This window comes from Azolla caroliniana, unplaced genomic scaffold (genome assembly GCF_043228905.1).
Source record: "Azolla caroliniana isolate FFs.n. ecotype wild unplaced genomic scaffold, voAzoCaro1.0.p SCAF_4, whole genome shotgun sequence".
In the NCBI taxonomy this organism is placed as follows: Eukaryota; Viridiplantae; Streptophyta; class Polypodiopsida; order Salviniales; family Salviniaceae; genus Azolla; species Azolla caroliniana.
The window spans coordinates 10,840,928-10,913,016 of record NW_028230439.1 but is presented as its reverse complement, the minus strand read 5'-3'; the positions used below and the strand labels follow the sequence as shown (position 1 = coordinate 10,913,016).

General features: G+C 44.1%; 2 protein-coding genes across 2 annotated transcripts; one reads left to right on the top strand and one right to left on the bottom strand.

Annotated features, from left to right (window-relative positions):
- The first annotated feature begins 33,331 nt into the window (after positions 1 to 33,331).
- On the top strand, positions 33,332 to 34,853 carry LOC147865071 (large ribosomal subunit protein eL6-like). The gene is made up of 4 exons (XM_087317815.1): positions 33,332 to 33,639; positions 34,070 to 34,176; positions 34,337 to 34,515; positions 34,593 to 34,853. Exons 1-4 carry the CDS (start codon positions 33,374 to 33,376, stop codon positions 34,746 to 34,748), a joined length of 708 nt encoding a protein of 235 aa, XP_087173941.1. The 5' UTR covers positions 33,332 to 33,373; the 3' UTR covers positions 34,749 to 34,853.
- A 2,787-nt stretch (positions 34,854 to 37,640) lies between these two features.
- On the bottom strand, positions 37,641 to 49,120 carry LOC147865070 (phytochrome 1-like). Its single transcript, XM_087317814.1, has 4 exons — positions 47,066 to 49,120; positions 45,984 to 46,800; positions 44,795 to 45,088; positions 37,641 to 37,869 (listed from the first exon to the last, which is right to left on the bottom strand). The coding sequence occupies exons 1-4, from the start codon at positions 48,975 to 48,977 to the stop codon at positions 37,662 to 37,664; spliced, it is 3,231 nt and encodes a 1,076-aa protein (XP_087173940.1). The 5' UTR covers positions 48,978 to 49,120; the 3' UTR covers positions 37,641 to 37,661.
- Positions 49,121 to 72,089: the final 22,969 nt, after the last annotated feature.

The window sequence follows — 72,089 nt, the reverse complement described above, 5'->3', positions numbered from 1 at the left end:
ATGAGTCGGATCGAGTGAAGGCCAAGGGGACACGGACACAGCGGAAGTCGTTGCCATCGTGGGAGAACCGGCGGATCGGCAAGCGCTGGAGTCACAGCAACGTAAGTGCTGAGATGGGCCTATTGAGCAGACATGCCGACCGAGAGGGTCGAGGCGCGCAGAACCAAAGGGGTCGCGGAAAACGAGACTGGACCGGACGAGGAGCGCGAGCAAGGCGGAGTGACGCCAGGAGAAGTCGGTTGGAAGAACCGACTGCCACAGAGGTCAACACTACGACCCCACCTCAGGTTGAGCTTGAGGGGGAGTGTTGAGCGGCAAGCTCAACCGGAGCCGGATCGGCTGAATAAGCCGGAGCCAGTAAGCGAGACGGATCGGGCGAAATGGATCGGTACTACGGTGAACAACCGAACCGGCAAGCAGTGGAGGCCGGGTGCAATCCGTAACCGGAAGTCCAATCGGAAGCCTAGTATAGGATAGACTACTAGGTAGCTATAGTCTCGTAGTAAGTGTCAGATGCTCGTGTGAGCATTGAAGTACATGGTACTTCTGTCAGTCCCAAAAGGACTTGTATAAATAGTGCTACTTAGCACAGTGTGTACACAGAGTCTGATATAATTTTGAAATTGCGTTCTGCTCTCTCTCTCTCTCTCGCTCGCTCTCTCTCACTCGCTCTCTCTCTCTCTCTCTCTCTCTCTCTCTCTGTTGTTCTCTGTTTTACGCTTCCGCAAACACTTACGTTTACACTTATTAATCTGACATTCTAAGCATTAAGTTATGTATTTATGCACGTTAGAGTGCATCTTAGGCCAGAAAAAAGTACTCGAGATGAGAACGAGTGTGCATTGTATTCCAGGATGACCTGCAGTTGGTGCATCATGACATTCATGAAGAATTTTATGTTTTACATTTGGTAAATCTAGAACACAAACCTTTCCATTACGATAGAGCAAACCGTTTGTAATGTGAAAGGTCGCCTTCGAGGATAGGGTGCTAGTATTGACATCTAAACCAGATTCGGCTTTCATCTAGTATTTCGAAAAATAACTATCATCAAGGTATTTCCCTCAAAGGTGATCTAAAAGATCAAATTTTATTTCCGTGAAGCTAAGCATCTTAACTTCTTTAATGTGACTAAGAGCATCTGCAACAGTGTTCATAGAACCCTTGCGATACCATATGGAAAATCAAAATCTTGCATAAGGTTAGCCCAACGGCCTTTACGACCAACAAGATCTGACTGGTCAGAAAAATATTTAAATGATTGATGGTCTGCTGTAACCACAAATTTATTTCCATAGAGATAGTGCCTCCATGTTTTAATTGCATGTATTACCATAAACAACTCTTTCTCTTGAACCGAATACCGAGATTGAGCAGCATCAAGCTTCTTACTTTCAAAAGCAATAGGGTGACATCCTTGATAAAGAATAACACCAATAGCATAATCACTAGCATCGGTTTTGATTGACAAAGGCTTAGAAGGGTTCAATAATAGAAGAGTGGGAGCCTGACACACATGCTCTTTGAGTGTCTCAAATGATTTGTCAAGTTTTTCGTTCCATGCAATTGGTTTGACAGACTTACGTGGATGACCTTTTAAAAGGTCAGTTAATGGCATAGTCAATTTGGAATAGTTATGAATTGATTTTTGTAAAAATACAACAAACCCTAAAAATGATCACAATTCACGAATATTATGAGGAATGGGCCAAAGTTTAACCTTTTCAATACAAGAAGGTTCAATTTCAACACCATTTTCCGTAATTAAAGGACCTAGGTACACAATAGATTTTTGGAAAAAATCACATTTTGAATGTTTTGCATAGAAAGAGTTGTCACGCAACTTTTGCAAAACAAATCGAACACGTTGAACATGATCTTGCAAGGTACGGCTACATATCAAAATATCATCCAAGAAGACGACAACAAAGTCACCGAGTTTATCTCAGAAAACGTCATTCATCGCTTGCTGGAATGTGGTTGGAGCATTAGTCAACCCGAAAGGCATGACTAAAAACTCATAATGGCCATAGCGCGTATGAAAAACGATTTTAGGAATATCATCCTCGGCAATGCGAATTTGATGATAACCTATTCGTAAGTCAATTTTCGTAAAATATTGGGCCCCATGCAAACAATCAGTCAAATCATCGGCACGAGGTAATGGATATGCATTTTTAATTGTCATTTTATTCAAACGGCGATAATTGATACGCATTCTCCATGAACCTTCCTTCTTCTTAACTAATAGAACTGGCGCACCCCAAGGTGATTTACTATACCTAATGTGGCCCATACTCAAGTATTCCTTAAGTTGTTTAACAATCTCATCCTCTTCTAATCGACTAAGTTGGTAAGGTGGAATGCTCATAGGAGCAGCACCGGGGATGAGTTCAATTTGATGGTCCACATTACGTTTTGGTGGTAAAGTAAGCGGCAATTCATTAGGAAACACGTCTTGAAAATCATCTAAAATAGAGTTAGCTAATCGTTGTTCATAATGTGGTAATGGTGTGGCATCAATTTTAAAATAATAAAATTGAAGCGCAGGATCAATTACACACGAATAAATTAATAAACTAGAATACTCACTTAAAGATTTAGAAGACACAAGAGAACGAGAAGGAACTTTGGAACATTGAATAAAATGTTTACAATTATTAAGTTCAAATGTGATTGAGTGATTAACCCAATCAATGGACAAAGAAGGGTTTTTATTAAAAAACCAAGGGTATCCTAAAATGACATATGTAGATTGTAATTTCATAACATGAAAGTCAAGCTTCTCCAAATAGGTATCTATTTGAATTGGTAGTTGACAAACAATGCCACTGATGTATTGAACACTTCCATTTGCCATGTGAACTTGATAGATATGATCACTTGCATTTATTGGAGTTCCATTTGCTGCACAAAGTGATCATTAAGAAAATTGTGAGAACTACTGGAATCAAACAAGAAATCTGCTTGTGTTCCATTGATATACCCGACTGCTCGGAGTAAATCACTAGGTCCAAGTAAATGTGAAGGAAAAGTGCATTCACATGAACTTAGGTGGTTGGTATGAACTTCAACAACATCAAAAAACTCACCTATGTGACTCGTAGATTTGTCTTGAGGAGGGGTGTTCATTGACTTCCTCTCAAGACGACGAAAGGTATCCTTTGTGTGGCCCTGCTTCTTGCAATATGCACAGAAGAGGTTCGGTTTCTTGGAGTCGCGGTCAAGAGTGTCATTGGATTGCGTACGTTTCCCAATGAACTTGACATTCAGTGTTTTGGCGAACTTAGGTTTATTGTGGTCTTTCTTGGAAATCCGATGGTACCGAAGTACAATGTTGACGGCTTCCTCGAAAGTTGTGGGGTCCTTGTCATGGACAATCCAATGGTAATCCCCATTGGGAATACCATTCAAAAAGCAAGCAACAAACCATTTCTCACCCGTAAGTTCCGATTTTTGGATCTTGGCCTAAGCATGATGCACATAATCCTCGAGAGAGGTAAATGGCTTACTTGACAATGTCGCAAGTGTTGCGTTGGTTAAGTTTGAGAAGGTGGCTGCAAAAACTGTTTCTTAAAAACATCAACGAAACATTCCCAAGTTGTGGGTAAGTTCTTTGCAGTCCTTAGGTCGTGCCACCAAGCAGCAACTCGGCCACCTAACTCACGACCGACATAACCAAATTTTACAGCATTGGGCTTGGGGTGGAGCTCAAAGTGAGACTCCCAACGACCATGCCAAGTGTTAATGCCTCCTCGGTTCTTTCTTTCTTATCTCCCTTGAATGGCGTTACTACGAAAGAAGTTTGACCTTCTTTCTTGGACTCAATAGTCAATTCTTGGAATTTCTTTTCCAATGCCATATTGGCTTGCCTCATTTCGGCCAATTGATTCAAGGTAGTAGAGAGCAATTGCTCAATAGTGATCTCAGCTTGTGTGCGAGATGCGGATTGGAGTTGAGAGGTCTCGGTCTGAGAGATTGCTCCAACAGCATTCAAAACTTGTTCCATGATGTAAGCTGTGGGTATGCAATATAAATAAGGAGGTTCAGAAAATACACAAGAAAAATGAATGCTTGAAATTTTGATTGGAAGAACTTTACCAAGAAAGCATCTCACATCTTTACCCCTCTAAACATATGAGATGTGGTTCGAGATCCGATAACTATGGTAACACTATGGTGTTTTAAAAACCATGGGGGAAAACATAGCTAAGATGTCTTTCTCGGATCTCTATCTTGAATAATCATGGCGGCTCCTCGAGGCTCAACCATGGTTCTAACATCAATGTAGTTTCCTAGTTAGCCTTATATTAGAATGCCAACCCAACATGTATTGATATGGTTGACAAAGTGTATTACGTGAAAAAATAAGTGCACTCGCAAGTAATATTCTAGTCTTGCGACTAGCAAGCAAATGTTATGAAAAAAAGAGAAAAAGAAGTCACTATCTATAAGAGTCAAGAAGTGACGAAAACAAGGTTAAAAAACCATGCGTTGTCTACTAAAAAAAAATACCACCAATAAATGGATGGTGTGAGGTATGCACATATCCATCCCAATATGGTGATTGTAATGTGCACAATTGTGACATAAGCCACAAGTTGATACAAATGGTGGTGGTGTTGTGCTTAGAACTTACTCAAGTTCTAAGGCTCGATAATATGAGTTAAACCTAGATGAGTTGTTGGAAAAATATTAAAATTTAGTCTACATGAATCGTTACACCATTAAACGTACGTAAATAGTGTAGATGAACTTAAAATAAGGGCAAGAAAGAGAGTTAATTGTGGGTGGGTATTTAACGACAATTATGAGAAAATCATCAAAACGTGAAAAGACAATTTGTGTAATTAGAAAATAATTAGAATAATAATCAATTAGGTGTATGGAACATTAAGCATGCCTTAAGGTACAAAACCCTAGAGTAGTTGACATGCACATCCTCAAGGCCACAACATCCCATAGAATCAGCCAAGTGATGGCTCAATAGAGAGTAGAGTGGCATAGGTAGGCGATATACACCTCGTCATGGCCACAACATCCCATAGACTCGGCCAAGTGATGGCTCGATAGAGGGAAGAGTGACATACTCAACATCATATGCACAAGGCCCATGAGGTGAGTGTGTGAGATTAGGGCAAACACGCTCGACCCAATGCACAACAATAATTAATATCGTAAGAGAAGGCTCAAGAGATGGGAGCATAGGAGATACATCGCACTATACAAAAGGGCCATGAGTTGAGCGTGTGCGATTAGTGCAAACACGCTCGGCCCGATGCACAATAATAATTAAAATCGTATCGTGGTAGAAAGAAGAAAGAAAAGAAAAGAAAACGTAATACAAATTTGATTTGACCAACAAGAACCCATCATAGAAAGAAGAGAAATCGAGAAAGAAGAATATCGGGTTTAGAGTGTTGTTTTGATCCTAAGAAGAGCATGACGAGCCTTGTTAGATCCCCATTGCTCACACGCAAAAAATATCAAAACAACAAAAAAAATTGTTAGTAAAAGCTTTGATACCATTGTTAAGAGTCTATTACTAATCAATAGACCAAAGTAAAGTAAAAGAAGGAAAATAGAGTAGATAGAAGAACCCGTTCCACCCGACCACCCCCGAGCTATGATCTAGACATAGCCAACCTACCACCAACGTCCCATACTGCCAGATATTAGGATGCCTAATACCTTGGAAGAGATAAACACGATCGTCGAGATGAAAGCCTAGCCCGCATCATCGGTGTCTAAGACAACAGTCTTCCAACGTAATGTTCTTATGAGGGTAGCTAAGCCTCATATTTATACCTTTTCCTAGGCCCCTTGAATAGATGTGCCTTTCTAAAAGGGTCTCCATTCATTGGTTGCCCAAATCATGATAGTGCATGCACCTATCATTCCTTCTATCCAATCACATTAGCCCCTTTTTAACATTAGTGAACATACCCTTCACTAATGTAAATATTAGTGACCTACCCACACCAACGTTATGTGTACATAGCACCCCTGCCCTTTGCTCCTCGATCGACTCCGAACTAGCCACATCTTCTCCAAAATTGACCTTCGGGGCGCCTACAATTTGTTGTGCATCAAGCCTAGAGATGAGTGGAAAACAGCCTTTCGAACGCGCTATGGACATTTCGAGTACAAAGTGATGCCATTCGGCCTTACCAATGCTCCGTCCATCTTCCAACAAATGATGAACGAAAGTATCTCGATCATTTCGTGGTCATCCACCTTGACGACATCCTAGTTTTTTCTTCCAACTAGGAGGACCACACACACCACGTCCAACTGGTTCTCACCAAACTCCAAGAATATGGGCTCTTCGCCAAAAGTGAGAAATGCAAATTCGATAGGACCTCTGTCGAATTCCTGGGTTACATGATCTCCCCTACCGGGATCAAAATGGATGAACACACGGTAGCGGCAATCACTGATTGGCCTCTCCCGACTCGACTGAAAGAGGTATAATCATTTCTTGGTTTTGCAAATTTGTATAGACAATTTATAGACAAGTTCTCTTCCCTAGTCCAACCTCTCATCCAACTTACCCGGAAAGATACTCCATTTCTTTGGACCCCCGCAGCACACAATGCTTTTAATGCCCTCAAAGCAACTTTTCTCTCTGCCCCCGTGTTAGTCCACCCCGACCCACCCGCCCTTTCCAGGTTGAAACTGACGCCTCTGACTTTGCCATAGGTGTGGTCTTGTCTCAAGCCGACGACGATGGCACCCTGCATCCGGTCGCCTTCTACTCTCGGAAGTTTACAACCCCGGAAATCAATTATTTGGTCTACGATAAGGAGCTTGATGCTATCATCTCGGCCTTTGCCAAATGGCGACCCTATCTAGCTTGGGCCCAACATCGTATTCAGGTGTTGATCGACCACAAGAATCTCATCTACTTCACCACCACTCGTACGTTGAATCGGTGGTAGGCTCGTTGGTCATCTTTTCTCGTGGACTATGACTTCGAAATCTTGTTTCGACCCGACGTTCAACATGGGAAAGCGGATGCTCTCCCTCAACGACCCGACTTTGCACTACGCCTAGGTGACGATGCATATTCTCAACAATCGCATTGTTTATTGCAGCCCGATCAACTCCACTTGTTCGCAACCTATATGTTGCATGATGATTCCTTGCTCAACGAGATCTCCCAAGCAACTATGTCGGACCCTTTCGCTACTAACATCATGGTGCGCCTCAACAACCCATCCTAGGAATTGCAAAGCTCGGATATTAGTCACTTTACAACTTAGGGTGGGCTACTCTATCGTAATCACCTCCTTTCCTTAACAGCTGGCACATGTCACATCGGGTACTACAAACTTGCCACGATGATCCTCTTGTCGGACACTTTGGGGTTGTGAAAACGTTGGTGTTGCTATCTCGGGGGTTTTGGTGGCCCCAACATTGGAAATTGGTCAAAGAATTTATCAAAACTTGTGACGTTTGTGCTCACTCCAAAGCGGCTCACCATCGTCCATACGGCCTTCTCACCCACTTCCAATTCCGAGTCGACCTTAGGCATCTCTCTCCATGGACTTTATCATCGACCTTCCTCGGGTCGGTGACCATGACACGGTGCTAGTGGCCATCGGTTTTCGAAGATGGCTCACTTTGTCCCATATGCGAAAACCATTTCGGGGAAGGAGACGGTTGACCTTTTTTTGAAAAATGTTGTCCTATTACACGGCTTCCCTGAGGATGTCACTTCTGATCGAGGACCTCAATTTATCTCCCACTTCTGGTGCCGACTTCTACATACATTCGGGACTTCTGTGAACTTGTCAACCGCGCACCACCCTCAAACTGATGGCCAAACCAAAAGAGTCAACCAAATCCTCGAACAATACCTCTGGTGTATAGTCAGCTACCAACAAGATGATTGGGTAGACTTCCTTGCCATGGCGGAATTTGCCTACAATAATAGTATCCATGCCTCAACTAAGGTTTCCCCATTCTTTGCAAACTACGATTTTCACCCTCGTTTCAGCATTTCCATTCCAGAGACTTCCGTCAATCCGTCAGCCGAGAGGCATGCCCACACCTTACAAGATGTCCATGGAGACCTCTCCCTCTAGCTCTGTGCCGCTAGCAAACAATATAAAGCTCATGCTGATCGACATTGCTTGGTCGCGCCGACCTTCGCAATCGGTGACATGGTTTGGCTGCTACGTCGCCACATCGCAACCACCCGTCCCTGCGCAAAGCTCGACTACAGAAAGTTAGGCCCCTTCTGTATCCTCGAGCGTGTTAACCCAGTCGCCTTCCGGTTAGCGCTTCCCCCACATTTCGGCTTCACAATGTTTTCCACGTCTCTCTCCTCGAACCCTACCATCCTCGCATTCGACAGATGAAGAGTACGAGGTTGACCGGATCCTCGACTCCAGCTTGCGTCGCCGAATACTTCAATACTTGGTCTTATGGAAAGGTTGTCCTCTTTCGGACGCCACATGGGAACCAGTTACACATTTACAAAATGCGTTGGAGGTAATTCGCGCTTTTCATCAACGATACCCTCATAAAACCGATTGCGGGTGTTAAGAAGCGGCCTTAGAGGGAGGATAATATCATAGACATATGCCACAAAGGAAGGTAGGGATTGAACCCAAGACCTCATGGTCTCTATTGGGCAACTCTACCAATTGAGCTACCTATGCATCCTTATACCAAATTCAACTTCATTTAGTGTAGATTGAACATTGGAAGTTTCTAGCTTGCACACATTCTCATGCATTCTCTACATGCATCCTCATGCATTCTCCATTGCATGCATACTCTATTTCTAGTTGGCTTACATAGCCCTACCTTCTTGTATAAATACTCAGGTGCACCTTGATTCTAATCAAGGTGGACAACACCAGTTACGGATTCTATAGTTTTACTTCTTGTTCTTTTCCTCTCTCTTGTGTTCTAGTCTTGTCTTCTCTTTGCTCTATTATACTTGTCCGTGACATTGTGGTTCCATCATGATTGCATAGCTTGATCGAACCTATCCATACTGTTTTACATGGATGATCATTACCCATGTAAACAACCCCACCATCGACTTCCGAAAATTCAAAAAACCATTCTCAAATAGGACACATATGATAGGTACAACCTGAATCCAAAATCCACTCATCTGGATGTGCCGATACTGAAGGCATAACTACTAACAAAATATCTTATTCCGGATCACTAGCCTCTGCAACATTTGCATCTTGTGGATGCTTTCCTTTCCTCTTCAACTTCGGACAATCTTTCTTCCAATGGCCTTTCTCATGATAGAAAGCACATTCATCTTTGGCAATGCCTCGGCCTTTTGATTTGGACCTTCCACTTCTCCCCTTAGTATGGCTTTTTTGATGACCTCTTGCCACCAGTGCTTCTTCTGATGTCGTTGATTTGGTTATCATCTTTTCCAGCTTTCTCAATTCATGACTATATAAAGCAGAACAAGCAACATCTAATGACACATTCTCTTTCTCGTGAAGTAATTTTGTGTCCAAATGTTGAAATTCATCGGGAAGAGATGATAACAACAACAAAGCCATATCCTCATCCTCAAATTTAACATCTAAATTCAACAGTTCTGCTACTAATTGATTAGTCATGGTGATGTGATCACTCATAGTAGTATTTGGTTTGTAGTCAAAAGGAAATATCCTCTTCTTCATGAGGAGCTTATTCTGACAACTTTTTTTCACAAATTTGCCCTCCAATGCTTTCTACAATTTGTGTGCAAAAGTCTCATTCTTGAAAGCATACTTCTACTCTCTGGACATGCACGATCGAATTGTTCTACACGCCAATCGATTAATGATGCTCCAATCTTTTTCTTCTACCTCTTTTGGTTTATCTTCTTCAATGGCAATATCAAGACCATGTTGAAAAAGAGAGTCTAAAACCTCTCCTTGCCACATGCCGAAATAGCCAGTACCATCAAATATTTCTATCGTCGGTTTCGATTTGGACACCGGGAATCTTGACCATAATAACGACGAGCCCAATGTTCCCGATGGAATCTTTGACACCGTATCCTTTTCTTTTTCATCTCTGGATACCATTATAAACTTAATAAATAGTATTCAATATTATAGCGCTATCAACAACCCAAGTTTTCAAGATGACCAAATATTTTCTGATGTGGAAGATCAGACAAAGCTGCAACCACAGAGCATACTCAGAATAGAACCTTGGCTCTTATACCAAATGTAGTGGAAGCGTGGAAATAACAATATATAACCAGAAGTAAAGTTATTATATAGAGTAAGAAGAAAACGATAAAACAACACCAGAATTACCGAGGTTCAGCCAATTAGCCCACATCCTCCAAAACAACATGCTCTATTACGGTTGGGAGAGAAGAATACAAATTGAGGATATAAAACTAAGATGAAGGGGAGCGTATTTATAACTCCCAAATTATGTGGGATAAAGAATGGGCCAAAACGTTAACACTTTCTACCCATAATCTCCCACTTTCAAGCTTCTTAAACAAGTTAAATGCCAACTAAAAATGGATAGTGGATTCTCAAAGAGCTTTTTAAGTAGGGTTCAAGCAAGGATATCCACTATCACCCACACTCTTTGGCTTATGTATTGATAAATTAGAAGAAGTGGTGAATAAGGTTGCAAGAGAAGAAGGATGGAATGACCCCAATTTGATGCAACATGTTATCTTATTGCTTCTATATGCAGATGATGTGGTACTCTTCTCATATGATGTTGATGGTATGCAACATTTAATTGGGGTATTAGAAGAATTTTGCCATAGTAGTAGACTAGCAGTGAATGTAGAGAAAACAAAATTGATGGTAATGCAAACCATCCAACCTCATCATTACCCTATGCTCACATATAAAGGTGAACATATACAATTTGTTAAAAGCTTTAAATATCTTGGTATTGATGTACTTGCCACAAATAAATGGAGTGCATGCTTTGATTCTAGACTCCAAGCCGGTTGGAAATCATATTACCTTTTGGAGAACCAATGCAACCAAAGTGATACTTGTGGATGGGAAGTAAAATTAATGTTGTTCAATGCCATGGTAACTCAAGTATTGCTTTATGGAGTAGAAGTATGGGGTGGCACCATCTCTCTTAATGCATGGAACGAGATTGAGAAAATTCAAAAGATGTTTTTAAGGAGGCAATTAGGAGTTAAATGCACTACCTCTTACCAGGTTATGCTCTTGGAAACGAGTGTTCGACCCATAGAACTATTGGCACTCCAAAGAGTATATAAATACATTACAAAAGTCAAGAATATGCCGAATCATCAATTACCACATCTTTCTTGGAATGTTGGATGTAAGATACAAAAGAATCATAAAAGTAAGATTCTCTCATCTGGTTGGGTTGTTGACATAAAGAAATGGTTTAGAAGATGGGGTGTGGATGATCTTTTAGAGCTTTCAGGCAATGCTATGCAATATGTAATGATTGAGGAAAGGTTGGTGGAATCATTAAGGATGAAGTGGGAGGATGCTAAGAGGACAAAGCTAGAATACTACATTGCAAATGTCAACCCTGAATGTTGGTCTCAATATAAAGCAAGATTGTCTATTGATCGTATCCAACCTTATCTCATTACCAATATGAGTAGCAATGCTCGTAGAGCCCTTACACTACTTCGCACTCGATCTCACAAGTTAGGTATTGAAGTTGTGTCATGGTATCAAAATGTAATGAATTTGAAGACATGTAAAGTATGCAATGAAGGCATGGTAGAGGATGAATGTCACTTGCTCTTCACATGCTCGACATATAGTGCAATTCGTTCAAGATATGTTGACATACTAAGAGGGAGTGATAACTTAAGATCCATACTTAAGACACCACCTAGAAGGTTGATCTCATATGTGTATGATTTATTAACACATAGAGACTTTGTGCTTCAACATATGAATACCCCTTCTTAGGAAGGAGACATATATCAAGAACACATGTATACTCTAGTCCCATAGGTCAAAATTGGCCTCTTTATGGATGATAAAAATTCTAATTCTAATTCTAATTCTCCTTCAAAAGAGAACATTTGTATGGAATTGTTTGACCTTTCAAGCTTCAGCAACATCAACTTCAAAGCTCTTTAACTCGTCTCTCAAAGTCTTCATCACTAATCGCACATCTTGACAATGAGGAGATTTGACTTGATAGGTGTGCAAGTTTTCTTGATAACACACAATTTTCTTCCAAACACTCAGACAAGCGTTGTTTTAGATTATCATATTGAGCGGCTTGGACTTCGACTTCAACAATATGGATTCGAGACCTTTTAGCAGAAATCTCTACATTAGCTTTCGATGCATCTCGTTGAATATCCTTTTGCACTTTGTTGATGCATTCTTCTACCCATATGATTCGCTTCTTTGATTCCCTCACATCGCTTGAATTGGGCACTATACATTTCTTCAGCCCGCTCCATTTCTTTAATGTATTTCTCCTCTATTGCTCTCTAACGATCACTTGTTGCCATCTCCTCTTGCTCCAACCTCTTTACCTATTCCATTAAACCTTTCTTTTCTACATCTGCAAACCTAGCGGAATTCTGTAGATCCTCAACTTGTGATGAAAGCTCTGCAATATTTTTTTCTTGTTCTTCTAGATTCTCCAAAACCTCAGACTTGACCATTTGTTTGCACTTGTAAGTACAATGAAAGCTTCCATGAGCATCACCATTGACATCATCACAGTCCAGATGGTCATCAAAGGTTATTTCTTGCTGGCTCTTGCGAAGGATGATTTGTTGTTGTGGTTGAGAGGGAGAGAGAGGCCCTTGTCCTCGTGCTTCTCCTTCATCTACGTTACCATGTGTTTCACTTCATCAAGAGAACCGTCAGACAAGTCTTTGCATTTCTTTGATGTCATAACATTAGATTCGGGACAATCTTTTTCTCCACCCTCGCATACTTCTGCCACGTGTGTAATTCTTCGACTTCCTCACCAAAGGGGGTTCATCGTAGGGCGTGCCAAGTGTTGATGGGTGGGGGGTGGAGCCAAGGGGTTGAGATAGATAGATAGATTCTATTATATTGTCTTTGGAGGACAAATATGACCTATGAGACCAAAAATATTACATTTCACATGATACGTGTGAAAGTGAGTAGCAACTCTCGATGTTCAAGGACTTTACCAATGAATGTTGCAATCAAGAGTGCACATTGTGGTTCTCAGAGAAATTCGTGCAGAGATTGGGCTCGGTCGAAGATATGTGGAAAGCATGGTCGAATATGATCAAAGGTAGAGCATTGTATCAAACTGTGATACTCAGGCTCTCGAACTTGTTTAGGGCAAAATGTGCATTGTCGACCACTCTCATCACTTGTGCCCCAACGCCCCGTCTCACATTGCAATGCATGTGAGCTAAGTCGCATGGAATCAAAGGTTCAAATGGCAGATAACGGGATGGGCCAAGATATTTGAAGCTTTCCACATATTCAAGTGACACATTATTGTACATAATGCATGGTTTATCTCTTTTTTGGCTCTTCACATTGAGCATAATCTTTGTTTTAGACCTATTGACACTTAATTTAGTATGCATACAAAATTGTTCCAGTGCCTTCATAAGCTTTTGTGCATCTTCTAAAGTATTTGCAAAAAACACTACATCATCCGCATATAGCAAAATCATAATGACAACATTCCCAATAGCAACTTCTTCAACACATTCTTCCTTTACAAACCATTTCTTCCAATTCATCGATGCATAGACCAAATAGTGTTGGTGAGACTGGGCATCCTTGTTTAACACCAATAGTGTTATTGAAAAAAATTGAAAGTTTATGTCTCATATGGACACAACATATAACCTTCTCATATATTCGGGAAATTGCAAGCATATATTCAATTGGCACCTCGACTTCTTCCATTTGCCTCCAAAGATGTTCACGAGGTACCATATCAAAAACTTTCTTGAAATCTAGAAAGCAACGAATAAACCTTTACCTCTAAGAAGACTTTCCTCCATTAATACTCGAAGGGTGACAAGGTGATCAATGGTGTTATGGTGTTTTCGAAAGCCAGCTTGTCCATAAGCTCTCTTACCATTTTTTTCAGTCCATACACTTATCTTTGATTCCATTATACATCCAAATAGTTTTGCCATTAACGAGCCAATGACATTTGTGCCCATATGGATGGCCTTTGATATGTACGATACTATATATTTTCTCATACCGCATAGCCTGTTGGGCATTCTACTCTCTTTTGAGAGGTTATCGGTAGTTGAAGGGGGGGGTTAATGTTAGAGACATAGACTAATGTAAGCATTAGATAATGATAGAATATAGATGAATAGATAGATCTAGATAAAGAGGAGAGAGAGAAAGAAGGGTGCCGATCTACCCGACCACCCTCGAGCGAAGGGATCGAGACGGACTCGAGCCTCGATCGGCGTCCCATACCACCGTCGTGGCGTCGAGTCGTACCTAGGGTTGGCACGCTCACTACAAGAGTTGACCCGCCACAAGACAGAGTCTCGACGTAGTCAACAAGATAATGAAATGAGGGTAGTTGGGCCTCTTATTTATAGCGATACCCAAGGCCCCCAGGCAAGTTCACACTTGGCCTAATGGGTTGTCTCAATCCCGAGGATTTAAAAGTAATCCTCCCCTTCTTTACACTCTCGTTTAACCCTCACACTTATCCACGTGTATAGAATACTACGGTAAATTCTTACCACGGGATATTCTATGGTCATGCCCGTAACATACTCCCCCTCTTTAAAACATTGCACTCTTGCAATGGAAAGTTAGGGAAGTTAGTTCTGAGAGTATTTTCGCGTTCCCATGTGGCATCTTTTATTGATTTATCCATCCATTTTATTTTAAATTCTCGTATTTCTTTAGTACGTAATTTTTTTGTTTTAACATCAAGAATTCTTTCTGGTACATGTGGTTTAGAAGATAATTCTTCAGAAGTAACCAGAGTTTCAGTTGTAATTGTATTGTCGCCAGAACCTAGAACTTCTTTTACACGACTCACATGAAAAAGTGGATGAATTTCAACACCTTCGGGAAGAGCGAGATGATAGGCTGATGACCCAATGCGTTTGAGGACTGTAAAAGGTCCACAAAACCGTGGGGCTAACTTAGCACACTTACCCTTAGACAATGTCTTAGAATTGTGAGGTACACATAAAAATACATTCTATCCAGGGTTGAATACACGAGGTTGCCTATGATGATCAACATAAAAACACACTCTATCTTGAGCTGTTTTTATATTATCTCATGCAATATGCAACATATCTTCCATATCCCGAAGAAATTTTTGCGTACTTTGCAACTCATCATGATGTATATTAACATCAATCGGGGCTTGTGGCTGAAAACCATACATCAACATAAAAGGACTATATCCCATCGACGTATGCTTGGAGCTGTTATAAGCAAACTCCAAAATTGGGAGATAACGTTCCCATTTTGTTGGTTTTGCACCAACGTATGCTCGAAGCATGTCCTCAATAATTTGATTTACTCGTTCTGTTTGTCCATCGGATTGAGGATGATCCGTGGAGCTCATGCTCAACGTAGTTTCTAACTTCTTGAAGACTTGCATCCAGAAGTCACTAGTAAACTTTGGATCTCGATCACTCACGGTATCCATCGGTAACCCATAAAAATGAAATAACTCATCAACAAATTGGTAAGCCAATTCAGGAGTTGTTACCGTGGTTTTAGTAGCAATAAATCTGGCCATTTTAGTTAGTCTATCAACCACAACCCATATGGCATCATGGCCTTTTTGGGTGCGAGGAAGGCTAACAATAAAATCCATGGATATACTTTCCCACTTATTATTGGGAATGTCCAAGGGATGTAAAAGTCCTGTGGCTTTAAGTCGCTCGGCTTTGTTAACCTAACATTGGTGACATGTAGTCACATAGCTATGTATGTCAGGACGCATCTTAGGCCAATAAAATTGAGTGGAGATGAGAATGAGTGTACGATGTATTCCAGGGTGCCCTGCTGAGGGTGCATCATGGCATTAAAAAAGAATCCTCTTTTTTACCTCGGGTAAATCTGGAACACAAACCTTCCCATTACGGTAGAGCAGAACGTTAACAATGTGGAAGTATTCCTTCAAGGATGTGGTGGTGCCTCTTCCAGACTCAACTCTTGCCCAGTATTTTGCAAAATAACTGTCATCAGGATACTTTCCTTGAAGGTGATCATAAAGATCTGATGTTATTTCAGTGATGCTAAGCATGTTAACTTCACGGATGTGACTTAGTGCATCAACGACAGTGTTCATGGAACCTTTACGATATCGTATGGAAACATCAAAGTCTTGGATGAGATCAGCCCATCGTGCCTTACGACCTTTCAGGTCTTGTTGGTCACAAAAATGTTTCAAGGACTCGTGGTGCGTAGTTACCACAAAGCGATTTCCATAACGATAATGGCGTCATGTTTTGAGCGCATGTATAACTACAAATAATTCCTTTTCTTGAACGGTATACCAGCATTGAGCAGAATCAAGTTTCTTACTCTCGAATGCTATTGGTTTACCATCTTGATATAAGACAACACCTATAGCATAATCGCTTGCATTGGTTTCAACCTCAAAAGGTTTTGAAGGATCAAGTAAAAGAAGTGAAGGAGCCTTGCAAACCAGGTCCTTGAGTTCCTTAAAGGCGAGGTCTTGTGTAGCATTCTACACAATAGGTTTTGTAGACTTACGCGTTTGACCTTTTAGAAGATCAGTAAATGGCGTCGTCAATTGGGAGTAATTACGAAGGGATTTTCGCAAAAACCCGACAAAACCAAGAAATGATTGAACTTCTTGAATATTCCAAAGAGTGGGCCAAAGCTTGATTTTCTCGATGCGAGAAGGATCAATTTCAACTCCTCGTTCGGTTATGAGATGTCCAAGATAAGTAATTGATTTCTTGAGGAACTCACATTTTGAGATCTTCGCATAAAAATGTTTGTCACGCAATGTTTGTAAAACAAAGCGAACATGTTTAGCATGTTCTTGTAATGTACGACTATAAACTAAAATATCATCCAAGAAAATAACGACAAATTTTCCAAGTTGTTCTCGGAAAATGTCATTCATTTCTTGTTGAAATGTAGCCGGAGCATTGGTCAAACCAAAAGCCATAACCAGAAACTCATAATGGCCATAACGCGTATGAAATGTCGTTTTAGGAACATCGTCCTCACTTATACGAATTTGATGATAGCCAGTATGGAGATCAAGTTTCGTAAAATACCAAGCTCCCTGGAGACGGTCAATTAGATCGTTAGCCCGGGGCAATGGATACAAATGCTTGATCGTCACTTTATTCAAGCATCGGTAATTAATACACATACGCCATGTGCCCTCTTTCTTTTTAACCAAGAGAACTGGTGCACCCCATGGAGATTTACTATAACGTATATAACCCATTCGTAAATAATCCTTGAGTTGCTTAGATACCTCATCCTCTTCGGATCGACTTAAGCGATACGGAGGTATACTTATTGGTGCAACGTCAAGTACAATATCTATACAATGGTCTATATTACATTTAGGAGGTAAACCATTTGGTAGTTCACTAAAAAAAACATCACGAAAATCATTTAAGATTTCATCAAGTTGTTGTTGTTCAAAATATGTTCATTGAATCGAGACATTATCGATATTGTAAACGTGAATGTACGGATCAAGTACACAATAAAATAGAGTAGAACAAGAGAACTCGGATATTGATGGACACGAGGAAACAATAAAGAGGGATTGTTTTTTGACACATTGAATAAAATGAGTACAATCGTTCAGTACAAAAGTTATTGAATGATGAACCCAATCAATAAATAAAGAAGAGTTTTTATTATAAAACCAAGGATAACCCAGTATTGCATCTGTGGTACAAAGATTCATTACATAGAAGTCTACTTCCTCTATATAAGTGTCAATAGAAATTCCTAATGAATGAATCGCCACGTTGATGTATTGTACTCTTCCATCAGCCAAGTGCACCGTATAGGTGTTATCACTTACGGTGGGTTGGATTCCCCATATCTGAACCAAACGATCATTCACAAAGTTGTGTGAGCTTCCCAAATCAAACAAAAATTGTACGGGAGATCCATTGATATACACGTTTGCATGTAGTAAATCATTGGGACCCAATACATAGTGCGGGAAAGAACATTGACAATTACTTAAATTATGTGTATAGACCTAAAGGACATTAGGAATCTGACCTTTATGGTCTGCAGCTTTAGCTTTGTTGGCGTGCTCTTTCCGTTGGAGCTTTTGACATTGTTCTTTTGTATGACCCTTCTTTTTGCAAAATACGCAAAAAGGATGTTGTCGTTTATAATCGCGATCCATGAATTTGTTGGGTGTCTTGCGTTTCCCAATGAATTGCGACTGCTTAGTCCCGAGCGCTTCGTTGGGTTTGTTGTGGTCCTTCTTCGAAGTGAGTTGATAGCGAAGAACTATTTCAACGGCCTCTTCGAAGGATTTTGGATCCTTATCGTGCACTATCCAGTGATAGTCCAAATTGGGGATGCCATTGACAAAACAAGTTATTGACCAGTTGTCCCCTTCTAGACCCGATTTTTGGATTTGGGTTCTAGCATGGTGGACATAGTCTTCTAGTGAGGAAAATTTCCGACTAGAGAGGTTCATTAAAGCTTGTGTTGCCTCGGTTCAAGAGGGAGGTTGCAGAAATTGGCCCTTGAAAACCGTGACAAAATCTGTCCAGGTATCGAGCAATTTCCCCAAAGTATGGAGCCCATGCCACCAGGAGGCGACCTTACCCCCTAGTTCTCGGCCGACATATGCAATCTTCGTACTATTTGGCGTGGGATAGAGTTCAAAATGAGACTCCCATCGGCCCAGCCACGTGCAGATTGCTTCTTCGGTTCTTTCCTTTTTTTCTCCCGTAAATGGCTTAACGACAAACGATGGCCCACCCTGTCGCTCATCAGGTCTATTAGTCTCTCGTTGTAAACCAATGACACGTGCCTCGAGAGCACTTTGAGATTGCCGAAGTTCGGTCATCTGTTGAGCAGTGAAAGTAAGGTATTGGGTTATTTGCGAAAAATACATCTCAATGGACATTTGTCCAGGAGGATTCCCTTGAGTTCATTCCGCTTGAGCGGATGACATCGGGTCGTTATTTTGAGCCATTAAATGATTATTCCTAGAAAAGAAATAGGATAAGGTCAAAGAGATAGTTATAACATCATGTCGTGATGTAAACATATCATGGGCGAACATTAATCGATATCATTATCTCATGTCAATACCCCTCTAGACGTATGAGATGAGGTTCAAGATCAGGTTACTATGGTAACACAAAGGTGTTTTAAAAACCATGGGGGTGACAATTTAATGTCTTTCGTTGATCTCTATATCGATTTTTTTCATGGTGGCTCCCCAAGGCTCAACCATGTATGTTCGCGTCATGAATAGTTTACAAGAAAAAAATGTTAACAATAAACTATGTTTCTGTGCCCAAATATGTGGTTTCGGCTCTTTAAGTCCTATTACGAGGACCCCGAAGTGCACTTAGACCTCAAGTCTAAACATGTGTTATAGTCATATGTATCAACGATGTTGTATGGTCTTGGTTATATTTGAACTCGAGACCTCGAGAACAAATGCATTAAACACTTGAGCCAACCAAGTAGGTTGCTCTTCTTGAATGTTTAATGTTTCATGCGTATAAGAGATATGCAAGGCATGTGCCCATATGTGTTTTTTTAAAAGAAACATATATGTCAAGAGTCCTTATTTCGCCCTCATTTACTACAACTATGTTGGTACGTTACCTAACCTCAAGTCTCATAATTACGATGGCATACGCCAAAGTGCAACCTAATGGTCAACCCAAATGAGCCCTCTTTTCATAGTAGGCCCACGTGGCCCATCACATGGTTACGTCATTACGAATGCCTCTCATAAGAATGATCTCATGGTGGCATTGTATCCATGTAATGAGGGAAGGATGTTGGATACGTGTGTCATAGGAGCGACCTCACATGAAGTGGGTCAAGCCCTACGTACTCAACATCATTATGGCTATTGGCATTTCTTTACGTAACGAAATATCGAAGTCACTAACGGGGATTTCAACAATAAAAAATTGTTGAAGAAAGGGATGGTGACAACGTTATTCTCACAAAAATGTGAGGACGGCCACCAAGATCCTTTCCCCGAAAAGGAAAAAATTCGATTTAAAATCACGTAATAACTTAAATACATATATACGATCAACTACGTATACACGTGACCACATATGCCTATATTAAACAAATCGTTATATTTAAAAGCCAAAAATGACATAATCGAGGCATATACCTCTACGCACACAAGACATCCAAAAATAAGGGTTAATCGTAATACGCAATTGAGGTATTGACCTCTTACGCATACGAGACTAAACGCATATCATTTACAACGAATCGAGGTATTGACATCATACGCAAACGTAACATATGTATATTATCACATATATACGATCAACTACGTATACACGTGACCACATATGCCTATATTAAACAAATCGAGGTATTGACATCATACGCAAACGTAACATATGTATATTATCACATATATACGATCAACTACGTATACACGTGACCACATATGCCTATATTAAACAAATCGTTATATTTAAAAGCCAAAAATGACATAATCGAGGCATATACCTCTACGCACACGAGACATCCAAAAATAAGGGTTAATCGTAATACGCAATTGAGGTATTGACCTCTTACGCATACGAGACTAAACGCATATCATTTACAACGAATCGAGGTATTGACATCATACGCAAACGTAACATATGTTTGTGAACGTAATACACAATTGAGGTATTAACCTCGTGCGCATACGACACTCATCACATATTCAATATACGTCAAATGAGGTATTGACCTCATACATAGGTAAACGTTTTATACAACCAATGAATTACCACTACAACATCATTGAATTAATGAAAAAGATCTACATATTAACCATACACATGATTAGATGGGAGAAGAAAAAATAGACAAAAAAACAAGAAAGATTACCAAAGTTCTTTGTTGATCGTTGTTTGGATCAAAGCCAACCGCACATCGTTCGATCACCATCAATCAACAAGACAAAAGACAACAAAAGAAACATTAGAACATAGGCTCTGAAACCAACTGTTAGAGACATAGACTAATTGTTGAGAGACAAGCTCAACATCGGCCGGATCGGCTGAAGAAGTCGAGGACCGGATCGGTTGGGACCGATCGGTTAGGCCGTTAGGAAAGATATTCCATGAGGAATATATTTGGGAGTTAGTGTAGGAGCTCTTAATGAGCATTGAAGTACTGTCAGTACTTCGGTCAGTCCTTCTAGGACTTGTACAAAGTGTTCATTGAACACATATATGTATTGTTTTTTGTCTTTCTTGAATATACTCTCTTACTCTCTCAGTCTCTCCCGCGTATACTGCGTAAGCTCAAGCTCTCCATTAAACCTGAGTGTTCTTCCTTCTGTTCTGTCTTTATACTTGCTTCCGCACGCTACTATCTACATGGTATCAGAGCGCGAGGGTTGAGAACCTCTCTGCAGCCGACACAGCTTGACGAAGAAGAACGATGGATAGAGGCATGGTGAGCTCGCTTCCAATAGAGAAGCTCGACAGAACCAACTACGCGTCTTGGTCCTACAAGATGCACCAGTACCTGCTCAGGCACGGCTACTGGAGTTATGTCAAAGGAGCTAATGACGCGGCACCCGAATCGACACACAGAGACTTCCCGTCATGGGAGCAATCGGCGAGCAGGGTATTATACTACTTCGCGTCGTGTGTGGGCGAACAACTATTGAGCTATGTTCGGGATGCAAAGACGCCGAAGGGTGCGTGGGAAAATCTGAAGAAGATTTTCGCCGCGAGCACCACAGCCAGGAAGCTTCAGCTCTGACAGGAGTTGAGCAACCTACGACAACGCGACTTGTTGGTGGCGGACTATACCTCGAAGATCAAGGATATCTGCGACTCCCTCACCTCCATAGAGGTGAACATCGAGGAGAGCGAGATGGTCCAGATCTGTCTCGGAGGTTTGGCGTCGAAGTTCGGAGCGTTCCGAAAGGCTGTGTGTACCCGGGAGAATACGTCGTCCTTTTTTGACTTACAGTCCTGGTACCTGGTAGAGGAGAACCACGCGGGTGCGTCTACAAGCACGCACACCGACAACAGAATGTTGTACACGGAGGGAGATAGGCCCCGTGGACGTGGAGGACAAGGTGAGTCGGCGTGCAATGGAGGCGGCTGACGAGATCAAGGAAGAAGGCACCAAAGTGATGCCGACAGCAACTCCGGACCCTTCGGAAACAGGGGGAGTCAAAGCGATGAGAACCAACAAGGGAAGGCCATTGCGGAGTGCTGGTACTGTGGCAAGAGAGGCCACAGGGAAAGTGAGTGCTGGAAGAAACGTGCCGATTCGGAGAGAACCGGTTCCGGAAACGGCTCCAGACATACCGACAAGGGAAATCGGCAGCGATCGCACTACGCTGAAGACTCCGGGAGAGCCGGAGAAGGGTCTGCCTTCGTGACGAGAAACGAAGCAAACTCAATGAAACAGAGCACCCCGAGATCGGACGAGGTGTGGTACGTAGACTCCGGCGCGTCAAGCCACATGACAAGCCATAAGGAGTGGTTCTCGTACCTTGAAAAACCGATACAACCTGGAGTAGTCGCAACAGGAGACGACACTCCGCATCCGATCGCGAATGTCGGAGAAGTTCCCCTTAGCCATGTCGGGCAGAAAGGGAAACTCATGAATGTGTTGCACGTTCCGACAATCACGAAAAACTTGGTCTCGGTCGGACAGATCATCGACCAAGGGATGGAGGTTCAGTTTACACACCTCGGGTGCTTCATTGAGGAAGAAGGTCGTGTGATTGCACAAGGGCGCAGAGACGGGAGGATGTTCATCCTCGACTCCACTGACGGTGGCACCGCAATGTTCGTGAAGGGACAAAAATCCGAGTCGGACATCGACTTGTGGCACAAGCAGATAGGCCACGTCAACCACCAGCGGCTTCAAGATCTGCAATCGAAACAGGTAGTGTTCGGATTGCCCAAATTTAGTGGCTGAAAGGCACAAATTTGTGAAGCCTGCCAGCTCGGGAAGCAACACCGACTTCCTTTCCCCAACGAGCGAAACCGGAGCCGGAACAAGCTCGACCTTATACACTCCGATGTATGGGGGCCGACACAAAACGTTAGTCTTGGCGGGAGCCGATACTTCGTCTCCTTCATCGACGACTACATGCGGCACACGTGGATCTACCTCATTGAGAGGAAGAGCGAAGTCTTCGACTACTTTCGGGACCTCAAAGGGTTCGTGGAATCGGAAACGGGATGAAAGATCAAGTGCCTGCGGTCGGATGGCGGGAAAGAGTACTTCTCTGGTCAATTCAACGGTTATCTACAACAAATGGGAATTCGGCGCGAATTCAGTTGTAGATACACGCCGGAGCAGAACGGCGTGGCCGAGAGGAAGAATCGGTTAGTTGTGGAAGCGGCACGGGCAATGCTGGAGGAGAAGAGCTTGCCCAAGTTCTACTGGGCCGAGGCGGTAAGGACCGCGGTATACATCCAGAACCGGATCGGAGACAAAGTGTCGGCGCACGAGCTATATTTTGGAACGAAGCCGAACTTGCGACACTTGAGGGTGTTCGGTAGCATTGCGTGTTAGGATTGACGCTTTTAAAACCTTCACCTCTCGGCCACAACCGAGGAAACACGGATCAATGTAGCAGTAAATTGAAAACACAGAGAGAGACTCGAATGCACAGGGTTTAGCGTGGAAAACCCTAGACGGGAAAAACCACGGGAGTGCAAGACTCCAACTATCACTATACGCAGGGAATGTACAATGGCGAGCTGCAAGGCGACGACCTTGAGGTCGCTGTCCTCGCCACAGGCGGCGGTATTACACAGAGGCGTCGACCTCTTCCTTTCTCTCGCTCTCACTCTCTCTCTCGGCTGCTCTCACTTCGCTCCCTCTGAGTGGAAAACAGAAAAAATGAGCAACAACATAAAACTGTTTGCCCTAAGTCATATTTATACACATATGACTTTCGGGCTATTTACAAGTATAGCCTCAAGGGCCCTTGGCAAACATATTCACAAATATGTCCCTGCATCCGGATCTCTCTCCGGGTACATTCGTCATCCGGCTCCGTAGCCAGGGTCTTCATCATCCAGCTCCGTAGCCGGGGTCTTCATCATCCGGATCCGGAACCGGGTCTTCATCATCCGGATCCGGAACCGGGTCTTCATCATCCGGCTCCGATACCGGGTACTCCTCATTCGGGTCTTCATTCCCGATTCCCGGACATCCGACCATCCCATCCGGAGGGACCGTAATCCCAACAAACTCCCCCTTCACTTCGGCATGGGATGTCTTTCCAGCCCGACCCTCTTCCGGCACGCTTCCAGCTTGTCGGGTGTGAGCACTTTGGTCAGCATGTCTGACCCGTTCTCGTCCGTGTGGATCTTCGTCAGCACGAACTCCTGGTCTTCTATCCTTTCCCGGATCCAGTGATATCTTCGCTGGATGTGCTTCGTCCGGGAGTGATAGGCCGCGTTCTTCGCAAGGTGGATGGCACTCTGATTGTCGCAGTAGAGTCGGTACTCCTCCTGCCGGATACCGAGCTCTCTAATGAAGTCCTTCATCCATATTATTTCCTTGCCGGCTTCAACAGCCGCCATGTACTCCGCCTCCGTGGTTGACAACGCAACCGTCTTCTGCAGCCTCGACTGCCACGAAACAGCTCCCCCTGCATACGTCATCACATACCCTGATGTGGACCGGCTGGTATCTGCATCAGCCGACATATCCGAATCGGTAAAGAAGTCGAGTTCGGGCTTACCGGAGCCGAATCGGAGGCACACGTTTGCCGTGCCCTTCAGGTATCGGAGTATCCACTTGGCCGCGTTCCAGTGCTCTTTGCCGGGATTGCTCATGTACCGGCTCACCACTCCGACTGCATATCCTATGTCCGGTCTTGTACACACCATTGCGTACATCAAGCTTCCGACGGCAGAGGCATATGGTACTTTCATCATGTCCTCCTTCTCAGCCTTTGTCTTGGGGCTTTGCTTGCTGGACAACTTGCAGTTTGCCGGGAGGGTTGACCCGACCGGTCTTGCTTCCGACATGTTGAACCAGTGAAGCACCTTTGTCACGTACTTCTCCTGTGACAGCCACAACTGCTTCTTCTTCCGGTCCCGGATGATGTGCATCCCTAGTAATTGTCTCGCCGGACCCAGGTCCTTCATTGAGAAGGTTCGGTGAAGCGCTTTCTTCAGCATCCGTATCTTGACCTGGTCCCGTCCGACAATCAACATGTCGTCCACGTACAGGAGGAGTATTAGAAAGTCTCCTCCTTCAAACTTCTTCACAAACACGCAGTGATCGGACTGCGTTTTGTGGTACCCTTCGTCGGTCATGAAAGAGTCGAACTTCCGGTACCATTGTCGGGGAGCCTGCTTCAGTCCGTAAAGGCTCTTCTTCAACCGGCATACCAGGTGCTCCTTCCCTTTCTTCTCGAATCCTTCCGGTTGCTGCATGTAGATCTCTTCTTCGAGGTCACCGTGAAGGAATGCCGTCTTCACATCCATCTGTTCTACCTCGAGGTCCATGCTTGCCGCTATGCTCAGCACCGTCCGGATGGAGGTCATCTTCACTACCGGGGCAAATATCTCGTCGAAGTCGACGCCCTTCTTCTGCTGGAACCCCTTCACCACGATCCTGGCTTTGTATCTCGGGGGGTTTCCGGCATCTCCCGGTTTCAGCTTGAACACCCACTTGTTTCGAAGTGCCCGCTTTCCTTTCGGCAACTCCACAAGTTCATATGTGTGGTTCTCATGTAGGGAGTCCATCTCCTCCTTCATGGCACTTAACCACCTGCGGCTATGGGTGTCAAGCTTTGCTTCTTCAAAACTCTCCGGCTCCCCTTCGTCGGTTAGCAGCACGTGCTCTGGTTCCGGAAATCTCCGGGGGGCCCTTCTCTCTCTTAGAGGATATCTCCGTTTCGGAGCTTCGGTAACCGGCTCCTCCGTTTCCTCTTCATCCGAATCCATTTCGGGATCGGGGCCGGTTCCGGTATCAATTTCATCTTCCTCGGCCGGTTCTGTTTCTTCACCGTCTTCGGCCGGATCCTCGAGTGCTAACCGGTCCCTGGCCAGTCGGGACTGCTCCTCGTAGAGTTGATCCTCACCGGTCGACTTGGAGCTCTTCATCTTCTTCTCTGACTCCCAGTCGGCGAGTGTCTTGTCCTCCATGAAGATGATATCACGACTCCGGAATATCTTTTTGTCGACCGGGTCCCATACTCGGTAGCCGAACTCGTCATCGCCGTAACCGAGGAATATGCATGGCCGGGTCTTTGGATCTAGCTTTCCTCTCCGGTCCTTTACCACATGCACATATGCAAGACACCTGAACACCTTCAGATGCCGGTAGGATACTTCCCTACCGGTCCACACTCTCTGCGGCGTGTCTCCGTCCAAAGGTACTGAGGGTGATCTGTTTATCACGTATGTCGCCGTCGACATTGCCTCAGCCCAAAACCCCTTGGGTAATTTCGCATGCGCCAGCATACTCCGGACCCTCTCCATTATGGTCCGGTTAATCCTCTCGGCCAGCCCGTTCAGTTCCGGCATCTTCGGCACAGTAAACTCGAGCCGGATTCCCTTCGAGCGACAGTACTCCTCGAACTGCCCCCGGTATTCCCCTCCGTTATCCGCTCGTATCGCTTTCAGCTTCTTGCCGGATTCCCTTTCCACTCTCACGTGGAGTTCTTTGAAGACGCACAACACTTGGTCCTTTGTCTTCAACGGTGCCATCCACAGCTTCCGGCTGTGGTCATCAATGAATGTCACGAAGTACTGGGCTCCGCCATGTGACTTCGTTTCTACTTGACACACGTCAGTGTGCACCAACTCCAATGGTGCGCTACGTCTCGTCGGTGGCCTTGAGTGGAAGGAGGTTCGGTTCTGCTTACCGGCCAGGCAATCGGTGCACTTCTCCAGGTGCACATGCTTCACTGGAATAAGGTTGTCTTCTGCAAGCCTCTTCATCCCCTTCTCACTCATGTGGCACAGTCTCTTGTGCCACAGCTCACCGGCAGTGTCGGCTGCCACGTTCAACTCCTCCGGACACAACCAGGCATTCATAAGGTACAGTGTGTTGACTTTCCGGGCCCGAGCCACTATCAGGCTCCCCTTGCTGAACTTCATTACGCAGTTTCGGATGCTACCTGTGTAGCCTTCATTGTCTAGCCTCCCGGCCGAAATCAGGTTCAATCGAACCTCCGGAACGTGTCGGACATCCTTCAACAACATTTTGCATCCGGTCGAGGTTGTCAACCACACGTCTCCTATGCCGGCAATCCGGCACGTACCTTCATTTCCCATCCGAACACAGCCATGCTCACCGGCTGTGTAGGATGAGAAGTATCTTCTTTCCGGGGTCAGGTGGAACGACGCTCCGGAATCGACCACCCAGGTAGTCTCATCGCCGGCAATGTTTAGTTCACCTTCTTCGGTGATGAGCATGATCTCCTCTTCACTTGCCGCGAGTGCCGTCGTTCCTTTCCGGTCCTGCCCTCTCCGATCCGAACCATTCCGGTCCGTGGCTCCCCGGTAAGCACCGTTTCGTTCCGAAGACTTCTTCGAATCGGTGTCGTCGGCTCCGTTGTCTTTTCGGTAATGCCGACAATTCTTTCGGAAGTGCCCCGGCTTCCCACAGTGGAAGCATGTGGGCCTTCCTCTTGACTGCGACCGGGTCCCCGACTTCTCCCGTCTTTGCGGACTCCGGTTCCGTTGTCTTCCCCGATCCGATTCGGTAAGCAGCATCTTCGGATCGGAGGCCGGTTCTTTATCTCTCCGACGCGCTTCTTCGTTCAAAATGCTTGTCTTTACCGTTTGTAGGGACAAGTTATCTTCGGTGCAGGAGGTGCTGAGAGTCACCACCAAGTTCTCCCAGCTTGCCGGCAATGTACACATCAGGATGATGGCTTGCATTGCATCCTCCAACGGGAACTTGATCGCCGCAAGCTGGTTCACGAATCCCATGAACGTGCTTACGTGTTCCACCATACTCTCGCCGTCCCGGTACTTGAGGTTCACTATCTTCCTCATCAGGGAGGTCCGGTTCAACGCATTCTTCCTCTCGTAGAGGCCCGACAGCTTCTGCCACATCTCATATGCGTTGGTGTCGTTCGCCACATGTTGTAGAACGCTCACGTCGACGTATTGCCGAATGGTTGCAACGGCTTTCCGGTTCAGAAGCCTCCATTCCGTCTCAAGTACCCCCTTGGGTATTTCCGACCTGTCGATCGGTTCATACAGGTCCCGAACAATGAGCAGATCCTCCATCTTTATCTTCCAGTCGGCGTAGTTCTGCGCATTCAGCACTATCATCCCCGGCTGCCCGCTGCTGCCGCCTTCCATTTTTTGCACTGCAGTAGCTCTGATACCAGATTGTTAGGATTGACGCTTTTAAAACCTTCACCTCTCGGCCACAACTGAGGAAACACGGATCAATGTAGCAGTAAATTGAAAACACAGAGAGAGACTCGAATGCACAGGGTTTAGCGTGGAAAACCCTAGACGGGAAAAACCACGGGAGTGCAAAACTCCAACTATCACTATACGCAAGGAATGTACAATGGTGAGCTGCAAGGCGACGACCTTGAGCTCGCTGTCCTCGCCACAGGCGGCGGTATTACACAGAGGCGTCGACCTCTTCCTTTCTCTCGCTCTCACTCTCTCTCTCGGCTGCTCTCACTTCGCTCCCTCTGAGTGGAAAACAGAAAAAATGAGCAACAACATAAAACTGTTTGCCCTAAGTCATATTTATACACATATGACTTTCGGGCTATTTACAAGTATAGCCTCAAGGGCCCTTGGCAAACATATTCACAAATATGTCCCCGCATCCGGATCTCTCTCCGGGTACATTCGTCATCCGGCTCCGTAGCCGGGGTCTTCATCATCCGGATCCGGAACCGGGTCTTCATCATCCGGCTCCGATACCGGGTACTCCTCATTCGGGTCTTCATTCCCGATTCCCGGACATCCGACCATCCCATCCGGAGGTACCGTAATCCCAACATTGCGTATGTGCATATACCGAAGTAGAAAAGGAGGAAGCTAGACGCAAAGGCCGAGAAATGCATCTTGGTCGATTACTCGGACGAGCAGAAGGGTTATAAGTGCTATAACCCTCGCACCAAACAAGCGCGTGTCAGCCGCGACGTTGTGTTTGACGAGTCCGCGTCCTGGTACCTCCCCTCGACTACGAACCCCGACTCCAATCCGAGCTCTGACGATGAGGTCAGCGAGGCCGAGATGCCTCCGGATGAGCCCGAAATCGAGACCCGCGAAGAGAGTCCGATTTCACTCCGTTTAAGTGGATCGATTGGACGACTAGGTCAGTACGACCAGTCCGATAAAGAGCTGGCGAGTAGTGGAGACTCGGTCGTGCATTCCCCGCGCAGGAAGTCGAGGAGACGGCTTACGCGCAAAGAGAAAGGGAAGAAGAAGGTGTCGGATTCCGGCACAGATAGGAACGAGTCAGACCGACGCGAGTCCGACTCCGAGGGAACCGGTGACGGGTCTTTAAAAGTGAAGTCCGCGTCGATCGAGAAGGCCTCGACATCGGCTAATGCGAGATTACGCCGATCTACCCGCCAAAAGAATCCTGTTTTGTGGTTCGGATACAACGAGTACATGGCGCATCATTATGCGTACATGACCTGTGTAGCGGAAGTGCGTGAATCGGAGAGCTACACAGAAGCGGCTAAAGACGTGAATTGGCGTGCCGCGATGGAGGAAGAGATGCACGCATTGGCGGAGAACGAAACCTGGGACCTGGTTGACGCACCAAGAGGGGTAAAACCGATCGGGTGTAGGTGGGTGTACAAAGTCAAGTACAACACCGATGGCTCGGTCAACCGGTACAAGGCTCGACTAGTGGCAAAGGGCTACGCGCAGAAACACGACATCGACTACGATGAGACATTTGTGCCGGTTGCGAGAATGACGACCGTCTGTGTTTTGCTCGCAGTAGCCGCGACCAAGGGGTGGCACCTACATCAAATGGATGTAAAGAATGCGTTCCTGCAAGGTGACCTTGAGGAACAAGTGTACATGGTACAGCCCCCCGGATTTCACTCCGGAACGAACTCCTCGACAATATGCCGATTGAAGAAGTCCCTTTACGGACTGAAGCAAGCCCCACGTGCTTGGAACGCGAAGATCACGCAACAACTGCGTTGGATGGGCTTCGTCACGTCAAAATCGGACTCTTCGTTGTTCATCCGGAAAGGTCGACTCGGATCGGTTAGTATTCTACTATATGTCGATGACTTGGTCATCACCGGCGTCGACCAAGGTGAAATCGACCGCGTGAAGCTCCAACTTGCGGCATCGTTCAACATGAAGGATTTGGGGGACCTTCATTACTTCCTCGGGATCGAAGTGATCCGTACCCCCGAAGGCATATTGATCAGCCAACGTCATTACGTGTTGGGTATGCTCTTCAAACTCGGGATGGCCGAATGTAAGTCCGTCTCGACTCCTCTGGACAAAACCATCAAGCTTCGTCCCGATACGGGAAAGGTATGCGACCCGACAAGGTTCCGACAAATTGTCGGAAGCCTCATATACTTGACCATCACCCGACCCGACCTCAGTTATCCGGTCGAGGTGATCAGTCAGTTCATGGCGCGACCTACCGAGGAGCACCTTCAGTGTGCGCAACGCGTACTGCGGTACGTAAGTGGCACTAAGGACCGCGGACTGCTATATCGGACCGGTGTAGCCGCGCAGTTAGTCGGCTACACCGATGCTGATTGGGCTGGCAACGCCGCCGATCGCCGATCCACGTCCGGATACACGTTCTCCCTCGGGAGTGTCGTGATCGCGTGGAGCAGTAAGAAGCAGCCGACAGTTGCACTGTCGAGCACCGAAACTGAGTACCGAGGAGCGGCTGTCGCGACATGCGAAGCCATATGGTTGAAGCGGCTACTTAAGGACCTGCAAGCGAAGGTGTCAGATCCGACGACGATCTACTGCGACAACCTCAGCAGCATCCAGCTCGCGAAGAACCCCGTTTTCCACGCACGGACCAAGCACATTGAGGTGCACTACCATTTCATCCGAGAGCATGTCCTTTCCGGTGAAGTCGAACTTTAGTACGTGCCGACGGATCGGCAGACTGCCGACATCTTCACAAAGCCTCTTGGTCTGGACAAGTTGCGGCAATTCTCAGGTGCGCTCGGATTGTGTCACCTCGACGTGCCAAACTTGAGGGGGAGAACAGTCCCGAACGACCAAGCAAGGTAGCAGGAAAGGAGCGGAGACCGCGACACCGAGTCGGTTGTCGAGTTCAACTTCGGATCGGCTGAAGAAGCCGAGGGCGGACCCGCGGAAAAGTCCGAAAGCGGACAGAAGGGGAGCAGCTGAAGGAGAGAGCCGAAGCCAACCACGCATGGGGAAGATGACGCCATCGAGGGCGAGATGACCGAAGACGAGTTGGAGACAGCCAACTCGGACGAGAGCGAAAACCGATCGGAGGTAGTTGAGTCGGTTCGGATGTTTGATTCAGACACGTTGAATCAACCGAGGCCCAAGCGGAAGAAAAGGCAGCAGAAGAAGTGTCGACACCGCAACAACAGAAGAGCTGATAAGGGCCACATGAGCAGACAAGCCGACCAGAAGGGTCGAAGCGCGCGGAGTCGAACAAGTCGAGGAGCGCGAGCGAGGCATGAAGCCAGGAGGAACCGGAGCTGTGAAGATCCCGAAGAGCCTCAAGTTGAGCTTAAGGGGGAGTGTTGAGAGACAAGCTCAACATCGGCCGGATCGGCTGAAGAAGCCGAGGACCGGATTGGTTGGGACCGATCGGTTAGGCCGTTAGGAAAGATATTCCGTGAGGAATATATTTGGGAGTTAGTATAGGAGCTCTTAATGAGCATTGAAGTACTGTCAGTACTTCGGTCAGTCCTTCTAGGACTTGTACAAAGTGTTCATTGAACACATATATGTATTGTTTTTTGTCTTTCTTGAATATACTCTCTTACTCTCTCGGTCTCTCCCGCGTATACTGCGTAAGCTCAAGCTCTCCATTAAACCTGAGTGTTCTTCCTTCCGTTCTGTCTTTATACTTGCTTCCGCACGCTACTTTCTACACTAATGTAAGCATTAGATAAGGATAGAATATAGATGAATAGATAGATCTAGATAGAGAGGAGAGAGAGAAAGAAGGGTGCCGATCCACCCGACCACCCCCGAGCGAAGGGATCGAGACGGACTCGAGCCTTGATCGGCGTCCCATACCACCGCTGTGGCGTCGAGTCGTACCTGGGGCTAGCGCGCTCGCTACAAGAGTTGACCCACCACAAGACAGAGTCTCGACGTAGTCAACGAGTTAATGAAATGAGGGTAGCTAGGCCTCTTATTTATAGCGATACCCAAGGCCCCTAGGCAAGTTCACACTTGGCCTAATGGGTTGTCTCAATCTCGAGGATTTAAAAGTAATCCTCCCCTTCTTTACACTCTCGTTTAACCCTCACACTTATCCACGTGTATAGAATACTACGGTAAATTCTTACCACGGGATATTCTATGGTCATGCCCGTAACAATTAAGGGCTAAGGACTCCGGATTTGTGGTGGTTGTAAGTATATGAAGTCGTTTGGATTTGTGGTGGCTGATGTATGTATATATTTATATGTATGTGTGGATGGGGGATGACGATAGGAGGGAGTTTAAAAGCACATATTTATATTGGGTGTTATTTATATGGACTTGGCCGGTCGCCCAAAGCTTTTCAGCAAACTATGGAAGTAATAGAAAGTGAAGAAGTTCACAAAAAAGGAAAGAGGACGCAAATGGGGGATCCCAAGGACATCTTTAGAAGGCCAAATCCAAATCATCATTAGGTTGAGGTGGTCTTAGGTCATGTCACTCCAAACACTTCATAGTTTTATTGATTGATTTGTTGATGCCTGCCATGTGTGTTTCTTTTCTCAAGTGTCCCTTAATTTTTCTCATTAGGCTATGAAAAGAGAAAGAAAGAGAGGAAATGTGTGATATTTGGGCATTTGCCGGCGGAAACGCGAACGGAGCGAGAGCCACAGGCCATCCCTCCCTCTTTCTTTCCGCCGGAATATCGATAGAGAACCTGTGGAGCGGGCGGACAGGTGTGAAAGCAAAAGAGGATTAGGGTTTTGGGAAGTCTCCAACTCTCCATCCTCGGTCTTCTCTCTCTCTCTCTCTCTCTCTGTCTGTCTGTCTGTCTGTCTGTCTGTCTGTGCAGCAACAGCATCATCATCATCATCATCATCATCAGGAAGGAAGCGGGTAGGCATGACGAAGCCTGCAGGAGGATCGAAGGCAAGGTCTTCTTCTCGCAACAAGGAGCTTGTACGAGGCGTTGGGAGCTTCTCTCGCTCTCGCGTGTACCACAAGAGGGGGCTGTGGGCCATCAAGGCCAAGAATGGTGGCTCCTTCCCCACTCACCACAAACCATCCCAGCCTCCCCTTCCTGCCACCAAACCTCCCAAGTTCTACCCCGCCGACGACATTGCCAAGCCTCTTCGCAACAAGCACATCAACAAGCAGACCAAGCTCAGGTACGCACAGCAAACAAGAATGCTCACACTACTGATTTCTGCTCGTTTTCTGTGTTTTACACGTCCTCCCTCAATTGGTCTTTCGGCGTGCCTGTTTCTGTCTGTGGATCCCAAGCAGTGCTTGTATTCGTCTGTTACTCCGACCTAGATTATCGTTGCCATCTGTTATAAATATATTCGTTGGACTGAATGGATCTATATGAGTTTTGTTATATGCTCTTGTCTCATGAAAGATTCAATGTAGGTGCGTCATATGTAAGACGTGTCGTCCAGTGGGGTGTTCTTTCTTTCTCACTTATTTGCATTCATCATGCTGGATAGATGTTCCAGATTTCGTTAATTATCTTAAAGTTTCTACTGCGGGGAACATCTCGTGGCGGAAATTTCTCTCTTGCTATATCTGATTGTGCTAGAAAGCGTGTCTTTGCAGAGATAGCATCACCCCAGGAACTGTATTGATCTTGCTTGCTGGTCATTTCAAGGGGAAACGTGTAGTGTTCCTCAAGCAGCTCGAGTCTGGATTGTTATTGATTACAGGTTTCTGCCCTTCTTATATATTATGTAATTACATGTTAGTTTATGGCATGTAATTTCGTCCTATTGCCAGGTTATGCACTCTACTGTTACCATATGCTTATCCCATGCGACATTTCAGTACTAATCTTATTTATCTGGTGATGTCTTACATATTTTAAAGGCCCATTCAAGCTCAATGGAGTACCTCTCCGCAGGGTTAGCCAATCATATGTCATTGCAACTTCAACCAAGATAGATGTGAGCTGTGTGGATGCAAGCAAGATCACCGACAGCTACTTCAAGAAGGAAATTATCAAGAAGAAGAAAAGTGAGAGCGAGTTCTTTGAGGCTGAGAAAGAGGTATATAGCCAAATTTATGTTATAATTAATATGTCCGGATCACATGTTTTTCTGATGGGATGTAAATGTACTTTCAGGAAACTAAGACCTTTCCAGCAGAGAAGAAAGAAGATCAGAAAGCTATTGATTCAAAAATTATATCTGCTATTGAGGCGATCCCTGACATGAAGGCATACTTGAGTGCTAGGTTCAGTTTGAAATCTGGAGTGAAGCCACATGAGTTGGTTTTCTAAATAGACTTTTGTGGTAGGCTAATAGCGTTGTATGTTTTCATTAATCAGAGTTTTGTTGTGAACACGGAAATTTTCTTTTTTTCTTCGAAAATGCTGTTCTATTTACTTCAGTGTGAGAAGCTTAAAGATTTTCTGAGGTTAAAAGTAATTGTTTGCGCAGTCTATTTTTGGTTCTTGCAAAAGTTGCTTTTCTGTTGTTTACAAAGAAAGACAATGATATAGTTATTCAATTGAGACTTTGCTGAATGTGTAATGCTGGTCATACGGATCTCTGTTATTAAGTTCTAACTCTCTCTCTTCCAGTAAATTATAATTTAATAGATCTGGACTCTCCTCCCAAGGGTTATAAGAAAATGAAAAAGGTAAAAGCCAGTACAAATTGTATCTTCAAAATAAAACAAGAAGATTGTTGTTTCTTCATTCCCTTCTGTAGTCGTCACTAAAATTTCCATAGAGCTGTACGTAATCTGTATTAAGTTGCAGATGTCAACAGAGGTCAAGACTATGCTCAAGTTAGATGATATGGAGTACATTGGTTATTGCTTCCACGGGTATATAGCCATTATTCTGATTGGTGTCTGGGTCTTATTATGTCCAGGATGTTTGTGGCTGTGTAACCTGACTGCTGGAAATTTGCAAGAGCAGATAGTATATCTGATGAAGTGTGGGCTTTTTCTAATGTTTCAAATAGTTTCAGCTCTAGTCATGAACATGTATACTGTGTTGGAACTGCATAAATATTTGTAGCATTGACAATCAAATGTTTCTGAGTATTGTAAGTTAATATTCGCATAATCGCATAATAGACCTTGTATAGCTTTATTAGGATAGTTAACGGATATTTGTAGCTTTGACAATCAAATGTTTATCAGTATCGTAACTTAATAGCCACATAATAGAACCTCCATAGTTTATTAGGATAATGTCCATGGATATTGATAGCATTGACAAATCAAATGTTTCTCATTAAAATCTACATATCATAATGGTAATGTTTTTAAGTATCCTCCACTTTTTTAATGAAAACAAGGATCGTTATTTTTTTAGAGTAACTTTCATTTTTTGATGAAAACAGGGATTGTTAGTCTTTAGGACTATTAAACTAGACTAATGGGATTTTTGATGAAAACAAGGATAATTGACTTCTTAATGGGATTTTTTAATGAAAACTAGTCTAATTGACTTCTAAACTTCCTAATTTTGATGTAAGAAATCACCATGAGTTTTTACATGGTATGAATACTTGTCGGTTACCTAAATCACACTGTGACTACTTGACATTAATATGATCATAGAATAAACCATTCGTATCATACGAGCATTCGCATTAGAGAATGATTCAATAATACGTGTATGGTAAATCATCTCAACGTTTGGATTGGATACATAAGAATGGTATTGATTGAATCACATGTCATAAGTTTCAATACTTTAGAAATGATTAAAGTACTAAACACTAGAAAGAGGGAGACAGAGCAAGGGAGTGGCATGTAGTTTCAATACTTTAGAAATTATTAAAGTATTGAAAGTGAGAGAAAGAGGGGTACAGAGCAAGAGAGTGGCAAGTGAACTAAAGCTTCAACTTCTATGGCAGTATTCCCAAGACCATTCACCTTCCTTCTCTTCGTCGTCCTCAGATTCTTCATATTTTTCTGATCATCGCCATCATCCTGATGACTCTGATATTGATTCTGTTTCTGAGGATCACCATGGTCCATGACTGATTGATCTGATAATGAGGATCACCATGACTATGATTCATCTGATTCTCGTGGATATGGTGGATCAAGCTTCTGTTCTTCCTGCTCATCATCAGTGTTCTTGAGATTAATGTTGGCTCTGAGCATGTCCTTAGCTCTAAGGATTTCCTCCCAGTAAACCATTTCCAAGGACATTGATTGATCCTTTGCTCTTTGCCAAATTTAAAGAAAATTGCAATCCTCATCACATCTATCTATATCACATTACAGTTGGATATTCAATCACTTACACGTAATTGGCAAAGTCTGGATGCGGGAGTTAATTTTCATACAAAAGTATCTGTTCATCAACTGTGTAAATTTTGCATAATGAATACATTGATCTGAATATCACATAGCTGCGTCACCACAAATCAAGTAAAAGCTTTACAGATTTACTGGATACAGACCAAGCTGAACAATTAATAATCATCACTGCCATACAATATGTGAAACTTCAACTTTGTAGGACCCTAGTCAAGATCTTTAACATCAACTTCCTCATAGATGGCTTGATGGAACGAAGCTGTGTCTGTTACCCATTCCCACAATGCCCAATAATAGTTATACACTCATGACCAACTAATGAAGTGAACCTCTACTTTACATGTTTAGGGGTTGTGTGTTAAGGGGTTATGGGTGGTCTTGAATCATGAGGCTGGGAAATGTAGAGAAAAAGTGAAGATCAGTGTGAAAGTCCAATGAACCTCCTTGTTTCAAGTACAACCCCACACAGATTCTCCCTTCCTAAAAGATCTACACACCACTTATGAATTGTATGCTAGATGTGAACGTATATTAATCGCTGAAATCAGTACATCACTGTCAACTGCATTGTGATGCATGGTATAAAAGTCTCTGGTATGATACACAAGGACAGTTTCCCGAAGTTCTTTGGATTGCCTGACCTGGGGACAATGTTCGATATAAAACTCCATGTTTATAGTAAGGTAGTTTGAATCTTATTTTTGTTCCTCTCTAATAACCTGCCAGAATCATTGGGAAGATTTAAACATCAGCCCCGTGAAAAATTACTGCGAGGACAATTGGTATGTCTTCCAACAATCACCACGAGATCATGTCCTGCATTGCCCCAAGACTTCTGATTCTTTAGTCCCACCACGAGGGACTCGTGTAAAAAAGACATCAGATAGAAGGATACATACTGTGGGTGTTAATCTTCTTCTTGCACAAGAGGTAGTTCTACACTGATCTGGAAATAACATAATCCAGGCTCTTGAATGTATTTAACATTTCCATTCATCAATTTCACAAGCTTTTGGGAAAAGTTAAGCCCCATTCCCTCTTGAGTTATTTCTTGAGAACGATCATGCATCTGCTGAACTAGGTCTTCAGGTATACCAGCGCCTGGATGTGATATCCTGGTCATTCATCCAAAGTGTCAAAAATGTAAGCACTTCTTACTTTAGAATCACAATACCTCTCTTAAAGACCATTAATCAGATTTGCAAAACACTCGGACAGCTCTCTCTCTCTCTCTCTCTCTCTCTCTCGGTAAAAGCACACAATTATATTAATTGTATGTAAAATCCACTTAGTTACAACACTTCTTAGTCTCCTCTACCTATCATATGCCTATGTAGGGAGAGGGACATTCTGTAATGCTATTAAAAAACCTGAATATGCATTTGAGGAAATGATACCCACATGCTCTAACATCCAAAAATTCCACATGAGAATACCTTTCAGCTTCTTTATATAGGCTTTCACCCCTTGTCTATTATCAAACATGAAAGCATTACGCATATTCCAATTGTGTTGTAGACTCCAATAACGTAAAAATTGGAACAATATCTCCATCTCATCATTTGAACCATTTTGAACATATTGAGAAAAAACCCATTGTTGAGGTCTCAAACAACAACGGGTTAAAACTTGACAAATGTCTGATAAGTACTTCCAAATGGTACACGCTATAGGACATTTAATGAACCTATGTGTACTAGGTCTCTCTCTCTCTCTTCTTGAAGACACTATATATAGTCAAGACCAACCAGCCAGAAGTTTGCCCATATCTCACTCACAACGATGAAGGTAACAATTTTTTGAGCTCTTTCAAATAACTAGACGTAGCTGCCCTGCCAACTATAATTGGAGCAATGCATAGAACATTGGTCGAATGCCAGTTGGGAAAGCTACCACATCTTTGAATCCAAAAGTAATCTCGCTACCGTTCAGAAATGGCAGAAAAAGATCTGACATCAATGGCTTCTTAACCAAGTTTTTGACTGTTACTAGTGCACAGACCCTTCTGGAGATTGTAAACTTCCTATGTATGTGATACTTGATGTTTCTTACATCAAGCATTCCATAGAAATAATTATCCTCAGATTCATCAAGTCTTCAAAAGATTAAACATCTCCCTTAGCCAACCACATCACCATCAGATGGTCACTTTATTAATTTTAAAATATCATAGGATTGATATCTTTTGAAGGTTCCATGCAAAATACCATAGGATATAAGAATGTGTAGCCTAGGTACAGAAACTACAGCCAATTAGCAAATGTAAACCAGGAACACAACATATTGGCCAGTAGTGAATATGTAGTCTGCCACACTTAAATCTACTTTCATGAGCTCATGATAGATATTTCTAGCAAGTATGCCTGACAATATGGTAGATATCATGCTCTCTATTTTCACTAGAAAATCAACTGGTATCATGATATCATCGTACTTTCTTAACCATATTGTGTTATGATTTGATTGGCTTTGGCTTCTACATATTACTACAGTACTTGAGTCTGCAGTCAATCTTCAAAGGATGTATCTATAAAAGATCTCGGAGTAAACCTAGGAAAGATTGAGGCGTTATTCTTTCATCCACCCACATCGATTTCCCAACAAGGTGTCCAGGGAAAACATTTACAAGCATTACTGAGCTCTCCTCTATGATCCAAGCTGCCAAGAATTGACTCACTCAAGACTATGCAGTTCTTGGCATGCTAGAACAATGGCACAAGGCATACTTTTGAAAGCCTTACACCAAAGTAGGGTATTTGACACCTGGTCACCCCTGAGCTCATGTACAGTGCAGCAGCCCTGAGCTCATTACCATTACTCAAGCAGTCAAGGATGGACTCACTCGAGGCTATGTAGCTACTGCCATGCTAAGACAACAATGCCTCAAATCAAAGTAGGGTATTTGACAACATGGTCACCTCTGAGCTCAGGTACAATGCAGCAGCCATATAGGATCCAGGTCCCCTATTACTGTTGAGAATGATTAAAAGTCATAACGGCTAGCCCAACGGCTAGTTAGCTCCAACGGCCAGATCTTGGCCTTTATAAAGAGGAACTTTCTCTTCATGTAAATATTAGCGATCTCTATATTTTCTCCCTCCTGTTGTGACATACCAATGTATATTACTGAACAGATGTGCCTTCTCATTTTTCAATTTGGTAGCAGAGCATAGATCCACCCCTCTGCTAGATCAGCCCTCTGCAAAACCCTAAATCCACCCTTTTGCTGGTATGACAGCGATTGGAACAGCACTGTCCTAGCATCCAAGAGAGGAAAGGGGGATTTTTTCCTTTTGGGATGACATTGCTATGTGATTGAGAGGTGACTTATGAAAAGAAATCAGAAGAGGAGAGCAGAGATAAGGCTAAGTTGAGAAGATGGATGAGGTGTTCTCAAAATTGAACAAGGATGAGGTGAAAACATTGGTGAAATACATGAAGCAGGCTGAGATTGTAGCATTTGGAGGTGTGTCAGGAACATAACCACCACCCCGACTTGAACTCCTCCCAAATGAGTTCAAACTCGATGGACCAGCCACATACTTGAGTTGGTCGCGTCGGATTATAGGTGCCTTGGCAGGGAGAAGCCTTGACGGCTACCTAACGGGAGAAGAGAAAGAACCTCATGTCAAAATGAGCAATGAATGGAAAGCATGGAGAGCTACCCACATGTCTTTGTACACGTGGCTTCTCAACTCCATGGTTCCATCAATCGCCACAATTGTTGATGGAATTTTAAGTGTGAAGTAGATATGGGAGAAATTGCAAAAGATGTATGCTGGGAGGGGAAACAACATGAGAGTATTTCAAATCGAGCAAGAGATAGGATGATTTAGGAATATGCCATAGAGCTGGAGCGTCTATGGGCAGAATATGATCATTTCTCGCCTATGACTGTGCAATGATCCTCAATGTAAGAGCAAGGAAGTTTCTGCTCAAAGAAGAACCATGCAATTTTTGAAACATCTCAACCCGTCTTTTGATCAAAGAAGGGCAGTTCTTCTAGCCAAGGCTGAAATTCCCACACTTGATGAGGTGATTGCGACTATGATACAAGAGGACAGTAGAATGAAGCTGTTCTCTGACACGACTGGACTTCCAGGGGTACGATCGGCACTAATGGTGTCAAATTCAAGCGGAAGTGAAAATTGAAAATGCTACAATTTTGGTGAAGCTGGTCATTTAAAGAATGCTTGCCCTAAAACATCTAAGGAGAGAATATGGAGGGCGTGGACAAACTAGAGGTCGTGGTCGAGGGGGTCTAAGAGGTGCCAGAGGAGGTCACCAAGCAAACCTGATGGTAGCAAAAGAAGAGGAAGGAACTAAGGTGGTGTTCACCGAAGAGGATCAAGCTCTCTTAGAAATACCTAGGAGAAAGCAAAGAACCGCAGATGATACTTCATTCATGTCAAGGGGTAACATTGCCACCTATGCTTATTCGGCCACAAGTACTAACAACACAAATACTCTTGCCTCTACACCAAAATGGATAATTGATTCTGGTGCATCTAGGCATGTGATGGGTAATGCTAGTGAATTCTCCTCATATACTAACTTAGTAATGCCAGAAAGCATTCAAATTGCTGACGGTACAACACAACCTCTAGTGGGTATAGTTACAGTAAAATGTACCGACTCTATGACATTGTCTAATGTGTTGCATGCTCCTTTCCTAGTAAACCTATTATCCATAAGTTCTACCATACACCAACTAAAATGTGTTGTTTCTTTTGATATTCCCAAGGTGATATTCTAGGAGAAAGGGACAAGTCAGAACACTTGGGACTGGCACATGGCATAGTGGACTATGGTATTTGGATCGTGAAGGGTTGGATTCAACATTAGCATCTATGGTAGAGGGAACAGATGTAAGGGGATCTAAAATGAGTTATGAGGAGTTGTTGATACCTTACCACCAACATATGGGACATACCACTTATGGCGTTTTGAGTCAGGAGTTCCATGTCCCGACCTGCCTCGACTTCTGAAATACCTACAGAACTCCCAAACCCAGAAATCACAGGTGATGATTTCCACTCCTATAGAGATTAGGAGGACCTCTCGCAATAATGCAGGAGTCCCTCCTGATCATTATGGTTTTCCTCATGATATTGCTCAGTTTATCTCTTATTCTAACATATCAGCTACACATAGAGCATTCATTGCATTATTAGACTTTGTCACTTTACCCAAGTGTTGGCAGGTTGCTAAAGAAGATCCAAAATGGAAAGCAGACATGCAAGAAGAACTCAGAGCTCTTGAGAAGAACAAAACTTGGGAGATTGTGTCACTACCACCAAGAAAGAAGGCGGTTGGGTGCAAATGGGTGTTTACAATAAAACAGACCCCAGAGGGAAAAATAGATCGATACCAAGCACGATTGGTGGCTAAAGGATATAGTCAGACATATGGCATTGACTACGATGAGACTTGCACTGTTAGAACTCTTATTTCCTTAGCAGTGAATAAGGATTGGAAATTACATCAATTAGATGTAAAAAATGCATTCCTTCATGGAGAGTTGATGGAGGAAGTGTACATACATGGATATCCCCCCAGGTTTTGGTACAATTCAAACAGTAGGTAAGGTTTGCATACTAAGGAAGTCGCTTTATGGACTAAAGCCATCCATCTCCTCGAGCCTGGTTTGACAAGTTAAGAAGGGCTATGGTGGGTATGGGATACCAACAGACGAATGCAGACCATACAGTGTTTTTTCAACAACACAAGGAGCATACTACATTACTTGTTGTGTATGTGGATGATATAATTATCACAGGTAACGATGAAGAAGAAATTGCGCAATTGAAGGTGAAATTGAGTAAAGAGTTTGATGTGAAGGATCTAGGATTGCTACGATACTTTCTTGGAATTGAGGTAGCTCGTGGAGCAAAAGGAGTTTTTCTATCTCAACAAAAATATGTATTAGATCTTATCACAGAAACTGGAATGTTGGGTTGTAGGCCCGTAGCTTCTCCAATCAACCAAAAGATCAAGCTAATTGAACTTGCAGGAGAGAAAGTTGATTGTGAAAGGTATCAAAGATTGGTAGGTTGGCTGATTTATTTGACTCACACCTGTCCAGATATTTCACTTGCGGTAAGTGTGGTAAGTTGCTACATGCATGATCTGAGGAAAGATCATATGGATGCAATGTACCATATTCTGAGATATCTCAAAGGTGCCCCGGGGAAGGGATTGACCTTTAGAAAACATGGTCATTTTAACATTGAGGGCTATTGTGGTTCTGATTGGGCCAGTTGTGCTGATGATAGGAAATCCACATCTGGATACTGCATGTTTGTTGGGGGCAATCTGGTCTCTTGGAAGAGTAAGAAACAGTCAGTAGTAGCAAGGTCAACAGCCGAAGCAGAGTATAGAGCTATTGTTGTAGGAGTTGTGGAGATGTTATGGCTGAGAACTCTCCTAGTAGAACTAAAGGTGAATCAAAAAAATCAGATGATGCTGTGGTATGACAATAAGTCAGCAATCAGCATTGCCAACAATCTGGTACAGCATGATAGGACCAAGCACATCAAAATCGACAGATTCTTTATCACGGAGAAGCTTGATAATGGAATATTAAAATTGAGTCATGTTTCTGCTGAACATCAAGTAGCAGATTGGCTTACAAAGGGACTTGGGCCAGTAAATCTTACTAGATTGTGTGACAAGATGGGCTTTGTGGATATTTTTTGCCCATCTTGAGGGGGAGTGTTGAGAATGATTAAAAGTCATAACGGCTAGCCCAACGGCTAGTTAGCTCCAACAGCTAGTTAGCCCAACAGCCAGATCTTGGCCTTTATAAAGAGGAACTTTCTCCTCATGTAAATATTAGCGATCTCTGTATTTTCTCCCTCCTGTTGTGACATACCAATGTATATTACTGAACAGATGTGCCTTCTCATTTTTCAATTATTACCATTATTCAAGCTGCCAAGGATGGTCTCACTCGAGGCTATGCAGCTTCTGCCATGCTAAAACAACAATGCCACCAGCCATATTTCCAAGAGCCTCACACCGAAGTAAGGGTATTTGACACATACCGGGCACCCCTCCCCTCAAATACAGTGCAGCCATATGGGATCCAGGTCCCCCATCATCATTACTCAAGCAATACATATTAGTTATGCATTTCATGCTTAAACCATCTCTAGAAGCATTCCACCACATGCATTAAGATCATTATCATGAACTTTTAGGAAGCCTAGAGCTATTATTATTTTTCAGTATGTATAACATGAATTCACCCATATTTGTAATCATGATTTGTCTCATTGGTCTCTAGTAAACACTAATATTTCTTTCTTTCTTTTACATTTATTGCTTTAGGGTATGCACAAGCTGTATTATTGATAGCTATATAAATAAGCCTTGAGTACAATTATTAGAAGATCAGTCATTACTGTTACTGTATGATCGTGGAGGTCATAGACATAAACGATTTGAATTCACATCTAGTGTGGCATTGATTGCTCATATACCAACATTTGAGGATCATGTAAGAATTCAATCTAGTCATTCACATAGTTATTAATTATCTTGAAATTGTACTGTTGATGAGGTGTGACATCCTTCTTGTCAGAGAACATGAACCTAGACACATTGGGAGGCTTATATCCTAGCAAATACATGGAAGGGATTACCAAGGGAAAAGGTTTATTTATGGTGTCTACTATCATAATTGTCTTTATAGTTCTTCGTCATCGTACACACTCAAGATTACAGGAACATAGAAATATAATGTTTGACTACATTGGCACATGTCAGCCTGTTGCATATCTCATTGAGTGATCTGATGTCAATTGGCATGGCTATGCTTACATTAAAAACATGAAGAAATAGTTTGATCTTTTCATTGCTGATGTCATGGGCCATCTCAAACACAAAATTTTAGACCACGTACTAGTTCAGAAATGTTTTTATAATCACCTCAATTATATTTGATGATTGTCTATCAAGATCTGAACATTCAAGACACATATGCTGTGCAGCCGTGCCCACATGCATAAAATAGTAGTATGTGTCATGAGGGCTTACCTAAATTCAAAGTGCACTAGATGAAGTTCATCTTTGATTTCTTTAATTGTAGACCCAACATCGATGCTGACCCAACCATCTGACGATGATGTGAACCTCATTGCGGTTGTAAGGAAATCAGCCAGCACTTGCTGAAGACGATATTGATCTCCAAAGAGTCGAATGCTTTTTATCTCCGACTGAGTTTCTTGTATAAGCTGCAATCCCTTCTCTCTGGATATTATCATCCCTTGGCTGATAACTGCGTCCATCACAGCACACATTGTAAACTCCAATGTTTCTAGCTCGATATTCCTGCATAAGACAACGACAGCATTATAACAATATATCCCACATTATTAATCAAATTTATGGAGGCAAAAAATCTGCCCAAGGAGCTTGCATGCATTCATGTTCAGCACTGATGTAAAATTACGAGTCACTATTTTCTTGTATAAGTCATTGTTTTCTTGTAGAGTAATTATTTTATGACATCCATGCATGATGTGCATGAAAAGAGATTATTACTGGCACATACACATTTTTAAGGGTGCTGTGAAGTAACATGACAATATAAGAAGAATGAATTCAGTCTCATATGATTAGGGAAAACCAGTACCATGCTAAACTATCCTTAATGATTTTTTTTATTTGATTAAACATTCACACAGAAATCAAGTTTTATTTTCTCTAGTTACTACAAATACGTCAGAGCCTGAAATAACTTATGCTGAAGGGTTTAATGGAACATGGTTATTTCCCACATGTCTAAGGCTACGTCCAGATTGGATGCCTGGACTACTCAAGGAAGAGAGATGATGTTGAATTGGTGAACACAAATACTTGATTTAAGGAAAAAGTGTGGCATGAGATACATCCAATGAAGAAATATTTTTCTTTCATTTGTATACATGCTTTAAATAGAAGTTTTCAAACAGAATCTTAAGAAAGTGCGTGAGGATGAAACATGAAAAGCAAAGAACTAAGTAGTGATTGAATCAGCATATGAGGAGTGTTAAAAAGACACAATTAAGAGGGCAGAACAAGTTGATAACTCATTGAGGTTATCAAGACACAAAGACGCAGTGAAGATGCAAAAAGTTGGGAAGACAATACATACCATTGAAAAAAGACACAGTTAAGAGGACAGAACAAGTTGATAGCACATTGAGGTTATCAAGATGCAAAAAGTTGGGAAGGCAGTACATACCCTTGATCAAGCTTTTCAAAATTTTCCTCATCTAATATGTTCTGTAGTTGCCGCTCACATAAAGCACTCGTCTCCAAGATTCCCTTCTGTTCATTATTAAGATTAGTCCCTTCCAACAGTTTCCGTGTGAAAATGATTCCATTCAGAGGATTCCGAATTTCTTGTTTCATGTAGGCAACTTCTTTCAATCGATCTAAAGCTGTCCTTGCTGAACACCTTTGAAAATGTAATGCTTGCTGTAACTCTGGACTAGCTATGTGAAGGAAACAAAATACTCCAGTTATGACACCATCACTATCTGTTCTCTTGTTTGCAATCAAAAGTGCCTCCACATATTTGCCATTGTGGTCAAAAAAGCCGAATGGAAAACGATCGGAATCTTTGCCACTCATTGCAGTGTTCAAAATGATCATAAATTTAGTTAGAGAATCTTGTCCTCTAAGCTTACAACAGGCTAATTCAGACCCAAACACTTCTCCAATAAGCGTCTTCCCTATAACATCCTCCCTAATCCAACCAGATAATTTTTCCATAGCTGAATTCCATTCAGAACAATATCCAAACTCATCGGCTCCAAATATGGGTGGTATCAATGGGTTAGGATTCTGCACAATTGACCTATAGTCGCCTTGGATCCGTGTAAACTTGTCCATCACCACTTTCTGCCCTGTCACATCTTGCCCAACAAAGCATACTCCGACCACATTATCTGTAAAATCCCTGCTTGAGCATGCATTCACAATCAGAATCACTGGACCCTTCTGAGCTTGGTCTCCGTAAGTCTTCAACTTGAGCTCTACATTCTGTTCCTCCTGTCCTGCAATCAAAATTGGAACCAGGAATAAACATCAAAAAGTGTAATCAAGCCTCGAACAGCTAACAATATTATTTCATGTAATGAGCATTTAATCAAACACCGAAAATCACATATTTCATACAAGGAACATGTTGATGATAAAATTAGTGTCATCAAGACACCAAATGATAGAATACTTCAGATAAAGAACGTGTAGAGAAAAAAGAGGTTCATGAAACATAAATTCAAGCAAAATCCAACATTATTCAAAAAGAATAAAACTGACCTTGCAAAGCAAGGGCAAGCACCCTCTCCACAGTTTCCATGGACGAAACTTCTACCACATCCCTAATCAGAGACCTGCTCATAGCTTCTATCACAGAGAGACCTGTTAGCTCTGAAACTTTGGCATTCCATCCATTGACAAATCCACTCGCATCTACTGCAAATATGGGTGCTGTGGCAGTTTCTATGAGTCGCACCATTTCATTAGCAACTGTGCTTAATTCATCCATCCCATGAAGCTTAAGCTCATTAAGGCGTGAATGGATCGTTGTTTTGGTGCCACTATCGTCTATATCTTGAAATGACCCTCGAAGGATCAACTGCAAAGAATGAATGGCATCCATCTCCATGTCCTCCCATGGTAAGCTCCTCTTTTTTACCACCTCTAAGAACGCCTTAAAAGAAGACCTAGGATGCATTTTCCTTCCATCATCCCGTTCATCGGGGTCATGCCGTGCCCCACCCCATTTGATTTCCTTTGCAGTATGAGACCTAAACCAAAATAAGAAATCTTTTGCCGTGACTTTCGCAGCAGCCATGCCACATATTTCATCTCCTAAGCCAGAAGCATCTGGGTATCCAGCATCGGCGAGACAATCAGTACTCAATCCAGTGGAGTCTTTATGGACATCTAAAAGCCACTCAGCAAGATCTTTGATCTGAGTCTCTGTAGGAGTTATGCCCAGCAGCCAGAATTTCTTCCCATAGTACAATGCAGCTCCGTCACATTTCACAAGGTCCATGATGTTCGGAGACTCGGAAACAATCCCAATCGGTGCATCCCTCAGAAGCATATCACACAGAAGGGTTTGAGTTCTCAGTACATGTTTTTCTCTCACTTGAGCAGCGAGTTCTAGTTCCATATTCAGCTGAAGCCCGAAAACTTGCATCAAGAATTCGCAAGCTGATCTAATGGCAAATGGAACGGCCCTCGGTGTGGTATGGTGACATACCACGAGTCCCCAAAGCCTCTTTGTTTTGGTTGGATGCAAAGCTTGATCTCTAGCATCATTATCATTATTATTCACCACAACAGCCATTACTAATGAAGCTATAGAGCCCATATTCATCATATACTGGCTATGACAACCATGAGGAGCTCGTAAGGTAGAGCCCGCCAAACTCAAAGGTTGATTCAATCCTTTATCTTGAATGACCCTTACAGGTGGTGCTCTGCAATCACATATCATTCTCACCCTGTTCTTCATGAAAAGGAAGCGAGAAGCTTGTGGTATATCTGTGGAAGGATAATGTAGACCAAGATAAGGTTCCAAATCAGCCCGACGAATCTCGGCCACGACTTCACCGTGCTCATCTTTGTGGAAAATATAAGCCATGACTCGATCATAGCCAGTAAGCTCTCTAACTTCTTCCACAACAGTATCACATAAGAGATCAATATCTCCCACAGGTATAGATTGAAGCCTGGATATGGCTTTAGAGGCGAGTTTGTGCGATTGAAGGGCACCAGGTGCAGATATCTCAGAAGGCCTCACAGGCTCGAAATCGATAATTAAACCTACATCGATTCGATGAGCAATGGCATTGAAAGTTTTACCTGAGCTTCGAGTATGGACAACAACCGCATTGAGCATAGAAACATCGACTGTGCCCATCATTTTCTCGAGGGCAGGCCAAGTGGAAGGAGTGAAAAGGGTGCGTGCATCAGCGCCTACGCCTACGCTGAGGAGGCTCGGGTTGAGGTTGGGTACAGCATGCGGGCCAGGGCCAAGGCCAAGCATCTCAGCAGCGTTCTCGCTGTATGCTAGTATGCGGAAGCTTCCTTCCTCAAGGGCAAGCATACACCCGAAAGGTTGGATGAGGCCACCTCTTTGCATTCTTTGAAGGTAGTCGGTCACGGTGTGACTGGGTACCACAGCTGAGGTTCGTCGGATGTCCTTGATGGACCTCATGTAGTCGAACGAATTCTCCCCTTCTCCCTCTCCTTCTCCTCTATCTGATTGAGACAGTTCAAAGCTTGCATGTAAGTGAGCATCGGCTTTGGTTTGTGCTATGATGACGTTGTGCTTGTATTTTGACCTTAGAAGATGTGAAGGAGGAGCAGAAGAGCTTGGCGGTGGCGGTGGCGGCGGCCCCTCCTCCTCCGGGACAGCAGAGGAGGAAGAAGAAGACATATAAAGAGAGTTAGTTAGTTAGTTGGGGTTAAAAGACAGCACAGCACAGCACAGCAGGCAGAAAGAATCTGAAGAATGAATGAATATGAGCAGAGAAAGAGAAGAAGAAGAAGAAGAAGAAGAAGAAGAAGCGAAAGGGTTTAGAAAAAGAGGGTGCCTGAGCAGGGGCGAGAGATGGAAATGGAGATAGGTAGGGAGACGGAGGACGACGTGGACCAATAGCCGTGCGACATGAATAGGAGGAGGAGGCCAAACGCATGCCAAAAGCGATCCATCATAGCGCTCCTCTCTCTCTCTCTCTCTCTCTCTCTCTCTCTCTCTCTCTCTCTCTACGAGTTCCTCAGTCCTGCCTGCCAGCAAGGAGGGGGGGGGGCGTCTGCCTGCCGGCGTGGACCAACCGAAACCCCGCCCGCTGCTGACATGGACAACGCAACACACACCGACCCAAACATTTTACATTATATATATATATATCATGGTTCATGACAAATGTGTTCCCCCTTCAATTGAGTTTCATCTATCACTCAGGTGGTCGCTCAATGGGTATTTTTTGTTCCCCCAATAAAACAACTCCCATGAATAATAATCAATCCCTCGTTCAGTAGTCATCGTGTATTGAGGAGGGCACCTATCCTTTTTGGTTTTCATGACTAAGTACATGGAATGAAGCCACTCCATTTGCACACATTCCCATGTTCCTCTTTTAAAAAATTGCTGCTTATGCAATATGTCGAGTTTCCATGCCTTCCCAATAACATCAAGTTGACAATTGGTACCAAAAAAGACAAGTCTAGAGAGGCAAGAAAAAGGGGCGAGGGACAATAACTTATTGGCTACTAAAATGTGAAAGGGTCTATATATATATATATATATGTACATACTACATACAATGTAAAGTCTATAGAAGTCAGCCACGTTTACGGTTCTTTTGAACTTCTTCTTCACTTTTTCAACTTTGAGGTAGCGCTTAATTTTTCTCTCTCTTTCTTTATTCAAGCCTTCACTTTCTCTACAAATTTAAAGCTAGAGCCTTACTATTCCATTTTAAGTGCTACCTTGATCATATCTCATGTTGTCACAAAAGTAACTTGTGTGCTTGTGAAACGTAAGTGGAACCACATAGGAATTGAACTAGAGAGGATAGGAACAATATTTCTTTGAGAACCTCAGGTTTCACACTTGATCTCCTTTGAGAAGTTAAATCAGCTCTCCCACAAGTACTCTCATGTGAACAAGACTTTCCAAGCTTCAATGCGCTTATATCAAATGTATACAATTTGTACGTGTGAGAGAATAGGCATATATGAACTTACACATATGTGTGTAAGATAGATTTGTTTGTATCCAAATATGAGATAATGTAAGTGTTGAGAAGCAAGCTCAACAAACGTATGTGATGCTTATTGAGAAATAAGCTATAGTAGCTATTAGCTAATTAGCTACTAGTGGACATAAAGGTGAAACAACTATTTAGCTATGCACAACTATTTAGCTACTGGTAGCTAATTAGCTACATATATAAGTCACTTATAACTTAGGTAAAAAGTAAGTAGAAGAGTAAGAGTGAGAGTAGTGCAGAGAGTTGTAAGAACAGAAAACAGAAAACAGACGAGAGCGAGTTGAGCTCTGCGTGTAATGAAGTAGAAGCTTTTGGACTGTGCAAAGGTAAGTCTCTTTCCCTTTCCTTTCTGTCTTGAGCACACCTGTTACGGGCATGACCATATAATATGTCGTGGTGAGAATTTACCGTAGTATTCTATACACGTGGATAAGTGTGAGGGTTAAACGAGAGTGTAAAGAAGGGGAGGATTACTTTTAATCCTCGGGATTGAGACAACCCATTAGGCCAAGTGTGAACTTGCTTGGGGGCCTTGGGTATCGCTATAAATAAGAGGACTAGCTACCCTCATTTGATCATCTTGTTGACTACGTCGAGACTCTGTCTTGTGGTGGGTCAACTCTTGTAGCGAGTGCGCCAGCACCAGGTACGACTCGACGCCACGACGGTGGTATGGGACGTTGATCGAGGCTCGAGTCCGTCTCGATCCCTTCGCTCGGGGGCGGTCAGGTGGATCGGCACCATTCTTTATCTCTGTCCTTTCTATCTATTCATCTATTTTCTATCCTTATCTCACGCTTACATTAGTTTATGTCTCTAACAACACCTAACGACCCAACACATCACGATCCGTTGTGCACACAGAAGAGCCGTAGCGCCTTCGTAACATGGTATCAGAGCAAAGTTGCTCATAAAGAAGATTAGAACAATATACATATCTGAGAAAGGTTGTTTCTTTGTTTGCTGATCTGAATCAGAGAGAGTTGTCTGTGAAGTTAACCCTAATTGAAAGAGAAAATGGATGCAGAGAATGCAAGCCAAATAGTCACAGAAAAATTAGATAAAAACAATTTCCCGGCGTGGAAATTCAGAATGACAAATTTCTTGATGGGAAAAGGATATTGGGATTATATTGAAGGAGACCTAGAAGAGGCTCCAGAGATCCTAGAAGAAAATGCAACTGCTGCACAGATTAAAGCATTTAAGGAATGGAATCAAGGGGCAAGAAAGGTATTGCATTGGCTCTCACTTAGCATCTCAGATTCGATGCTTGGACACATACAGGATGTTATGCTTCCAAAAGAAGCTTGGGACAGTTTGGTAAAACTGTTCGCAGTGAACACAAAGGCTAGAAAGCTTCAGTTGAAGACTGAGCTAAATACCTTGGTAAAAGGTAAGATGTCAGTGAATGAGTATGCTCTGAAAATAAAGAGCATATGTGAATCACTTGCTTCTATCAATGTGAAGGTAGAAGATGATGATAAAGTGGAAATATGCTTAAAAGGCTTAGGACCTCAATATAAAAGCTTCAAAACATCTATTCTCACAAGGGATAACATCCCAAGTTTTCCAGATCTGGTTTCAATGCTTGTAGTAGAAGAAAGAAATCAAATGGATGATGTAAACAAAGGAAACTCAGAGAATGAGGGGCAAGCCCTCTACAATAGTGGTAGAAGAGGTCGAGGAAGAGGCCATGGAAGATTTGGTTTAGCTAGAACCAACAACAATAATTATCAAGGAAGAGGACAACAGTTTATAAGTGGAAGAAACAACATCAAAGGCAGGGGGAGCAATCGAGGAAGAGGTAAGCAAACCTATTTGAATGATGATGGCTGCTGGTATTGTGGAAAACCAGGCCATACACAGGCTAAGTGCTATAAAAAGCAAAATGATGAAAAAAGAGGGAAGAGACAACAAAATAATTATGCCTCAACTAGTGAAGAATGTGATAAAGATGGTGCATTTGTGGTGCAACATGAAACACTAGCAATGGCTGAATGTTCATAGAGATGCAATGAAGAGTTTATGTGGTATGTAGATTCTGGGGCATCTAATCATATGACAGGACATAAAAATTGGTTTGAAAGGTTAAGGGAACTAGAGATTCCTGGTTATGTATAGACAGGTGATAATACTACTCACCAAATAGAGCATGTTGGAGATATCCCATTGTGGGAAGAAAAAGGAAAAACAAAGTATATGCTTGTTGAGTGACAAGCTCAACATTGGGTGCGTAATATGGCGCGTAACCCAGTGTGTAGACTAGACGCATAAGTTAGTACGCACAACCTGGCCGTATCGGTGCGTAAACCGAAAGGCCGTTAGAGAGATATTCCTCGTAAGGAATAATTTTGGGAGTGAGTGTTGAGGCTCATTTATGAGCAGTCAAGTACTGTCAGTACTTGTGTCAGCCCGATTGTCAGGGCTTGTATAAAAGGTGCTCATTGAGCACGGTGTATGTACAGAGAGTCATTATTTTGAATTTGAGTTTTACGTTGTATGCTCTCTCACTCTCTTTCTCTCCCTCTCCCTCTCCATCTCTGTGTTTTCTGAGTTTACCGAACTGTGTACTCTATGTTTATGCACACGCTTCCGCACAACGTATCCTTTTACATGGTATCAGAGCGCGAGGGTTGAAGTCCTCTGCAGCCGACAAGAAAAGCTTGCGACAAAACAGAGTTGAAGTTGTTCTTCATTCTTTTTTTGAAAAAGAAAAAGACAGTACTATGGACAGAGGAATGGGAAGCTCACTTCCGACTGAAAAGCTTGACAGAAGCAACTACGCATCTTGGTCTTACAAGATGCACCAGTACCTGCTTGGCCATGGCTATTGGAGTTATGTCGAAGGAGCAAACGATGTGGCACCCGACTCGACACACAGGGACTATCCGGCTTGGGAACAAGCGGCGAGCAGAGTGATGTACTGCTTCACGTCTTGTGTGAGCGATCAACTTTTGATCTATATTCGGGATGCCAAGACGCCGAAGGATGTGTGGGCAAATCTCAAAAGGATTTTCGCCGCCAACACAACGGCCAGAAAGCTGCAGCTCAGACAGGAGCTCAGCAATGTACGACAAAGAGATATGTCGGTGGCTGATTGCACCACCAAGATCAAAGAAATCTGCGACTCTCTCGCCTCCATCAACGTGAACGTCGAGGAAGATGAAATGGTGTAGGTTTGTCTTGGTGTCTTGGCGTCAAAGTTCGGACCTTTCCGAATGGCAGTCTGCACAAGGGAAATTACGCCTTCATTTTTCGAGCTTCAGTCAATGTTGCTCGTAGAAGAAAACCACGCGGGTGCGTCGATGAGTGCGCACGCCGATGGCAAGATGCTTTACATGGAGGATGATAGGCCCCGAGGTCGTGGTGGACGAGGCGGATCGGCGCGCAATGGAGGTGACCGAAAAGAGTAGAATGTACAGCATAATCGAGATGCCGGAAGCAATTCCGAACTCTCCAGAAGTAGGGGGAGTCATGGCGGCGCCGGAAGATGGCAAGAGAAGGCCGCGTCAGAATGTTGGTATTGTGGCAAGAAAGGCCACAAGGAGAGCGAGTGTTGGAAGAAACAAGTTGATTCAGACAAAGCTGAATCGAGTAGAAGAGGCGCAAGAAGGCGTCAGAAGTCACACTTCGCGAAAGGCTCGGAACGAGCCGGAGATGGAGCGGGCCCTGCCTTCGTAATGAAGCATAAGGCCAACTCAATGGTCGTGAACACCTCAAAATCAAGCGAGGTGTGGTATGTCGATTCCGGAGTGTCAAATCATATGACGAGTCACAAGGAATGGTTCTCGTACTTGGAGAAGCCGGAATCACGAGGGGTTGTCGACACGAGAGATGACACCCCGCATACCATCGAACATGTTGGTGAAGTTCCCCTCAGCCACGTTGGGCAGAAAGGGAAGCTTATGAACGTGTTGCACGTCCCGACAATAATGAAGAACCTAGTGTCGGTTGGTCAGATCGTCGACCAGGGAATGCAGGTTCGATTCACGCATCTCGGCTGCTTCATAGAAGAGGAAGGGTGGATGTTTATCCTTGACACTAATCAAGCCAGAACCGCGTTGTACGCGAAAGGACAAAAGGTCGAATTGGATATCGACCTGTGGCACAAGCGGTTTGGCCACGTAAATTTCCCACGGCTTTGTGAAATGTAGACGAAGAACATTGTTTTCGGGTTGCCGAAGTTTCGTGGCCGGAATGGCCAAGTCTGCAAAGCCTGTCATATGGGAAAACAACACCGACTTCCATTCCCCAGTGAGCGTAATCGTAGTCGAAGTCCGCTGGATTTTATCCATTCGGATGTGTGGGGTCCGGCACAGAATGCGAGTTTCGGTGGAAGCCGTTACTTTGTAACCTTCATCGATGACTTCACTCGGCACACGTGGGCATGCATGATTGAGAAGAAGAGCGAAGTCTTCGCTATTTCCTGAAGGTGAAGAGCCTTGCGGAAAGGGAAACAGGCTGTAAGATCAAAATGCCTACGGTCCGATGGCGGGAATGAGTACTTCTCGGACCAGTTCACATGTTATCTACAGAAGGAGGGAATTCGATGTGAATTCTTGTGGAGATACATGCCGCAGCAGAACGACGTGGCCGAGTGGAAGAATCGGACGATTGAAGAAGCGGCCAGAGCAATCCTTGAAGAGAAGCATATGCCAAAATTCTATTGGGCTGAAGCCGTGAAGACAGCTATCTACCTAAATAATCGGACTTCTGCTAATGGAGGAGTGTCGCCACATGAGCTGTATTTCGGAAAGAAGCCGAACTTGGCACATTTGAGGATTTTCGGCAGCATTGCATATGTGCACGTGCCGAAGGAGAAAAGGAGGAAGTTGGATGCCAAGGCCGAGAAATGTAACTTGGTCGGCTATTCAGATGAGCAGAAAGGGTATAAGTGTTATGACCCTTGAACAAATGAAGTACGCATAAGCCGCGATGTCGTGTTCGATGAGTCCACTTCGTGGTACTTGCCGTCACCTCCACTACCTCAAGACTCCATTCTGATTTCTGAAGAAGAGATCAGGGAGGCTGAAATGCCACCGCATGATGAGGATGTCGGAGCTCTAAGAGAGAGTCCGATCTCATTTCGGCTAAGTAGGCCGAATGAAAGGTTGGGCCAAGATGGCCAACCAGATGATGAGGCGGCAAGTAGTGGTGACTCAGCCGTGATGTCCCTGCGTAAAGAACCGAGGAGACGGTTTATGTGCAAGGAGAAGGGCAAGAAGAAAATGCCTGAGTACGATTTTGGCAGCGTCGAGTCAGTTCGAAGCGAATCTGACATTGAGCCGATCATAAAGAAACCTCCACAACAGAGGTCAAACTCGGCCGAAAGGGTTGTTAAATTGGGTGATCATGATTTACACCGATCTACCCACCAGAAGAACCCTGTAAAGAGATACGGGTATAATGAGTACATGGCGCACCATTACGCGTACATGACGCGTGTGGCGGAAGTGCGTGAGCCGGAGAGCTACGTAGAAGCGGCAAAAGACGCGAACTCGCGTGCCGCAATGGAGGAAGAGATGTGCGCATTGGCGGAAAATGAAACCTTGGACCTGGTTGACGCACCGGAAGGTGTGAAGCCGATCGGATGTAAGTGGGTGTACAAGGTTAAGTACAACACCGACGGCTCGGTCAATCGATACAAGGCCCGTTTAGTAGCAAAAGGCTACGTGCAGAAGCACGACATAGACTATGACAAGACCTTCATGTTTGTCGCGAAGATGGTGACCGTCCGTGTTTTACTCGCAGTAGTTGTGGCGAAGGGGTGGCATTTACATAAGATGGATGTAAAGAACGCGTTCCTACAAGGTGATCTTGAGGAGCAGGTGTACATGGTATGTTGAGAGACAAGCTCAACATCGGCTAGATCGGCTGAAGAAGCCGAGGACCGGATCGGTTGGGACCGATCGGTTAGGCCGTTAGGAAAGATATTCCGTGAGGAATATATTTGGGAGTTAGTGTAAGAGCTCTTAATTAGCATTGAAGTACTGTCAGTACTTCGGTCAGTCCTCCTAGGACTTGTACAAAGTGTTCATTGAACACATATATGTTGGTTGTTGTTTTTTCCTTTAGAAAAATATATACACACATTCCTTTTTGGTGTCTTCTCTCTCACTCTCTCGGTCTCTCCCGCGTATACTGTGTAAGCTCAAGCTCTCCATTAAACCTGAGTGTTCTTCCTTCTGTTCCGTCTTTATACTTGCTTCCGCACGCTACTTTCTACATGGTATCAGAGCGAGAGGGTTGAGAACCTCTCTGCAGCCGACACAGCTTGAGGAAGAAGAAAGATGGATAGAGGCATGGCGAGCTCGCTTCCAACAGAGAAGCTCGACAGAACCAACTACGCATCTTGGTCCTACAAGATGCACCAGTACCAGCTCGGGCACGGCTACTGGAGTTATGTCGAAGGACCTAATGACACGGCACCTGAATCGACACACAGAGACTTCCCGTCATGGGAGCAATCGGCGAGCAGGGTATTATACTGCTTCGCGTCGTGTGTGGGCGAACAGCTATTGAGCTATGTTTGGGATGCAAAGACGCCAAAGGGTGCGTGGGAAAATCTGAAGAAGATTTTCGCCGCAAGCACCATAGTCAGGAAGTTTCAGCTCCGACAGGAGTTGAGCAACCTACGACAACGCGACTTGTCGGTGGCGGACTATACCTCGAAGATCAAGGATATCTGTGACTCCCTCGCCTCCATAGAGGTGAACATCGAGGAGAGCGAGATGGTCCAGATCTGTCTCGGAGGTTTGGCGTCGAAGTTCGGAGCGTTCCGAACGGCTGTGTGTACCCGGGAGAATACGCCGTCCTTTTTTGACTTACAGTCAATGCTCCTGGTAGAGGAGAACCACCGGGTGCGTCTACAAGCACGCACACCGACAGCAGAAGGGTTATAAGTGCTATAACCCTCGCACCAAACAAGCACGTGTCAGCCGCGACGTTGTGTTTGACGAGTCCGCGTCCTGGTACCTGCCCCCGACTACGAACCCCGACTCCAATCCGAGCTCTGACGATGAGGTCAGCGAGGCCGAGATGCCTCCGGATGAGCCGGAAATCGAGACCCGCGAAGAGAGTCCGATTTCACTCCGGTTAAGTGGACCGATTGGATGGCTGAGTCGGTACGACCAGTCCGATAAAGAGTCGGCGAGTAGTGGAGACTCGGCCGTGCATTCCCCGCGCAGGAAGCCGAGGAGACGGCTTACACGCAAAGAGAAAGGGAAGAAGAAGGTGTCGGATTCCGGCACGGATAGGAACGAGTCAGACCGATGCGAGTCCGACTATGAGGGAACCGGTGACCGGTCTTTAAAAGTGAAGTCCGCGTCGATCGAGAAGGCCTCGACATCGGCTAATGCGAGATTACGCCGATCTACCCACCAGAAGAATCCTGTTTTGCGGTTCGGATACAACGAGTACATGGCGCATCATTATGCGTACATGACCCGTGTAGCGGAAGTGCGTGAGCCGGAGAGCTACGCAGAAGCGGCTAAAGACGCGAATTGGCGAGCCGCGATGGAGGAAGAGATGAACGCATTGGTGGAGAACGAGACCTGGGACCTGGTTGACGCACCAAGAGGGGTAAAACCGATCGGGTGTAGGTGGGTGTACAAAGTCAAGTAAAACACCGATGACTCGGTCAACCGGTACAAGGCTCGGCTAGTGGCAAAGGGCTACGCGTAGAAGCACGACATCGACTACGATGAGACATTTGCGCCGGTCGCAAAAATGACGACCGTCCGTGTTTTGCTCGCAGTAGTCGCGGCCAAGGGGTGGCACCTACATCAAATGGATGTAAAGAATGCGTTCCTGCAAGGTGACCTTGAGGAACAAGTGTACATGGTACAACCCCCCGGATTTCCCTCCGGAACAAACTCCTCGGCAGTATGCCGACTGAAGAAGTCCCTTTCCGGACTAAAGCAAGCCCCGCGTGCCTGGAACGTGAAGATCACGCAACAACTGCGTCGGATGGGCTTCGTCACGTCAAAATCGGACTCTTCCCTGTTCATCCGAAAAGGTCGACTCGGACTGGTTAGTATTCTACTATATGTCGATGACTTGGTCATCACCGGCGCCGACCTAGGCGAAATCGACCGCGTGAAGCTCCAGCTTGCGGCATCGTTCGACATGAAGGATCTGGGGGACCTTCATTACTTCCTCGGGATCGAAGTGATCCGTACCCCCGAAGGCATATTGATCAGCCAACGTCATTACGTGCTGGGTATGCTCTTCAAACTCGGGATGGCCGAATGTAAGTCCATCTCGACTCCTCTGGACAGAACCATCAAGCTTCGTCCCGATACGGGAGAGGTATGTGACCCGACGAGGTTCCGACAAATTGTCGGAAGCCTCATATACTTGACCATCACCCGACCCGACCTCAGTTATCCGGTCGGGGTGATCAGTCAGTTCATGGCGCGACCTACCGAGGAGCACCTTCAGTGTGCGCAACGCGTACTATGGTACGTAAGTGGCACTAAGGACCGAGGACTGCTATATCGGACCGGTGCAGCCGTGCAGTTAGTCGGCTACACCGATGCTGATTGGGCCGGCAACGCCGCCGATCGCCGATCCACGTCCGGATACGCGTTCTCCCTCGGGAGTGCCCCGATTGGGTGGAGCAGTAAGAAGTAGCCGACAGTTGCACTGTCGAGCACCGAAGCTGAGTACCGAGGAGCGGCTATCGCGACATGCGAAGCCATATGGTTGAAACGACTACTTAAGGACCTGCAAGCGGAGGTGTCAGATCCGACGATGATCTACTGCGACAACCTCAGCAGCATCCAGCTCGCGAAGAACCCCGTTTTCCACGCACGGACCAAGCACATTGAGGTGCACTACCATTTCGTCCGTGAGCGTGTCCTTTCCGGTGAAGTCGAACTTCAGTACGTGCCGACGGATCGGCAGACTGCCGACATCTTCAGAAAGCCTCTTGGTCTGGACAAGTTGCGGCAATTCTCAGGTGCGCTCGGGTTGCGTCACCTCGATGTGCCGAACTTGAGGGGGAGAACAGTCCCGAACGACCAAGCAAGGCAGCAGGAAAGGAGCGGAGACCGCGACACCGAGTCGGTTGTCCGCAACATCGAGTCAGTTGACGAGTGCGACTTCGGATCGGCTGAAGAAGCCGAGGGCGGACCCGCGGAAAAGTCCAGGAGCAGCCGAAGGAGAGAGCCGAAGCCAACCACGCATGGGGGAGATGACGCCATCGAGGGCGAGAAGACTGAAGACAAGTTGGAGACAGCCAACTCGGACGAGAGCGAAAACCGATCGGAGGTAGACGAGTTGGTTCAGATGTTTGATTCAGACACATTGAATGAACCGAGGCCCAAGCGGAAGAAAAGGCAGCAGAAGAAGTGTCGACACCGCAACAACAGAAGAGCTGATAAGGGCCACATGAACAGACAAGCCGAGCGGAAGGGTCGAAGCGCGCGGAGTCGAACAGGTCGAGGAGCACGAGCGAGGCGTGAAGCCAGGAGGAACCGGAGCTGTGAAGATCCCGAAGAGCCTTAAGTTGAGCTTGAGGGGGAGTGTTGAGAGACAAGCTCAACATCGGCCAGATCGGCTGAAGAAGCCGAGGACCGGATCGGTTGGGACCGATCGGTTAGGCCGTTAGGAAAGATATTCCGTGAGGAATATATTTGGGAGTTAGTGTAAGAGCTCTTAATTAGCATTGAAGTACTGTCAGTACTTCGGTCAGTCCTCCTAGGACTTGTACAAAGTGTTCATTGAACACATATATGTTGGTTGTTGTTTTTTCCTTTAAAAAAATATACACACACATTCCTTTTTGGTGTCTTCTCTCTCACTCTCTCGGTCTCTCCCGCGTATACTGTGTAAGCTCAAGCTCTCCATTAAACTTGAGTGTTCTTCCTTCTGTTCTGTCTTTATACTTGCTTCCGCACGCTACTTTCTACATGGTACAACCCCCCATATTTCTATCTAAACAAAACACTTCGACAATTTGCCGATTGAAGAAATCCTTATACGGACTGAAGTAAGCCCCGTGAGCTTGGAACACAAAGATTACACAATAGTTGCGTAGGATGGGGTTTTTGTCGTCTGTTACCCCGTACGAGATGTATGGAGAGTCAATGTGATGAGCGAGGGTCAAATGTTATCATGATGATTGTTGTGTGTTTGTAGGGGGCATAAATGTAATCGTGAGTCGATACGTATGTGAACACATGCACACGTGTGTGCATGTGGATGGATACGAGGAGGTATGAGTGAGTGTCCAGTATGAATGCTCTAGGGGGCTTACACCCCTTTGTATCTACCCCCTCTTGTACTATTTAACCCCTTATGGGGAATGAATGAAATATGAATGAACATTTTCTCTCTAATCTCTCTCTCTTTGACACCTTTTCTCTTCTCTCTCCCTCTCTCACGTTGAACCCCCCTTGGGAGGGGGGTGGGGCCATTCTAGGCACCACCCCCCACCCCGCAATGCTTATCTATATGATCTCTCTCACCATCATACTCTCCATCATCATGTCTATCTTCATTACCAATCGTCATAGTTGTCATTCATCATCATCATCATCATCGTCCTTAACCCTAACCCTAAAACCTACAACATCGTCAAAATCAGACTCTTCTATATTTGTTTGGTAAGGACAATATGGACCGGTCAGCTTGGTCTTGTATGTTGATGATTTAGTCATCGCCGGTGCCGACCTTGATGAAATCCGCCGCGTGAAGTCTCAACTTGCGGCATCATTTGAAATGAAGGATCTTGGAGACCTTCATTACTTCCTCGGGATCGAAGTGATCCGCAACTCCGAAGGCATTTCGATCAGCCAACGTCATTACGCGCTGAATATGCTCTTCAAGTTCGGGATGGCAAATTGTAAGCCCATCTCGACCCCTCTAGACAGAACCGTCAAGCTTCGCCGAGATTCAGGAAAGGCGTGCGACCCGACATGGTTCCGACAGATTGTCGGCAGCCACATCTATCTGACAATTACTCGGTCGGATCTTAGTTATCGAGTCGCAGCCTACGGTCGATCACTTTCAGTGCGCGCAACGGATACCGCGTTATGTTAGTTAATCAGTAAATTCATGTCGCAACCTATGGTCGAACACTTTCAGTGCACACAATGGATACTGCATTATGTTAGTGGCACGAAAGACATGACGTTGTTTTATCGAGCAGGCATAGCCGAACAGTTCGTCGGCTACATGGATGCCGATTGGGCCGGAAACGCCCACGATCGTCGATCCACATCCGGATACGCCTTCTCGTTAGGAAGTGCGGCGATTGCGTGTAGTAGCAAAAAGCAACCGATAGTAGCACTGTCGAGCACGGAGGCCGAATATCAAGGGGCAACTGTCGCTACATGCAAACTCATTTGGCTGAAACGGCTATTACGGGATCTGCAGGTAGAGGTGTCTGATCTGACGACGATCTATTGCGACAACCTTAGTAGTATCCACCTTGTGAAAAACCCCGAGTTCCATGCCCGGACCAAGCACATTGAGGTGCATTACCATTTTGTCCGCGAGTGGGTCCTTTCAGGAGAAGTCGAATTGGTGCATGTTTCGATTGATCGGTAGATTGCCGACATCTTCACAAAGCCTCTTGGTCTCGACAAGTTACGGCATTTCTCGGGTGCGCTTGGGTTGCGTCACCTTGACACGCCGAACTTGAGGGGGAGAGAGGAAGATCAGGGACCAGAGGAAGGTCAGGGACTAGAGCATGAAAGGAGCGGAGGTAAGCATTACGGCGGAAGTGACCGAGATGCGGAGTCGGATGGAGAATTTGACTTCGAACCGGCTGAAGAAGCCAAAGACGGAAGCAAGGACCGTAAGCATAAGAAAGAGCCGAGGATAGCCAAATCAGGGGGAGATACAACCAAGAAGGGCGTAAAGGCCAAGACCAAGCGTGGTCTGATGTAGTCAAAGGACTAAAGACTGAAGACGAATTGGAGACAACCAATTCAAATGAAAGCGGAATTGAATCGGAAATGTTCGATTCAATCGGAATGTTCGATTCGGATACGCTGAATCAACTGAAAGCCATGCGGAGAAAAGGGCGGTGAAGGACACGCTGACACCGCGACAACAAGGGAGCTGAGAAGGGCCGAACGGGCAGACAAGCCGACCGAAAGGGTCGAAGCGCACGGAATCGAATAGGTCGAGGAGCGCGAGCAAGGCGTAAAGCTAGAAGGGACCGGAGTGTAGATCCAGAAGAGCAGGAGGAACCTCAAGTTGAGCTTGAGGGGGAGTGTTGAGTGACAAGCTCAACATTGGGTGCGTAGACTGGACGCGTAAGTTAGTATGCACAACCTGGTCGTATCTGTGCGTTGTCGTAGTGTATTCCACACACTACGTGAAAACCATAAAATAATATATCCGATTTTAGATAAAGATAAAAACCGCCGACTCACGTAACGATCCGGAGCCGAAAGGCACGATAGCGTAAACCGAAAGGCCGTTAGAGAGATATTCCTCATAAGGAATAATTTTGGGAGTGAGTGTCGAGGCTCGTTTATGAGCAGTCAGGTATTGTCAGTACTTGTGTCAGCCCGATTGTCAAGGCTTGTATAAAAGGTGCTCACTGAGCACGGTGTATTTACAGAGAGTCATTATTTTGAATTTGAGTTTTATGTTGTCTGCTCTCTCACTCTCTGTCTCTCCCTCTCCCTCTCCATCTCTGCGTTTTCGGAGTTTACTGAACTGTCTTATTTCCGAACTGTGTACTCTGTGTTTACACACACGCTTCCGCACAACGTATTCTTTTACAATGCTGAATGTTATGTGATGATGAGAGAGAGAAAAAAGACAGGGAAGAGAAGAGGAAGAAAAAAGAATACTTCAATATACTATTAAGAAAAGAATACAATCCTCTTAGACACCAAGAGGAACAACCCCAAATAACTACTTCAATATACTATTACTAAAATAGTCTTTTTGCCTTCTCTCTTTCTTCTACTAATCGTCTTCCCACTTCTTCTAATCTTCTTCTTCTTCTTCCTCACTTCTTCTTCTTCACTTATTCTTGTAGATATTCTATCCTTCCTTGTAGATATTCTATTCCTCCTCCCTATAGATATTCTATTTTTCCTCCATTCCCCATATTGCTAAGAATACCGCATATTTATAGGTTTTTAGTTGTGTTATTCTTGCTTTTTCCTTTTCTTTTCTTTTACATATCCTCGAGTTTGTGTGGTGCGTTTTTCATATAATTATTTCTGGGTTTTCATCCAATTTTTTCATACAAGAAAGCCCTCTTTGTCAGCTTTCTTACGAATCTTTCCTTTTGAAATTTGGATAAGAGATGAAGAAGTTATGAGCTTTTTTTCTATACCTTGCTTTTTCTGCTTAATTTCCTGCGTTTTTTTCTTTTTCTTTTTTTCTGCTTTTTCTACTTTTGAAAAACGCCTCTAACTTTATTCTCTCTTCAATTTCATTTACCTTTTAACTCTTGGACCTTTCATATTGTGCTTTATTCTTCTATACCTTCGCATCCAATGCATTTGTCACGGTCTTTTCCTATGAGCGAAAATCGACTTCACATTATGCATGTTCCAAATCTTGCAAAAAATCTGATTTCTGTTGGACAGATAGTAGAGCAAGGAATGCAGGTTAAATTTTAGCAAAGTGGATGCTTCATAGAGAAAAATGGAAAGCTCATTGCAAAAGGAAAACGAGAAGGAAGGATGTTTGTGTTAGATGTGGATATGCCTAGGAAGATTACATCCATGTTTACAGAAGGAATGAGTGTAATCTTAGAAGTGGAAATGTGGCATAAAAGAATCGGTCACATAAGTATGCAAACATTGAAAAATATGTTGAGGAAAGATGCAGTGGCTAGACTGCCTAAGCTCAAAGACTGTGAGATGGGAAAAGTATGTGAAGCATGTCAATATGGAAAGCAAAACAGGTTGCCTTTCCCTCATGAAAGACATGTAAACCAAAATTTGTTAGATTTGGTACATACAAATGTATGGGGACCAACAAAAAATGCATCAATTAGTGGATGTAAGTTTTATGTAACTTTCATTGATGATTGCTCAAGGAAAACATGGGTTTACTTCATGAAAGAAAAAAGTGAAGTATTTGATTGTTTCCGTAAGTTTAAATGCATGGTTGAAAAGCAGGTTGGAACTAAAATAAGATGAATGCCCGGTTAGATCTGGAGGAAGTGAACGTGGCATCCGACACTGCCGGTGAGTTGTGGCACAAAAGGCTGTGTCACATGAGCGAGAAGGGGATGAAGAGGCTTGCAGACGACAACCTCATTCCAGTGAAGAACGTGCACTTGGAGAAGTGTACTGACTGTCTGGCCGGTAAACAAAACCGGACCTCCTTCCGACCAAGGCCACCGATGAGACGTAATGCACCACTGGAGTTGGTGCATACTGATGTGTGTCAAGTGGACACGAAGTCACATGCAGGATCGCAGTACTTCGTGACGTTCATAGATGACCACAGCCGGAAGCTATGGGCCACACCGTTGAAGACGAAGGATCAAGTGTTTTCCGTCTTCAAAGAGCTCCATGCGAGAGTGGAAAGAGAAACCGCCCGGAAGCTGAAGGCGGTTCGAGCAGATAATGGAGGTGAATACCGGGGGTAGTTTGAGGAGTACTGTCGCTCGAAGGGAATCCGGCTCGAATTTACCGTGCCGAAGACGCCGGAACTAAACGGGCTGGCCGAGAGGATGAACCGGACCATAATGGGGAGGGTCCAGAGTATGCTGGCGCATGCAAAACTACCCAAGAAGTTTTGGGTTGAGGCACTGTCGACGGCGACCCACTGGTTTAATACAAGATCTGGAGGTAACAATTAGAAGACATGCATTCCGCATTTCTGCGGTGGTTCTCCAGTTAAATACCCAAGGGGCTTACCCACTATTGCTTGGACGACCATGGTTGCGGACGGCACACATTAAGCAAAACTGGCGAAAGAACGTGATTACGTTCCAACGAGGCAAAACCAAAGTACGGGTACCGACACATCCACAAACCGGAACTGGCAAAGAGCTAACATTGTTATACGTTGAAAGCGTTAATATGCTGGAAGGGCTCGCTGACGAGGAAGTCGACCAGTATCTCGAGGATAATCCATAAATCGTACCCTTGTTCGAAATAGATGTGGCCAAAGCAGTCTCTCCGTATATTGCACAACCGGAAGATGCCGGAGAGGAACAAAATAGAGATGTCGTCAGAGAACTACGTCAAGCACAGGAGGCCCTGGAACGGGAAATGGTGGTATCTCAAAGGGTGAAGGTGTCCCAACTAGAAGAAGTAAACTTGGGAACTGGACAGGAAGCATGACCAGTACATATTGCCAAAGAAATGTCACCGGAAAACAAAACGGCAATGATTACATTATTGAAAGAATTCTGGGACGTATTTTCTTGGTCCTATGAGGATATGCGAGGGCTGGATCCGTAGCTGATTCAACATCAGATACATCTCAGAAAAGATGCCAAACCGGTAGCACAAAGGCGCTACCGAATGAATCCTAATTATGCGGTAAGGGTAAAAGAAGAGATCGACAAGTTACTCTGAGTCGATTTTATCCGGCTGGCAAAGAAAGACACATGGTTGAGTCCGATAGTCATCGTGCTGAAGAAGAACGGGAAGATCCGGGTGTGTGTAGATTACCGGAAACTGAATGTCGCGACGGTGACCGATGCCTTTCCACTTCCATTCACGGATGGAGTTCTGGACGCAGTAGCCGGTCATGAGGTATATAGCTTCCTAGACGGATTCAGCAGTTACAATCAAATACGGATGCATCACGATGACCAAGAAAAGACAACGTTCGTTACCGAGTGGGGAGTTTTTGTTGCCGTAGTGATGATGTTTAGACTCAAGACGGCGCCGGCTACCTTTCAACGGATAATCATGGAAATATTTGGTCCAGGAGAGTTCATCCTGGCGTTTATGCAGGTGTTCCTAGACGACTTCGCGGTGTATAACCGGCAAGGGGAACACCTGGACAATCTCCGGTTATACCTAGAGAAATGTAGGCGGTACCGGCTAAGCTTGAACCCGGCAAAGTGTGTATTTGGGGTGACTAGTGGTACGCTACTTGGCCATATTGTCAGCAAGGACAAGATAGCAGTAGACCCTGACAAAGTCCGGGCAATTCTAGAGGCACCGGCACCAACGACGGCCAAAGCATTAAGCAGATTCTTAGGAAAAATCCGGTGGCATAGTTGGATGCTCCGGTGTTTGGCAGATCTTGCAACACCGTTGCATGCTGCGGTTCACCGAACACCGTTTCAATGGACGGCTATAGAGGATGACGCTTACTGCATGCTAAAAGTATTACTATCGCAAGCACCGGTAGTACAACCCCCAGACTAGTCCAAAGAGTTTCATGTGTTCGTCAATGCGTCAGACATAGCAATCGACATCGCACTTATGCAGCTGACCGAACCCAAGTGGTACCAACTGGGATACTATGCGAGCCGGAAACTGTCACAAGCGGAATGAAATTACTCCAAAACGGAAAGAGAGGCCTTGGGGATGATTTATAGTGTCATGAAGTTCCGGCATTATTTGTTGGGCCGTAAATTTTCATTTCACGTAGACCATTCCGCACTTTTATACTTGGTCTCTAAGGCATCCCTCACAGGTAAGCTAGCCTAGTGGACATTGCTACTATAGGAATTCGAGTTCGAAATTTATCACCGACCGGGTATACAACACGCGATTGCCGACAATTTGAGCCGGTTAGAAACCGGCGAGACCGGTGATGGCGTACCAGATGAGTTTTTGGATGCCGAACTGTTTAAAATTATAGCAGAAACCACGATGGATAGTACAATTCCGAATGAGGACAAATGACTAACAAACATGCATCAGTTCTTAAGCATGGGACTACCTCCGGAAGCGATGAACAGAGATGAGCAGAAACGATTGGCGGTCCAAAGCCAACATTTTTGTTTATTACAGGACACCCTATACCACAAGGGAGGTGATGGAATATGGTGGAGAGCGGTGCGGAGCGATGGAAAGGACACCAGATTACGGGAAGCACATTGCGGAGTCGCTAGAGGACACTATGCCGATGAAGCTACAACAAGAAAGATATGGCGCAGTGGGCTATGGTGGCCAACGACACTGAAAGATTCAGCCTGATATACGAAGGAATGTGATTTGTGTCAACGAATGGGCCAACCGACAGAACAAGTGTGGATGCCTCACCAGACGGTAGTACCCTTGGAATCATTTCAAAAATGGTGGTTGGACTTCGTCGGACCATTCAAGCCGCCAACCATGCGAATCGGCAACAGATACGTCATTGTCGCTACGGATTATTGCACCAAGTGGGTAGAGGCCAACGCTTTGCGAGACAATACTGCGGCATCAACGACGAAGTTCCTTTACGAGTACATCTAGTGCCATTACGAATGTCCAATCGAATTAATTAGCGACCAAGTTGGACACTTCCTCGGTCAAGTAGTGGGGAGCCTAACAACGTTCTACACCAGTAGTACACAAGCGCAGCACTCCGTACTACCCGCAGGCCAATGGACTGGCCGAGTCCACCAACAAGACAATATAGAACATCCTCTGGAAGATCGTCAACAAGAACCCGACCGATTGGGACACGAAGTTGCACAGTGCATTATGGGAATACCGGACGGCGTATAAAACGAGCATTAGGACGACACCATTCTGGTTAGCGTTGTCGTGATGTTCTGTGTCCAATGGGAGAAATTGTGAAATAGAGTGGCTCCACACACATTATACACATGATTATAAAATGAAAATTAGTGTAGGGTCTAATGACATTCAAGTACACATGATTATAAATATGAAAATTAGTGTAGGGTCTAATGACATTCAAGTGCATATAGAAGGGTGCAAGCAAGATTTGAACCTTGCACTTCTAAGATAGGAAGCAATTATCTTACCACTAAAGCTACTACTAAGTGCTTTAGATTTGTATATTTCCTTCTCATATTTAGTATTCCATAGGAAATAAACATACAAAACCGTGTACACAAAACCATGGTTTTAGCCTATGGTTTTGTGCATGCCACAAGGAAAACCGTGTGCCCGAAAACCATGGGTTCAAGCCCATGGTTTTGTGCATGTTAGAAGGATAGATAAACCTATAAAAAGCCTCGTAAGTCTTGTGTAATTGGGGGGGGATCAATCAATGGATGAATCAAACAATCTATGTATCAAATCGAAAATTAATAATCAGAAAACTTAGTTATCTTATTGGTGATGTGTATCTATCTATCTATCTATCTTAAAAACTTCCTCAATTTCTGTTTCTCTCTCTCTCACTCTAACCACATTAGTGCGTCACTTCAGCCGCCCATCATCCATAACCACGAGCGGATAGAGGCCCGGTGCTTGTCCGCGCTTGTGACATGCACATTCCGACGTTTGGCACGTGTGTCACGCGCCATGCAACATCGATTGGTGAACCCGACGTGAACAACACAAGGTGGTTATGGGGGCATTACGAATGGAGGATGCGATCTTGGCAGCATACGACTTAAAGGAATTGATAAGAATACAAGGTGGTCTAAGGCCTGAGATGCTTCCATTGGTAAGGAAAGCCATCGAAATGATGTTGCATGATGAAAAGGGTAAAGGGTGAAAGCATGAGAGTGGAAACAATTAGCTATGTCCTTGACATAGCTAATTAGCTATGCAAAAAGCTACCATTGATAAATAGTCATTTTAGCAAAAAGCCATCATTAATAAATTAACTATGCAAAAAACTACCATTGAAAATACTAGAGTGTGTTAATTACATATGTAAATGAGCACCATAAATGTGCAACATAAACATGCGACATAAATTGATATGTGCACCATAAATGTGTACCATAAATTATATATCGAATTCCTAGGTCCATTATGCATGATCCTTTGCCACATCACGTAGGTCATCTCTAGTTGAGTATTGTGGGTTAGTTGCTACCACTATTGCTAAACCCTATCGAGTCCACCTGCCGCCACTCTACACTCAGGGGTCGGTACTGTGAAGGTCGTGTATTGTTGCCACTTTTCGACCCGATGGCGTTAACAACTCCACTGCCACCATTCTACTCTCAGTTGCCTTCTCTGTGCGTTCCAAGCATCATCGATAATTGTTCAATCTGACGGGGTTCTCTCCTCCATTGCCATCATTCTACACTCAGTTGCCGCTACTGTCCAGTCCTGGATTGCTCCACATTTCGATTTGACGGAGTTCACTCATCCAACAGCAACATTCTACACTCAGTTGTCGCCATTGGTCGGTCCTGGATCGCCTCCTCAACTGTTTGATCCAATGGAGTGAACTCCTCAACTGTTCAATCTTGGATTGCAATAACTTTTTTGTCTATTGATTATCTTGTGCCGCCATTCTACTCTCAGTTGCCTTCTCTGTGTGTTCCAAGCATCATCAGTAACTGTTCAATCTAACGAGGTTCTCTCCTCCATTGCCATCATTCTACACTCAGTTGCCGCTACTGTCCAGTCCTGGATTGCTTCCACATTTCTATTTGACGGAGTTCACTCATCCAACGGCAACAGTCTACACTCAGTTGTCGCCATTGGTCAGTCCTGGATCGCCTCCTCAACTGTTCGATCCAACGGAGTGAACTCCTCAACTGTTCGGTCTTAGATTGCAATAACTTTTCTTTCTATTGATTATCTTGTGTATTGTTGTGTCTAATCTTGTGTATTGTTGTTGCCCATAGCCATCTTAAATACTTGTTTTTTTTTCTGGAAATTTAGGGTTTTAATATGTCCAGCCAAATGGAAGGGGAAGAAGGGTGTTTAGAATTACCCCTCAATGATCATAAGGATAGGGATGATGCTATCAGGACACAACAAGCCATACGAAACTATTGGGCAAAAAAAAAAAGGAAACATCGTCAATTGTTGAAGGATACGAAAGCCACACTCAGTAAAGGTAAGGATAGTTTAGCTAAGAATGTAAGTAATGCGACTACCATCATAGAGAGAAAGGTTGTAGACTATTTCAATGTTCAAACCAAGCACATCCGCAATGAAGAAAAGAAGGTAGTACTTTATGGAATATTAAATGATCCATCGATAAAGGACTTAGTTGATTGTGATGGTCTTAATGCAAACATATCATCTATTTTAGTAAATAATCTTCGTAATAGTTTCATATCCATGAGCAAGTCAGAAGATGATCTTTTCTTAAAAAGGACTAGTCTAATGATGTTACTTAATAGTGATGTTGACGATATAAACATCAGTGAGCTATCTAAGGTAATTGGTGTTAGTAGAAAAATAGTGTACAATACATTGAACCGTATAATTTCCTCGAGTGAAGGAACTAGTCTACTAAAGCTAACTACAAGATGTAAGCCAATGACACCCATAACATCAAAAATCAAGGATGTAATCAAAATGTTTTGGACTAATGAGAGTAGGGTTTCACCCAATAAAAAGGATTTATGCAGGAAACGTGTTGGAAGAAATCAATACGAGGAGCATCCCATTCATCTTCTTGATGTACCTCAGGTATTTACATTTATCTCAACATTTGTTTTGACTGTACACGGAAAGTTAATTAGCTCAGTTAGCAGAAAAGCTTATTAGCTTATCAGTTACATTTACCTCACTTAGCTACTAGGATAGCTACAACATAGGTAACTGGCTACTCTTAATAGCTACTACCATGATAGCTAATTAGGTATTCTCAATAGCTAATTTAGTTACTACCAGATATTTAGCTACCAAAATAGCTAATTAGCTATTCTCAATAGCTAATTGAGTTATTACCAGATAATTAGCTACCAGAATAGCTAATTAGCTATTAGAATAGGGTTTTAGCCACCATGATAGCTAAATAGCTACTAGAATAGCTAATTAGAATAGGTAATTAGCTACCATGATAGCTAATTAACTACTATGATAGTTAGCTACTCTAGTTATTACCAGCTAATTAGCTACTAGGAAAGCTAATTAGCTACCATGATAGCTAATTATGTACTAGGACAGCTAATTAGCTACCATGATAGCTAATTAGCTACTAGGATAGCTAATTTCGTTATTACCAGCTAATTAGCTACTAGGAAAGCTAATTAGCTACCATGATAGCTAATTAGCTACTAGGAAAGCTAATTAGCCACCATGATAGCTAATTAGCTACTAGACAAGCTAATTAGCCACCATGATAGCTAATTAGCTACTAGGACAACTAATTAGCTACTAGAATAGCTAATTAGCTACCATGATAGCTAATTAGCTACTAGGAAAGCTAATTAGCCACCATGATAGCTAATTAGCTACTAGACAAGCTAATTAGCCACCATGATAGCTAATTAGCTACTAGGACAACTAATTAGCTACTAGAATAGCTAATTAGCTACCATGATAGCTAATTAGCTACTAGGAAAGCTAATTAGCTACCATGATAGCTAATTAGGTACTAGGACAGCTAATTAGCTACCATGATAGCTAATTAGCTACTAGGACAACTAATTAGCTACTAGGACAGCTAATTTCGTTATTACCAACTAATTAGCTACTAGGAAAGCTAATTAGCTACCATGATAGCTAATTAGGTACTAGGACAACTAATTAGCTACTAGGAAAGCTAATTAGCTA

What these genes read in the sequence shown, in the direction of transcription:
- LOC147865071 (XM_087317815.1), top strand. Translation starts at nt 33,374, where the DNA reads ATGACGAAGCCTGCAGGAGGATCGAAGGCAAGGTCTTCTTCTCGCAAC. An exon ending in AACAAGCAGACCAAGCTCAG is followed by an intron (nt 33,640 to 34,069) that starts GTACGCACAGCA and finishes GTGTCTTTGCAG; the next exon opens with AGATAGCATCACCCCAGGAA. An exon ending in TGGATTGTTATTGATTACAG is followed by an intron (nt 34,177 to 34,336) that starts GTTTCTGCCCTT and finishes CATATTTTAAAG; the next exon opens with GCCCATTCAAGCTCAATGGA.
- LOC147865070 (XM_087317814.1), bottom strand. Translation starts at nt 48,977, where the DNA reads ATGAGGTCCATCAAGGACATCCGACGAACCTCAGCTGTGGTACCCAGT. An exon ending in GCTTGCCCTTGCTTTGCAAG is followed by an intron (nt 46,801 to 47,065) that starts GTCAGTTTTATT and finishes TTTTGATTGCAG; the next exon opens with GACAGGAGGAACAGAATGTA. An exon ending in CTAGTGCACTTTGAATTTAG is followed by an intron (nt 37,870 to 44,794) that starts GTAAGCCCTCAT and finishes ATGAATGACCAG; the next exon opens with GATATCACATCCAGGCGCTG.